General features: G+C 38.6%; 2 protein-coding genes across 2 annotated transcripts in view; both read right to left on the bottom strand.

Moving 5' to 3' along the window:
- Positions 1–981: 981 nt before the first annotated feature.
- Positions 982–46,108, bottom strand: LOC116302107 (uncharacterized). Its single transcript, XM_089040727.1, has 53 exons — positions 45,972–46,108; positions 43,913–44,230; positions 43,449–43,611; positions 39,240–39,424; positions 37,999–38,286; positions 37,319–37,639; positions 36,381–36,543; positions 35,532–35,731; positions 34,796–35,086; positions 34,011–34,340; positions 32,859–33,018; positions 32,019–32,212; positions 31,181–31,489; positions 30,619–30,936; positions 30,082–30,244; positions 29,163–29,338; positions 27,929–28,243; positions 27,099–27,416; positions 26,353–26,515; positions 25,846–26,045; positions 25,095–25,394; positions 24,236–24,565; positions 23,730–23,892; positions 23,218–23,411; positions 22,709–23,017; positions 22,154–22,471; positions 20,527–20,686; positions 20,223–20,425; positions 19,439–19,714; positions 18,900–19,217; positions 18,071–18,236; positions 17,302–17,507; positions 16,581–16,886; positions 15,980–16,312; positions 14,924–15,086; positions 14,395–14,588; positions 13,566–13,889; positions 13,059–13,337; positions 12,193–12,364; positions 11,771–11,964; positions 10,797–11,120; positions 10,260–10,589; positions 9,558–9,720; positions 8,854–9,047; positions 8,307–8,630; positions 7,666–7,944; positions 6,721–6,892; positions 5,704–5,894; positions 4,961–5,287; positions 4,664–4,743; positions 3,687–3,799; positions 2,915–3,319; positions 982–1,461 (listed from the first exon to the last, which is right to left on the bottom strand). The coding sequence occupies exons 1-53, from the start codon at positions 46,024–46,026 to the stop codon at positions 1,005–1,007; spliced, it is 12,897 nt and encodes a 4,298-aa protein (XP_088896853.1). The 5' UTR covers positions 46,027–46,108; the 3' UTR covers positions 982–1,004.
- A 2,052-nt stretch (positions 46,109–48,160) lies between these two features.
- Positions 48,161–60,948, bottom strand: part of LOC116288477 (uncharacterized) — a 14,378-nt gene continuing 1,590 nt past the window's right edge. Inside the window, exons 2-17 of the mRNA XM_031695272.2 lie at positions 59,521–59,850; positions 58,870–59,032; positions 58,559–58,764; positions 57,521–57,802; positions 56,787–57,113; positions 56,005–56,167; positions 55,268–55,455; positions 54,605–54,913; positions 53,593–53,880; positions 52,785–52,956; positions 52,211–52,404; positions 51,371–51,685; positions 51,111–51,190; positions 50,932–51,035; positions 50,293–50,670; positions 48,161–49,788 (exon numbers count right to left, since the gene is read on the bottom strand). Of these exons, the coding sequence (XP_031551132.2) occupies positions 49,551–49,788; positions 50,293–50,670; positions 50,932–51,035; positions 51,111–51,190; positions 51,371–51,685; positions 52,211–52,404; positions 52,785–52,956; positions 53,593–53,880; positions 54,605–54,913; positions 55,268–55,455; positions 56,005–56,167; positions 56,787–57,113; positions 57,521–57,802; positions 58,559–58,764; positions 58,870–59,032; positions 59,521–59,850 (3,737 nt within the window). The 3' untranslated portion in view covers positions 48,161–49,550. The remainder of the gene's footprint in view (positions 49,789–50,292; positions 50,671–50,931; positions 51,036–51,110; positions 51,191–51,370; positions 51,686–52,210; positions 52,405–52,784; positions 52,957–53,592; positions 53,881–54,604; positions 54,914–55,267; positions 55,456–56,004; positions 56,168–56,786; positions 57,114–57,520; positions 57,803–58,558; positions 58,765–58,869; positions 59,033–59,520; positions 59,851–60,948) is intronic.

The following is a 60,948-nucleotide window of genomic DNA, read 5'->3' as shown; positions in this document are numbered from 1 at the left end:
GTGAATCGATTTTTTTTATCTTATTCCCACAAATTAACAATAGGCACTGATAGGAGCACGAATCTCTAGCACAAAGCATGATGGGAAACCGAGTACTTCACAAATCAAAACAAGGAAATCAATAGAGCATGTGGATGTTACGTCATGGCCGCCATCTTGGTTGACGATAACAAAGCATTCCTTATTAGCTTCTCTTGTTAGATCAACCGAGATGGTGGTTGTTTCATTGTTATTCATATCTCAAGGGATTTTGAGTCACATGGTTGCGCGCACTGTATATAATTATCTGAAAAATCCCCCTGTCATTTTCTTCTGTTCCGATCCTTACAGTTTCATCTTAAATGTTGAAGGGAAAATTGTCAGAGGAATTTTTAGAGGAGCTGAAAATACGTAAGTACTCGGTGGTTGGAACTCGTACCTTGAAGTTCTATAACAAATTAGCTACTTCATCGTCTTAGGAACTTAAAAATTTTCTCTCCTATTTACCCATCGTCATTTTTGTTTTGCTTCCCTCGTTTGCAAAAATGCAAACAGAGCAAAGGTAAAATGGAAAAAAATCCTGGCAGAAGGCTACGATTCTCTAAAAATATCTCATTTTATTGTATTATCAGGTAAAAAATCAGTTAAAAAAAGGATATTGTTAATATTGTATTATCAGCTTGAAAGGTTATTGTATTATCATCTAAAAAATAGTTTTCGCATTTTATTGTATTATCAGCTGAAAAGGATATTGTATTATATTGTATTATCAGCTTAAAAGATTATCGCAATATATTGTATTACCAGCTAAAAAGGTTATTGTATTTATATTGTATTATCAGCTAAAATAAGGATATTATATTGTTACATTGCTAAAAAGAGAAACATGGTATATAACACTAAGTAAATCAGTACAGTTTTGATTGGGTTACATTTGACTTGGATATCCAACCTCGACTTGAAACCATTGTTTTGTAGTGATCCAAGTGAATTCTGCAAAGGTCTATTCCAATCGAGGCTCTTAGTTAGATGTCGATTTCTAAGGATGGATTGTCCACTTCGATGGTGCCATGGTACTGTTCTTTTCGTATTGGAGAGCCTGAGGTCTGCGCATGCGCCTCAGGAAGAGCCGAGTCACCGTCTGGATTCTTCAATTGAAGTATGCCTTTGAAATCCTCATCTTGTTGTTCTACGTCTAACATTAATCCATAAACTGGATTTTCCATCCCTTGATGGTCGGTGATTGATTTCTCGAAATCTTCTCGGGGATAAGAAATTGCGAACGAATCATTTTTCACTTCATCCCCCTTGCATTGCGCTTCAGCGCCTCCTTGCTGTTTTCCCATCTCTGCCTCATAGACTGGGTTTTCCGCTGAGAAGATATCTTTGGATCGACTGGGACTTTCTCCAAGGTCGGAGAGCTGCATTTCTGATACTTGTTCGTCAACATGCTCAAGGTAATCTTTATTTTCGTGATATTTTCTATAATAATTGATAATGGATAATGGATAATGGATAATGGATAATGGATAATGGATAATGGATAATGGATAATGGATAATGGATAATGGATAATGGATAATGGATAATGGATAATGGATAATGGATAATGGATAATGGATAATGGATAATGGATAATGGATAATGGATAATGAATAATTAATTGTGCAAAATGAAACTGAATTGAAATGAATTGAATTAATATTACTATTTTTGACCAGCCTGCTGAGAGGAGGTTACGTCATTGAGTGATCACGCTGTGTATTTTATTTTATTCTGCAAGCATTTTCTATCTTTGGCTCAAAGAGCTGAACAATTTTTTAAAAAATCATCCTTTTGTGGAGCTAGATGTGGTGTGAGCAGAGTGGAAAGAGGTCCTTAAACTATTTTTTTTTAAACGAAGCGAAAACTAAGAGAAGATAACATGTAGCATTGTTAGCATTAGCATTTCGCTTCCATTAACCAAATATATCAAGCTTCATCGCCTTACTTTTAACGATTTTAGGGATACGAGTTTGATAAAATGAAATACAAACAGCCCTGTCAATACAAAAGTATGGTGTACAATGCGAAAAGCCTATTACAGTGCAACTACTATAATCAGGGCCACTTTAAACAATACATTCCGACTTTGAGTAGTGGAGCCAATCAGAAAGCAGAAGAAAACAATAGCCTTTCAACACATCTTTTTATTCCCACGAGAAAACGAGGATCGCTATCTAGCTGTTTACACGGAACACCAGGGTCAAATTACAATTCTTGTGCAGTGCGGGTTTCTGATTGGCTCCACTACCAGTAGGTTACAGTAGTTGTACTGTAACACGCGAAATCTCAATTAGATCTGTAAATTAGCCATGCAGCTTGATTAGATGTTAAAGTGCAAATGAACCCTTCGACAATACTTTCAGTACTGATTCTACACGAAGTGAATAGTTGAATGGTAAAATATTTCTTGATTTGAGTGATGCGTCTCTAAGTTATAAAGGTTTATACTTCCAATATGCTAATAAGTGTGACGTCTATTAAGGCTTAATTAAATATACAAAATTGAACTGGTTCATAGAAACAGTATTTAAAAAGCATCATTATTTTACTCATGTTTTACATGAAAGCAATTTTGAATTTGTATTTTCAAAATGGCCAGCATTTAGTATTACTAGTTACAACAAAAACACTCAAATACCTTACCTGACGTCACACTCATTAGCATATTGGAAGTATAAACCTTCATAACTTAGAGACGCATCACTCAAATCAAGAAATATTTTACCATTCAACTATTTACTTTATGCAGAACCAGTACTGAAAGTATTGTCGAAGGGTTCATTTGCACTTTAATTGTTTTATGGTCTCGATATGATTTGCAGGTGTTGAAATTTAGCACTACGGATTTAAAGCCATGTAAATAAAAGCGGCATTTGCGGCGGGACCGTACCTGTAGATAAGTAGGCCAATGACCACGGCAATAATGACTAAAATCACCGTAGAAATAGTTCCACCAATAATAGCAGACTTGTTATAGGAACTAGACTGTCCTTTCTTTGGTAACCCTGGTGGTACTGTAGTATTAGAAAGGTCTTTTCCCGAGTACATGGACACAGAGAGTATTGTCTTGTTGATGGCTTTGCCGATACGAGCGAGTGATCCATTGATGATATCAACAAGAATATCTCCATTGACTGAGTTAACTTCAACGGCGACATCTGGTGGGAACGTAACGTAGAAAGCTACGGCAGCAATGACGTGATCAAGGATGGACGAGGAAGACAACTGCATTGGGTAATCTGGCAGAAGATGAACTTCTTGTGTTGTGAAGATGAGGCGGATGCCATTGGAGCGCCTTGAATAGTTTTCAGTGAAAGAGAAAACTCTCGTATAAAGTACCAAACTTTCATTGATATCATCATGCAAAATTGCCATTACCACTAGTATGGTCATCATACTTATAACCGGCACCACCGTTACCACCGTCCTCATCATTCTTATAATAGAGCCACCCCCAACACCACCACCACCGCTATAAACACCACATGAACGCAATTACCACCACTATCATCACCATCCATCATTCTTTTATGATATAACCAGCACCATTATCATCAAACTTAACGCTACCACCATTGTCATCCTCGCCAGCGTACCCACTAGCATTATCACCATCTTTGTAACTGAATCAAGATCACATCATTATGGAAATTGAAAATTACCTTCGCCTGCTAAGAACCAAGGATGAACATCTCTGACCATCCTTGGATGAACAGTATTCTGTCACCACACCTGCGATAGCATTCCTGAACCTGAAGTCAATGAACTGGTCCCACTGCAATGAATCAGTAGGGAAATACTCTTTAAGATGGACCAAATCCACTTGGGCGTAATGTTTTGCTCATTTCAGACCACGTGTCATTCCCTTGAGAATAAGATTCTTTGTTTGAGTTGTATACATATTCAAGTGTCTTCTCACGCGCGACCGACAAACAAAAAAAAAAATGATGCTGTAGGGAATAACACGTGGTCTGAAATGGGAAAACAGTTGATTAGATCTATCTCCTGAGAATAAGATTCTTTGTTTGAGTTGTATCTATATTCATGTAACTGTCTTCTCATGCGCAACCGTTAAATAAAGAAATTGTACTCTAGGGATGTTAATGATAATGTTTTCTCATTTCAGACCACGTGTCATTCTCTTGAGAATACGATTCTTTGTTTGACTTGTATCCATTTTCATGTCTTCTCGTGACCAATCGCTGAACAAAGAAGTGATACTCTAGGGGATGACTCGTGGGCTGAAATGGGGAAACATTACCCTCAAGCCTAAAGAGTCTATTTTAGAAAATAAAAAATAAAAAATGAATAAATAAATAAATGAATAACTAAAATAAATGGGATTTAACAGTGGCATTTCTACAGAGTAGCTATTCATCCACTGTAATTCCAATTGGAATTTAGGAGTTGATTTTTGCGGAGGGAGGAAAGCCGGAGAGAACCCGGAAAACCCTCGAAACACAGGAGAGAACCAACAAACAACTCTACTCACATACGACACCGCGCTCAGCGGGACTCGAACCCGATTCGCATTGGTGAAAGGAGAGCGCTCTCACCGCTACTCCACCCGTGCTTCCCAAATTGGTTATGCATAAATTTGATGAACGAATCATGACTGATAGTTATCACTGATACATGCCTCTGAGATATTAAGTCCTCCAATAGAAACATTGACAGAATTTCTAAGGTCACGTGGCAATGGAGCTGAAGGTGTAGATCCTTTACAAAACAAAAGAAACAGATTCAATGCTTGTCGATATGTAGCTAGCGCTTACATTATTTTTGCGATACATTATTTTTGTTTTTCTCGCAATTTTATTTAAAAAATCCCATTAATTTTCGGAAATATCAGAAAGGTACTACAGAAATATCGTATTGTGCACTACAGCTTCGACTTTCCAAATTTCAAGCTAATTGAAATCTCTTCTATACTTACCATTCCTGGAAGTTCTAACGACAACTGTTTGACTTGCCCGAAGAGTTTCATTCCTATAAGACACTTTTGGGATACTTGTGATTATTGCCAGTACTTGTATGATATAATCAGTGTTGGTCGTCAAGTTTCGTATCTCGATTCTTGTCTTGTTGTCATTTGTAGTCCATGATGTTATGTTACTGGGATCATCTTGTGCGGAACAGAGAACAATGTACTTTGTACCATTCGACGCACTTTCGTCATGTGGTTGATATTTATTCCAATTCACTGTAATGGCGTCGGAGTTCGAACTCGTAGCTATGATATTCCAGGTATCATCAATCAAAGCTGCAAAGATTTCATTAAAAATAATCATGAAAAGCAAAGCAAAGCAAAGCAAAGCAAAGCAAAGCAAAGCAAAGCAAAGCAAAGCAAAGCAAAGCAAAGCAAAGCAAAGCAAAGCAAAGCAAAGCAAAGCAAAGCAAAGCAAAGCAAAGCAAAGCAAAGCAAAGCAAAGCAAAGCAAAGCAATGCGATTAAGACCCCGGCCACACGTATACATTTTTATTCGTTAACGCATACTTTTGTAAACGATTCCTGTCCGTCTACAGGTCCACACAAATGAAAACGTGTATGTGTGAATAGGGTCTAAACCAAACTTTAACGAGAAAACAAAAGAGCAAAAACGAAGAAAAGAAGCGTAAAAGCGAAAAAGTAAGTAGAGGACAAAAAAAAGGGCGCTCATGTTATCTGTATTTTTCTTACACTCATCAACATTCTTGTTAAAAATATAATATCTCGCATTCAGCTCCGTTTTCTTCAACCAGAATGAACGCCAATGTGATTTATATTGGACTTTAGCTGATCCGTATGATACAAAACTGAACCATCGTCTGCTGCCACAAAAACGTTTGACCAAATCATCTCTGCCATTGATTAGCGTAATGGAGGAATAACTATAGATTTAACGATAGTATAACTTTTAGTAATGTAGTGGGTTTTTTTTAAAAAAGCGACACTACTTCTGAGTATAGTCAGAGAATGAAGGCGCCTGGTTAGGGTTCAATAGCTCTGGCATTTCAAAAGTTTCCTTGTCGTGAGAATAACAGTGCACATCAATAGTGTCCGCATACTACTTTGATAATGTAATGACAACATTTATCGTCAATTAGAGGACAGACACATAAAAAATTGATGTCAATTTGTCTTTTACGATAACAAAAACGATAAAAACTTCTCATTTTCACTGATCAAAACAACTAACGGAAAGAGCGCGCGCTCGTTGACGTTAGCTTTATCTGTCTGTCCTCTTACTGATGATAAAAAATAACCAATGAGCACGCAAGAAAGTTTGTAAGTTATTGTAAAAATAGCGATTCCAGCGAGTGACGCTAGTTTCTCGGCATCATGTGAGCAGCGAAGTTGTTAGGTCTTTTGTTTGATTCGAGTTTTGGGTTTTCCAGTTTTTCTCCCTCCACAAAACCCAACAGGCTCAATTTCTTTATTTTCATGTAAGTCAATATTTATACAGGAACACCAAGTTTAGCAAGGCTAGTTTAAATGGAATCCTGATATAACGTAAACTGTAAATTTATATAAACATAAATATAATTCCAATTCGATCTGTATGTTAACTACTTAGCTGTGTCTTGACTTATAACTAAGTCAGCCCGGAGGATTTTCTGGGTTCCAATAAAGGTTTGGTTTTCGTTTGGTAACTTTGGCTATTACACTAAGTGATGCTGCAGTTGTTATAGAAAAGATTGACTGCATAATACGTACCTACACAATGCCGATGTAGGCATGTCTATCTGATCGAATACCACCAGTATTAACGCAGTTTTTGATAGTGGTTTAAATACCCATAGACAATCAACATCCCACCAGCGTGGAAATCTGCTAGTTGAATATGTTATTGTCCCTTCTAGTTCATTGGCTATCGTCTTGCCACATTCTAGAATGAGAATGGAAAGAAAGGAATAAGAAAATTAACACATTTAAAAGCAAGTTTGTCATAGGATGAAAAAGTCATTTTGTTTCGGCCAATCACAGCTTGTTCAGCTGTTTTGCCACCGGCCCTCATTCCCAGGCTACTGTAACCCAATTTTTGCGTACTTTTCTGTTCTCTTTTGACTGAGATATAATAAACGTGTGTACGAGAAGCTGAAATATGAAAATAAAAACAAGTTTTTTACTGCGCGCATGCCATCTTTGCTTCGTTCTTTCAAGCTCCAAAAATGCTCGGTCATTTTGGTCATAATTTGCGCCCCGCGTTCACCGCTTAGCTGGAGATCTTGAATGTCCGAACTTTGCCTTATGCTGCAATTTTTTATTCATTCAGGCCACAGAACTAAAAGAACTCACCTAGGTTTTGCGCAATATAGCATAGTAAAATATCAATACCAACGGTACAGTAAAGAAAATCCGTATTGAAGGATCGAAACGTGTGTAAGATTAGTAAGACAAAACGAATGCCTTCAACTATTAGTATAGGAAATCGCACGATCTCGAGTACAATTTAAAATTTTATTCATATGTTTTTAAAGTGCAAAATGATAGAAAATAATTGTTTTGACATTGTTTTGGCCGTGTTGCCATAGCGACTTAATTCGGTACTCCTACGGAGTACAATTAACGCTATAATTGTACTCCCCTCGACCAATCAGAGTCGAGTAATTTTGTTGAGTGTACTATAATATCTTTAATAAGAACGCTTTTGTCACCTACTTGTAGTGAAGTATGCAAACGATGATCGACCCGATCCCTTGGCAGTGAACCCAGACACTTGCAGGTAATATTTCATTGCAGGAAGGAGATTTTCTATCGCTACTCGGGTGTCGTTGGTGGTAATTGTTTTGATGGTACCACGCGCATAATCCTGGTAAAGCACTTTGTATCCAAGAAGAACGCCGTGTGCGTGGTGTGGCAATAATGGATCCCATTTGACGAGAACTTCACGAAGACCTTCAAGTGTTACTGTTAAATTTCTAGGCGGGTAAACTGGAACTACAGCAAAATATGTTAAAACGTATATTAAGAAGCTATCACGAAAAGCAACTGTACTTATCTACAGAATGGTGTGACCAGTACGTGAGAGAGTTCCACTTACACAAGTCGCGTCAAGGCGACATAATGAAATAAGGGATTAGTGTCACAGAGAACTCCCCACACTCGGGCGAGTTACCTATTCGCCTTTAGCGCGCATGTAAAGCAATAGGAGATATTAGAGATACTCTCTATTGCCTTCAAACACTTGCTGCATTTGGGTCGGTTTCTATACATTTATCGACTTGACCCAAATGCCTCGACTGATTTGAAACAATAGTTTGAAGGCAATAGAGAACTCTAATATCTGTTATCCAACTTACCTCCTTCACTGGTTTTCACATTCACCGTTTCGGCACTTCTGTAAACCATCATCTGACTCCTGTCACTAACTTTAACAAGAGACACAAACACCTGTACTTGGTAATACGTGTGCCCTATGAGCTGGTTACATGAAGCAGACGTTGAGGTGTTAGTGGCAACAGCATAAGACACATTCAACTTGATATGCTGATGTTCTGTTGTATTACACGACATCAAATACCCTACAACTAGGAACCCTTGAGCAGAGAATGGCGACCAAGAGGCTGTAATGGAATAGGGATTCTTGCTCTTTGCTGTCATGTTCCAGTTACTGGCAAGTGGAACTACGAATGAGAAAGGTGTGAAAATGAAATGTGAAAATTGCTTTGTCAGTAACAGTACAGGGACTACTATAGTTGAGTAACGTGCATTAGAGAATTTTGATATGATGATAACAAAGCTGAAAAAAATCAAACGTCTCTTAAAGCTACTTGCAGAAAATCAACCACAAAATCAACCGCATTATGTTTCAGTGTGTTTTCTATCACCGGTTTGGAATTCTCTTACCTTTTGTCAAGTCCTTGTTGACCACAATATAAAACATACGAAACCCTCTCGAACGTATGGCACTTGTGTACGACGAAAAGTAGGAAACTTGTAAAGGGATTTCCTTGGAAAGAAAACTGATCGCAGGGTGCCTTTGGTTTTGGATGAACAAAAGCTGCTGTCCTTTGGTATCCCTTACTGTGATGTTACTTACCCTATCAATTACATTTCCAAAAAAAAAGGTTAGATTAGAAACACATACTAACAGCAATGTTTATTATATCATTTAAGAAAGCCTGGTAAAGGTAATTCTCAGTAATCCAGTTTCGAATTCTTCGTGGGTTACGCTGGGTTACATCAGGAAATTGTTCCATAAGTAGTACCTTGTCGTAACGTATTTTTCCTTCTATTGTTCGCAATGGAATATGGGAAGGCGATTAATGCGCGCGAAGTCTTTTGGAAAGGAAGGAGAAAAAGTGGCTCGCTTTTGTTTTCCTTCCTGCCTTCCCTTAATACACTGCGAACTCAAGTATGGAAATGCAAAAGGCACAAGTCTGGCTCCGTGTAATTTAAAAGTGTGTTTGAGCCCATTTAGTATTGAGAATATTTTGACACAAAAATGAAGCTAATTCTGAGTACTGAAATAAGTCTGTGATCAAAGAACACAGCGAATTTTCAAGAATTCGAAAAGGTCGATCTATTTACTAAAGGCTTTCAATAAATACCCTCCAGTCAAGCGGAACAAATTGATGTCTTCAAAGAACATGGCAAGTTGAGCTTCACGAACAAAAGGCCTGAAGGTCCACTTGAAGTGAGCCTGTTGCATGTATTTCGGGTACCCAGGACTTGTGATCACTCCTGACAGATCGGTGACAATGAGTTTTTTCACTGGAAATACAAAAGTTGCATCGTTTAGAAATGATTGTTAATTTGTAATGGAAATTTGAGAATATATATACTTCTTTATAGATGAGGCGGTAAGCCGTGAGGGATGGGCTCGGAAATCGTATAAGAACATGCGTAATAGGTTAATTACGAGCCACGTTATGGCAGCCAAGAAAGGAGGCAGCAAGACTATTGTCTTGCCTCCTATCATGACTGCCATCCTGTGATGGTGCAAAGCCTCTATAATGAGAACATAGGTAGTGCTGCAAAACCCATGTGGAAATTGAAGGATATATGACAAAAAATAAATTACTTTACACGAGCAATAGTCCCGCTCACAGTCCCCGTACCATCTTGAGAGGTAACCGTGCCTTTGCATCGAAGTGAGACGAGCGGCGAGCTTGCAATGAAAGAGATCTTTTTTCAGCGCCTTGAACAATTATTCACATGTCCGTATCATTGCAAGTTGTGCCAGTTGCATCCCAAGAGTAGTGAAGCAACAACGCATCATCGAGGCTGCTGATAAGTTAGGCATACCATACCTTGTGGATATCCACATACTACGCTTGCTTGGAAGTATGACGATTGACAATGCCTTGGTGTGTTCCCCCATCCTGCATGTGGACAATCTGAAAGACTACTTTCATTTCCATTACACTGTAGTCTTGTCAACCACGACTTTAGATGCTTGATGCCAAACAAGAATCTATTCCTTAAAACATAGGTTGCTGGTGGCAAACCCATTGAGCGACAAGCAACATTGGCATCTTTTATGTCCCAGTCTGATGTACAGATGGCACCCCATGTTCCATTATAGAACACTTCTACAGTTCCCTCGTTTGGTAGCTTTCCTTCATCAAGTCGCCAAGGCGCTGTGATTGGATAGAAGAAAATAATTAATAATTAATAGCCATTATGAATTATTAGCATAATTATTAGCATATTAGCCAAAATGTCATGACTACACCCTGACAAGCCTGGCGATCTTAAGTTGAAAGTTGTGAGAGGTCATCTCACCACCATATTACAACAAGCCGTTTGACGCATGCGCAGTAAACTAGGAGAAACATTTACCATACCTTGCGCTTTGGTTTTCACCACGACTTCTCGACTTGCTCTAATACTTTCATTTGCCTTGTTAGAGTTGAAAGAGTGACTAAGAAAGGCTAGCACTTGGACGATATAGTAGGAATCTGGCATCATGTTTTCCACCGTAACTGAAGTACCTTTAGCATCTGTTATAACCGATGATATGTTCTTGGGATCCATTTTGGATGTGCAAAGAGCAATGTACTGAGCAACATTCAATTTTGGATCACTTGCTACGAATCTAGGCCACTGGATAGTAATGGTGGTAGAATGGTTGCTCTGAACTCGGGTGTTCCATGTTTGGTCAACAAGAGCTAAAGATGACAAAAGAAATATAGGAGTAATACTATTGATTATCTGCAGGTACGATAGCTTTATTATAATTAGCTTAGAATGGTTTAAGCTGACAACGACTTCGTATCTGGAAATGTAGATTGACGGCACTTAACCACTTAACCAATGTCAGTCAACTTTTAATTGTCAAATAGACACAAAAGAAAGCAATGGAATTAGTTTGTTTCTATCTTTTTATTTTCATTTTAGGACACAAAAACGTGTATACATGGCGGAACAACCCAATTTGGAATGCAGCTCAATCTGGGGGTCAAAACAATAGGTTCCAATTCTCAGGAGATTAGAATTCTTTTGTTTTGTCCCAAGATCGAGCTGCTTAGACTGACGTAACATGCAAGGGGTCTATAGGACATGCACGAAGTCCTCTACTAGGTTAACCATCCACCAATAATTTAGGCCTACCAATGTAGTCTAATGTCTATTTCACGCGGGTGTTGTTTATAACAACTTTATTTGCAAAACAAAGTGATAAAAGACAAAAGAAAAAGAAAAAAAAAAAAGAAAGGGAAAAAGAAAAAAAAAAAGAAAAAAAAAAAGAAAAAAACGCAAAAAGGTTGTTCCGCATGGAGGAACTAAATTTCCACCGTGTAAGATATTAACTTCAACTCACATTTATCAATGCCTTGGCTTAGAACATAGTATCTCCCTCTGATCACTGCTTTTTTCCACCAAAATCGGCGCCGGTAGATAGACGAATACTGCACTTTAGCTGAGCCATATGACACAAAGCTGAACAAAGAATTGCTGCTGCAAAACTTGTTGACCAAATGTCCTCGGCCGTTGATGAAGGAAATGGAGTAATCCCTATAAGAAAATGTTTACATTTTTCCAACGGTTTCAATTACTTCAAATTAATTGGCGTCTCGGACGCATGCCCAAAAAGTGGGTGCATCAATAATGAAAGTCTTTAATCATCAAAGGAACCTGTGCACATTACAGAGAAAAAAATCTTATTCATTTTATAGCAGCCTCACCCGCACGCGTACTCATGAACCGAGAGACAAACTGATCAATACTTCTCGCCACGCTTACCTGCAAGATTGAGATGAAGGTATTTTTAACTTATCAAATATCATCAGAATTAGTGCAGTCCTTGATGGTGGTTTAAATGCCCACGTGCAGTCAACGTTCCACCTTCGTGTAATTCCCGCATCAGGATTTGATATCTTACCATACGACTGAAGTTCAATATCCTCGCCACATCCTTAAATTTTTCACAAAAAATGCATGTCATAATTGTTCGTAGAAGAAGGAAAAATATATTGAGATTCAGGTACAATGCTTTACGCAATGAGCAGAGTATTATTTACAGCAAAACGGCTTTGCCCCGTAATGCGCATGAGCAGACTATTAGATCTAGCACAGCGGCTTTGCAACGTTACTGCGCACGAGCAGAGAATTCCTTATAGCAAAACGGCTTTACACCGTAATGCGCATGAGCAAACTATCATATACAGCACAGCGGCTTTGTAACGCTATTGCGCATGAGCAGACTATTATTTACAGCAAAACGGCTTTACGCCGTAATGTGCATGAGCATATTATTTTTTGTAGGCAATTATTTGCAGTTATCTCGGCCAATCAAAACGGCGGAAAAATGATTTGAATTAAAATCCTATTTGATTCATATCTAAAAAAATTTGAATAGAGGCTTTGCATCATCACATGATGGCAGCCATGACAGTAGGCATAACAATAGAGTCGTTCTCCCCTGGGATACTGAATTCTTTGTCGTTCAAATAAGGTTAGACCAGATTCAGTTGTTGCTGCATCCTGTAAGGCCTCTATAGACCAGTTGCAGCACGTCGGAATGCAGCTCAGTTTGGAGGACATAACAATTGCTCTCGGGACTCAGTGCAAGGGATCTATAGCTAAGCTAGACTGGCTGCGTCACTCACTTGTAACGAAGTGTACATATGACGATCGACCCGATCCCTTGGCGGTAAACCCAGAGACCTGCAGATAATATCTCATGGCAGGAAGGAGATTCTCGATCGTTATTTGGGTGTTGTTGGTGATAAGAACTGTTCTGAATTTTACATAATAGTCCTGGTAAAACACTCTGTATCCAAGAAGAACGCCGTGAGCGTGATGTGGTAATATTGGATTCCACTGGATGAGAACGTCACGAACACCCACAAGAGTGGCTGTTAAGTTCGAAGGCGATGTAACTGGCACTAAAACAAAAATATTGTGTTGTTTAAAAACATAGAACTGAAATCCTTGTTGAGATGATAACATTATAAGAGACTTGATTGATGCGAGATAAAGAATAAATGATGCAACAACCCACATCGTGTTTGCAATTGGACATCCCCTATTTATTTTATTCTACCAAGATGTCGTTTTGTGTCTGATTGTTACTGTTGGACCAACACATATTCTTTAACATAACAAATACTTACCTCCTTCTTTGGTTTTCACATTCACTGTTTCGGAACTTCTGTAAACCATCATCTGACTCTTGTCACTAACTTTAACAAGAGACACAAACACCTGTACTTGGTAATACGTGTGCCCTATGAGCTGGTTACATGAAGCAGACGTTGAGTTATTAGTGGCAACAGCATAAGACACATTCAACTTGATATAGTGATGTTCTGTTGTATTACACGACATCAAGTACCCTAGAACAAGGTACCCTTGAGCAGTGAATGGCGACCAAGTGGCTGTAATGGAATAGGGACTCTTGGTTCTAGCTTTGATCTTCCAGTTACTGGCGAGTGGAACTAGAAATGGATGGTAAATACAAAAATCGAATGTAGAAAGGAAGAATGAGGCGGTTATTAAAAATCAATTGCAGATGTGAAACTGTGTGGATGGAAAATTAAGGGCACGATTTCACCATGTTCACTTTGCAAAGTTAGGCTAGCACGTTTTGCATAATGCTTCCTTGGCAATCTTTTCGAAAGTCAAAAAGTCCCTTCCACGGTTCCCTGCGCCATCTTGAAAGTTAGCATCGAAGCTAGACGAACAGTGAACTTGCAATGTTAACACCTTAGACAAATCAGATTCACTATCAGATGTCTCTATCATTGCAAGCTCGCCGTTCGTATCGCTTCGATGCAAAGGCACGACTACCTTTCAAGATGGCGCAGAGAACTGTAAAGGGGATTATTCGACGTGTTTTTGTCATTCATTATTACTAAACTATGCGGGGAAACAAAATTGGACATGAAAGAGGATATAAGGCGTATCATTGAAAAGACAAGTAACTTAAATTTTATTTCCTACCTTGACTTGATGATTCGTTAAGCACAAAATACCACATTTTAAAACCTCTTTTACGGTTTTTACTCGTAAATGCAGAATAGTAGGTAACTCGTAAAGGATTCTTCTCGGAGAGGTAACTGAAAGAAGCCTTTCGTCTGTTTTTAACGAACAACAGCTGCTGTTTTTTGGCATCAGTAACTGTCAGGTTACTCAAGCTGTTAAATAAATGTGCAAAAATAAGAAAGGTTTGGGTGGACCTTTTTATAGATGTTACTGGAAAGGTTCCTTGGGTCCTTCAGTGTCTGTCTGTATGTCTGACTGTTCAACCGTTTTTAAGTCACTAAGCAAGCAAGCTCTCCAACTTGCCAGCCAACTTGCCAGCCTATTAAGTTCGAGTGTAGATTCGATATTTCTAAACTTCTTGATCCGTCAGTGACTACTTAAATGTGTCTTTATATATTACATTTGTCTTTCTAATCTATCAATATTCAGCATGATTTTTTTTTAAGACTTGACAAAAAAATAAATAACATGATTTTCTAGTGCTTACCCATGGTCATTGCGAATAAGATAGATATCTTCGAAATAAACAGCAATTTGTGCATTTGGTACAGAAGGATAAAACGTCCACTGGTAGTGTGCCTGTCGCATGTATCTTGGATACCCAGGGCTTGAAATCATCCCAAAAAGACTGGTTACATTCATTTTTTTTACTATTGATATAAATGGCATAATGTCAAAATAGTGAGACGAATATAAGGGTGTTCTGCCAGATATCAAGCAACATTCAATTTGAAACAAACAATACAATTGTTTTTTAAGGTGTTCTAAGAGTCTTGGCGCCTTTTTTTAAATCTAATTGAACCGTCCCTACTTTCTGGCATTTCTTAGGCACACCTCATGTTTAGTTTGATCACCATTTTGTCTAATTCAATAGCCTTGGTTTTAGGAGGGAAGTGATTCTTCACATAATGCGAAAAGGTTCTCGACTTTTTGCAAATCAAAATAAGCTAGCATGCTTGTTTAATGTTATGTAAATAACTGGATTATCGAACTCTTCTTCCCTTGATTATTCTATATATCTAAGCATGCAAAGCTAAGGATGTAACTAAAATAGACCTAATCCATCTAGGCATAACGTTCTCTTTCCAGATCGCGTTTCATTCTCTTGAGAATAAAATTCTTAGTCATAAGTTGTATCCATATTCATGTGCCTTCTAATGCGCAACCATTAAACAAAGAAATAATACTCTAGAAAATGGCACATGGCCTGAAATTTATTTATTTATTTATTTAAAGATTTACCTTAGTATACAAGGTATTAACACCCTAATCTAACCCCAAAATTAAAAATCAAAAAACTAAATCCTAGACCAACCCAAAGAAAAAACCCAATATATGCAAAACTCAAGGCGAAGCTAATAAAAAATTATAGAAAATAATATATTAGCAACTACAAAAACGCATAACAATTACTTGGCGACATTTAGGACAAACAAGCTTGAAGGTGCGAATATTGTCGCCGTCAAAAACTAATTTGAGTCTCGAGTAGTAGAAATGGGAAAATATTAGGTCCTTTCGGCTAAAAACTGAATTATTCGCCTACCTGACGGATACCCACAGACGACACCAGCAACGTACGAAAACAATTTGCACCATTTGGGTGTGTTGCCCCATCCTCGATGTGGACAGTCTGTCAGGCTGCTTTCATTCCCTGTACAGTATAATCCTGTCAACCATGACTTTTGGTTCCTACTTCCAAACTGGCCAATCGTATTCCACAATGCATAAGTCGCTGGTGGCAAACCCATTGAACGACAAGCAACTTTAGCGTCATTTATGTCCCAGTATGATGAACATACAATACCCCAGACACCATTATAGTTAACTTCAATGTTTCCTTCGTTTGGCTCGCTTCCTCCAGAGAGACGCCAGATAACTAAACGAGGAAATAAGCATTTAAATTCAAACTGACTATCGGTAAGTAATTGATTTCAAAGTATTTTCTATTAAAAACTACAACTTTTGTAGAAGAGTAGGGGTTTGTATGCTGGCTAAACCAAGCGATAGGTAGTGGTAGTAAGGTAAAATTGTTTTTGTTGTTCATTGTTGGTGGTGGTTTTTCGTGGTGGTTTTTCGTGGTGGTTTTCGTGGTGGTTTTCGTGGTGGTTGTGGTGATGGGTGATTTTCATTCACAAATCGCTTACCATTTTTCGTTTTCAGCAATCTTGGACAGGTGTGCATACTGATATTGCCAACATTCCTTTTATCAAATGCAACAACCTGTATAGAATATGTCGTGTTTGGAGCAAGGAAGTTGATCGAGGAAGACAACAAAGCTGAACTATTCAAGACTGTAACATTACTATTAATTCTGCTCTTTGCAGAACTATATACTACTAAGTAACCAAAGGTGTTGCTTTGTCTTTGGGAGATAAGGGATGGCATCTTCCATGATAAACTGATATTACCCGATCCAACGCGGATGCTGATGTTCCAGTTCTGACAAGAATCTGTAATTCAAGACACTACCGTCAATCAAGCATTGTGACTATCACCATAACAATACTGCTTTCCCGGCCCAAAATATTCCGAATGCGATGTTAACTTTCTTGTATCTTTCTATCATCTTTTGATTTTACACTCATTTTTTACCATTAGCTAGGTATCCATTAAATTACAGAAAATTTCGCAACCATCACAGCCCAAGAAAAAAAGAAAAAGAAATAAGAGTTTAGAACTGTGCAAAGATGTACCTTTATCACGCGGCTGTCATGTTGACCGGAACAATGGATTCCGCCGCGTAGTCTCGCGTTCAAGCGCTTCAGGAAGGTTACGCATGTTAAACAAAGGTTTCTATTCTCTTGGGAATGTAAACACCGTGTGGTAATATTTTATATTTTATTTATTTAAATACCACTTTTATACCTGTGTCATCTAGACCGCTGATAACAAAGTATTGCATGCGAAAGCCTTGTCTTCTTCTTCTTAATGGATTTGTCGAAACCGATCTTTCGTAGCGAAATTTTCCCAGAGGATCCATCATCCACCCTGCATTACTCGTTATTTGCGCATTCATGGTATGAAAGACTGTGTTGTTTTTTGAGTCTAAAACTGTCATTTCGCTTTTCCCCCTAAAAGGCGAGAAAGATCATGATAATTATATGATAAGATATTTAAGATAATGATGATGAAGATTGTAGATGCTGATGATAGCCAAGAAGACTCTCTTAAAAAGTGCTTTCCAGAGAGCAAGGGTGGATCCAGTTGTGGGTGAATAGACCTCTTCGGCCTGGGGCAATGTTTTCCCATTTCAGACCACGTGTCATTCCCTTGTGAATAAGATTTTTTGTTTGAGCTGTATCCATATTCATGTGTCTTCTCATTCGCAACCGAGCGCAAACCTTAAACAAAGAAATGATACTCTAGGGAATAACACGTGGTTTGAAATGGGAAAACATTATATCAGAGCAGAAGAGGTGTATCTGATGACTAGTCATCCCCTTTGGACTTAAGAAGTAATAGGAACAAAGTTAAGGTAAGCTATGTGACGCATTTCCAGGCAACTACAGACAGCAACAGTAACCCCCCTTGAAATCGTTCTGGATATTCTGGCAAAAAATCATACTTATTTTCGTTTGTACGAATAATCAAAAGTCAAGAATCATAGTGGGAAATGTCTCATGAACTGCATTACCTTATAAGATTTCCCCTCCTTAGATCGATTTCTTGAAAATAGAGAACAACTCGAGCATTTGGTAGCTGCGGTCTGAAGGTCCATTCAAGGTTAGCTCGATGCATGGTGCCCGGGAAACCAGGACTTGTGATCACTCCAGTTAGGTTTGTGATGTTGAGCTTTACCACTATCAAGATAAAAAAAAAGGTGATAGAGATATGGCTCAGATTATTGTTAGGAAGATGACCTGGCAAAGATCAGTAATGGGTACTGAATGACAGGGCAGAAAAACGGTTTTTGGCCTTTCGCCATATGGACAGCTTTACGTGTTTAAGCTAAATTTGTTTGTAGACACGTTCTTTTGGAGCCAAATAGCAAAATATCAAATGCGACCAAAATTTATTGAATGCATATTTGAGATATATAAAGCCGTGTACTTTGGGAGAGGTGATATTTTGATCAGCAGAAAAACTGACATTTTCGTGAATACTAATAAGTAGATTTACCCTAATTCAACAAAATTTCGTCACAAGTTTCGAGCAGCAGTGACACAAATGAAACGTTTAAATAAAAAAATCGTGAAAGTAGCGGGCTTATCGTTTTTCTGCCCTGTCGTACTGAATGCATTATGCTGGTATAGAACTCTTGGCCGAACGGGCTACGTGTCAGATGGCGTACCATTTCCTGGTTATCATATTGTAAGCCGACACTCCAGTAAAAGAGAGATAGTGAGGGGGGGAGAGAGATGGGGTGAGATTGATGAATTCACTTTTATTTCAAAGAGTAAAGAGAGAAAGAGAGACACATATATCAGGAAGTTTACAGAATCGGATGATCGCGAAGGACTTACTCGAGGGAAGGCCGCATGCAACACTAGCATCTTCTCTGTGTCTACAATTATGTGATCCCAGTCCTGCATGCCGACACTGGAACAAAGACGATTCACTTCCACTGCAGCGCACATTATCCATCCAGATTGGTCCTGTTCCTTGACCAAAGGCTGCGTAATGTGGTGCAGCCACTGCTCTTGGAAGACCCAGTGAACGACAGACCACATTTGCATCGTTGAGATCCCAAAAGTCATCACAGACTGTTCCCCATCGGCCATTATGGTAAATTTCTAACCGACCTTCGCCTGGTGCCTTCCCGTCAACCAATCGAACGTTCGCTGTTAATATAAAGAAACTGCATAAGAAATTAAACTTTGAAATTAGTTAATGCACACAAAATTAAAAACCCCAAATGTTTCTATACAGGCTCATCAGCTACTCCTCAAACAGGGTGACACTATAATGCCAGGTTTAATTCGTAAAATATCTTCATCCCAAATTAATAATATCTGCATAAATCAGAAGACTTGTCCTTAATATGGACCCAATGTGTCCATACCTTTCTGTATCTCTGCTGATCTTGGGCAGCTGTAAGCTTTAGGTTTGAAGGTTACAGAGTCAAAGCCAATAACTTGTACCGAGTAAACAACCTTGGGTTTCAGATAGTCAAGGGTAATGGAGCTCGAGTTGATTACAATATTAAAATCCTTTCCGATACTTGTTGTGGAGTTATACAGAACCAAGTAAGTGTGGACGCCTGTTAATGGTGTCCAGGATACGTTGATTTGTCCAATCCCTGCTGTCACGATAACATTCCAGTTTGACTGACAGGGAACTAGAAAACATGATAATGCGTTACAGGAACATTAGGCTGCGTGACACAAATATTATAATGGACTACTTCGACGATACGGCGGCCATCTTGGATCACAAGGCATTATGGGGCGTCCAGGTGGAAATTAAAGCTTTGTTACAGTAATGACATCGATTGATATTAACAGCTAACCACGAGAAAGTACAACAAGAGTTGAATTAAGCCGGCAAATTGATCACCTTTACCATAAAAGAACGACAAACACACGAAACTCTACATATTTTTCGTCATCTTTGTTTTGCTTTGCCCCTTGGCAAGATGGCCGCCGTATCGTCGAAGAAGTCCATTGCACACTTTCGAGAGTCACGCACAAAGGTTTCAATGTGAGGCCACATACTTTTTATTGGAAATGATCTGTCACTTGTATGCACAAGGAAATCTTACACCAATGATGCACGTGATCTGATCACTTTTGTATAAATTTGTAGCCCTCAAAGTTTATTGACTTTTTTTAATGCAATAACCTTACCTTCATGTTTGGCGTCATATACAATGTATCGCAAATGAAAGCCTTGTTTTCTATTGGCTAATCCACGCTTTGTTGTGAAATGTGAGAAGTATCGTACAGTTCCAGGGGTCTCTACTATCCAGATAGAAACCTGATCTCTAATCGTATTTCCAGCTGTCATAATGGAAGAGGAGTTTGAATCGCTGACGGTAATTCTACTGCTCCTGTTGAATTAAAGTAATGTACTTTTTTAGAATTTCCATTAGAGCGATTTTTGTGGTCGTACAGCCTCATTGAAGAACTATCAAACATTCTAATTCCTTACCCGTCTTTCCTCGTTAAGTCTATCTTTTCAAAGTAGAGAGCAACACTTGCTCCTGGTAATGGAGGTTTGAATGTCCACTCGTAGTTTGCTCTCCGCATGTACTGAGGATATCCAGGGCTTGTGATCACTCCAGACAGATCTGTGATGTTTATCTTGACCACTTTTGCGTAACAGGACGAAAGTACAAGAAATTTATGTATAAATGTATGAAATGCGAGATTTTATATCATAGAAATGCAAGACATCTATGGAGAGTTTTCCAAATTTATTACTATTGCTGCTGCCCTTGCAGCTACCACAAAGCTGGCGAGATTATAATTTTGTGTCAGGCGATTGTGGCGACAAATCAAGGCATTTTATTTGTAACATCTTCTTCCGCATGTTGGAAATTACGATTAACTATAAATGCGTTCTTTCCATTAATTTAACTCATTCTAATTAATACAAAAGCTTAATGTTCAGCGCATTAGATCATATATGTAATGTATTATGCCCTATAGAAGTATTAAGTTTATTATAAAATTGTTACTATTATTATTATTATTATTATCATCATCATTATTGTTATCATCATTATCATTATTATTATTATTATTGTTATAAACATAATATATACTTATTTATTATATATATAACTAGAATTCCATACAATAAATCTCTATTATAAAAATCTCTATGATTTATATTTCACTGGTGAAAAATGCAATACGACCAATCAGCGTCGCATACAGCTTTTCACAGTGTAAAAAAATAACCAATCAAAACATAGAATTGACCAAACCAACCAGTCATAAAACGAGCAATTGTGACATTTGACTGGCTTCCTGCCAAAGCAAATTTGAGTTTTCTGTAGTTTTGTTGATGTGAACAAAATGGCGAGTCGTTTTGTGCCACTAGATGTGCCGGTAGATGAGTTTATTCAGAACCAAGAAAACAAAAACACACTAAGCAAGACGCGGAGAGACCTGGCTTTATTGACTGAATATCTCGAGACAAAAAATGTGCAGCAAAACCTGGAAGAAATCTAGCGAAGAGATTTAATACTATGAATCAAAGTCCAACTTTTCGTGAAGAAACGACAACTAAGCGCCGCCGTCGTTATTGCATCTTGGATTCGCCGGACAGCGACTAATGAAAAAACAATCAAGGTACATTTTTAAAAATTCATATTGACTATTTGTATATCCATTTTCATTCCTACCCTTTGCACCAAACGCTAATTGCTAGTATATACGACACTACAACATAATGGAGTGTGACTGTGCTGGGTGCCTGGTGGATAGCGTTATCCATTTTCCTTTTATAAACTGATGTGCGGAGTTTTTCCATTATGTATATTTGACATTGCATCTACTTAACTTATAAACTTAAAAATTATGAAAGTTTCGACAAAATTTGTCCTTTTAATTTACTCACTCAAAATAAACGTGTTTGCATGTGAATTCTAGTCATATATATAATAAAGAGAAAACATCATAGAAAGTGCTTTGTACGGGGTTATATTCACTCGTTGTTTGGGTAAAACACTCACTCGCTCAAAGAATCGCTCGTTAGTGTGTTACACAAACAACTCGTGAATATAACCCCGTACGCCGCACTTTCTATGAAGTAATCTATATTTACTTACAAGGTAGCAGTCCGCATACAACACTAGCATCTTCTCCGTGATTACAATTATGTGATCCCAGTCCTGCATGCCGACACTGGAACAAAGATGATTCACTTCCACTGCAGCGCACATCATCCATCCAGATTGGCCCTGTTCCTTGACCAAAGGCTGCGTAACGTGGTGCAGCCACTGCTCTTGGAAGACCCAGAGAACGACAGACCACATTAGCATCGTTGAGATCCCATCTGTCATCACAGACTGTTCCCCATTGACCATTGTGGTAGAGTTCCACTCTACCTTCAGCGGGCGCTTCCCCACTGGCTAATCTTATTTTCTCTGTAGATATAAAAATAATTACACATTGACAAGCAATTTCGTTATTCTCGAACACCACACCAAAGTTTATTCTTGATCAATTATAATTATTATTATCATTGTCATCATCAATATCATCATCATCATCATTTTTATTATTATCGCTTGACAGAGCCTGGGTCTAGCTGCGCGATAGGATGCGCACTAACAATATCTATAACTAGCCTTACAGGTTGGTGTCATTATATTATTACTCACCCATTTTAAGCTTCGTTTTTGCATAGACTGAGACACTTCGATATATATTTGTTTGCCCATCAGCAAGACGTTTCACGTAAACAAAAACCTGCACCTTGTAACGCGTGTTTTTCACAAGGTGATTACAGTAAGCACTTGTGGTTTTGTTGTTAACGAATTGAAGTGATTCGTTGATTAACCGTGTTTCTGTTGAATTACAGGAAACTACATATCCTATAATCAGGGACTCATTGAGCAAAGACCACGTGACTTTGATGTCGTCAGTGCTGACGCCTGTTGCCATAATGTTCCAATCTGGGTTTAACGGAGCTGTAGAATGTAGCAAAAAAAGGGATTGATGGTTTAGTCTTTCGAACATGCATGCAGTTGCATTTTCATTCAGCAGGGTTCATGCTTGTGGCACAATTGTGAGCGTGACGAAACGGCAGGCACTGCCGAAGTGCAACGCACTGTGATGATCATGTGGCACTTTGTCATTTTGCTTAATAAATATGTGTTATATTTCTTACCACGGATAATATTTTTGTTGACTTCAAAGAACGTCATATGAAACCCCCTTGAATCTTTACTCGTAAATGAAGAAAAGAACGAAACTTGTAATGAGTCTCGCTTCAAGAAGAAAGTGACATCACGAGCTATTCGGTTGTTTTGGACGAACAACAGTTGTTTTCCTCTGTCGCCTCTTACTGTTAGGCTACTAACACTGTCAAAACAAGACGAAATAAAATAAGGTTAATAAGACTTCACGGCCCTGATGACAGACGCTTAGTCCGAAATTTAGGTTTCAATAAATATGGTTGAGAAGAAATATATACTCTGACTCTACTGAGATCTACCACGAATGAAAACGAATCATGTCCCAATGGTTCCATTTCATTTGGGAGTTTCAAATTTATAGAGTAATTTGTGCTAATGAAATCATCAAAAAGAATCCCTAAATCTGATTGGTTGACCTTTAATTGGTTTTCTTTTAAGGACAACTCACTTGGACAACATCATGATTTAACATCGATATTCTTACCCGCCATGACTGCGAAATAATATGATGTCATCAAAGTAAATAGCAATTCTTGAATTTGGATCTGAGGATGTGAATGTCCAATTGTAGCGAGCCTGCGTCATGTATTGTGGATAGCCAGGACTTGTGATCACTCCTGATTTGTTTGATACGTTAATCTGTGAAACTGGATACGTATACAAAACACAGTATATATCAAATTACTTTTAGGGAGAGAAAAAATGTTCGAATTGGTTCTGTTAAAAAAAACAGGGAATATTCTCCTCTTCTTCTCTTTATTCTTTTGTTTTGTTTCTCTCTTGTTGCATGTCTTCACTGTTTCAAATAAAGGTGAATCCATCTCTCTCTCTCTCCTTTCTTTTTTCCTTCCTTCATTCCTTTCATTTTCTTTCAGTTCTTTCTTTCTTTTCTTTGTCATAGAAAGGCGAGGATTTGACTTTGCTTCACAATTTTCGTTTTCTTGGATCGGAGCCAACAAAATACTTTGTTGAAACCAAATTCAATATTACCTTGAGGATGCCCACAGACGACACTTGCAACGCCGTAGAATGTACCGCACCATTTAGGCGTGTTTCCCAATCCACGATGATGACATTCCGAGATTCTACTCTCGTTTCCTCTGCACTGTAGAGCAGTAATCCAGGCTATTCCGTTATTATTTGTAAACTGACCCCTTCGTCGCAAGGCGTATGTTGCAGGAGGTAAACCGAGTGAACGGCAGACGACGTTGGCATCGTTGAAATTCCACGATATTGCACAGATCGTTCCCCAAGTGCCACGGTATTTTACTTGAACTAATCCTTCGTTATGCATTTTTCCACCGTAAAGACGAATGTTAACTAAAAAAGAAATCATTCCTCTGAGATTCTTACGATTTCATCGTAGTGAAAAAAGGGCGAAAGTAAATCATTCTCAAGTCAAGGTAGCGACAACGTTAGGTAAGTTGCTTGAGATTGAGAAATTGCTTGAGAAATTGCAATTTTTAGAAGATCGTAAAAATGAAAGCCACTTAAGATTAGCAGAGTTTTCTCTTCGCGAGTAGAAGGAAACAGGACCAGTGCCAAACCAATGAGACCGACCAAAGGACCTGCCAACCGGCCAACCAAATCAGCTATCACAAACCCGGTTCCCTAACATCCAGCCGACCAGCCGAGCGCCCAAGCTACCAAGCAACCAGCCCGGAACACAAGCCGAACGCCGAAGCGTCAATAAAAAAAGAGACATACAACCGGCCAATACATCAAACGGAGTCAACAAGCTAATCAGACAAACCCCTGTCTGATCACCAACCTACTAACCTAACAATCAGCCAAGAATCAAGCAAAAGAAAGGCTAGTAAGAACTTTAAGTTATTAACAAGTTACTTACTTTTCGTCTTCACTTGTTTCGGACAGCTGTACACACCCGTATCAACATCCCTCGCTGAACCAAATGCAACTACTTGCACAGTGTACAGTATGTCGTGCGTAAGGTTTCCAATAAAAACACTTGTCGTAGAATTGGAAACTATTGTAAAATTATCATTTCTTGTTCTGTTATTAACTTTCCCGTATATTACCAAATAGCTGTGCTTTTCTTCACCAAGAGGAGCTGGCAAAGTGGTCCATGACACTTCGATACTTTCATAATCACCATGGACAGTAATGTTCCAGTCAGTACGACAAGATTCTAACGAGGAGAGTAAAAATATGACATTTATTTATCGAGGCACTGGAGAGGTTTTGAATGCAGCAAAAATGAATACACCTTCAAATGGTTTTCAATATTAGAACATGCACTGATTGCAATGGCAGATCTAGAATTTTGAGTCCATGCATACGCGGGGGAGCTTTACTTGCATGGCAGAACAAGAGAAAGGGCTATTAATTTTTGGGGTTTCCAGCTTTTTAGACGAAACGATTTGACACATATTTGGGAAGTTCAAGACATAAATTCTCAATACGATTTTTTTCTAGATTTTCGCCAAAACTTTTGCAGAAACTGGGGGACGGAGTTCACCTGCAGACAGCCAATGTCCTTCCTCTTCCTCTGACTGAATATGGAGTATTAACTTCATTTTTTAACTGTTTATCTGCGCCATTGCTCCCTTTGAAATTTATATACACAAAAAAGCACTTACGTAATTCTTGAAACTTGCGAGAAATAAAGTATTTTATTCGCACGCCTTTTCTTTCGAACAAACCAGGTTTTGTTGAGAAAAGCGAATAAAAACGGACTGTTACAGGAACACTTTCAATCCAGGCAAGTGAGGACATTCTGTGGTTCTCAACATGTAATATTTGTGAGCCATTGGCATTCAGCATGGTAAGCTGGCTGTCTCTAAAAATGAAATTGTCATGTATTAATTTATTTTGCTCGCCGATAAAGCTCGGTCGACATGACAATGTTGACTGTGTTTTTCAGCGTTGCTCTTTCTCGCTTTTTCCTCCGTTTGCAATAAAAAATAATTTTCAGAAAATTCAAACCCAGTGGAGTAACAAGTTAAGTTAAAGAGCAGTATAGTTTTAGTGATAATAACTTGTGAAACTGGGCTATTTATATTGTCTATATGAGGACTTGCGCATGCACTGATCGAGACCATTTTTATGAAAATAAACGTAGTGCCTTTACTAAAGAATTCACATACCCGCCTAAATTCCTCGTCAAGTCAATATTTTCAAAGTAGAGAGCAATACTTGCTCCTGGTAATGGAGGTCTGAATGTCCACTCGTAGTTTGCTCTCTGCATGTACTGAGGATATCCAGGGCTTGTGATCACTCCAGACAGATCTGTGATGTTTATCTTGAACACTATTGGGAAGAGATAGTTCAAAGCTGTTTAAATTTTTTAAAGCTAATTAATATTAGTACAAGGATGATACTTGCAATGATACTCATATAAATATTTAACATAAACCTGTGGCAACCACACCCAACACCACTGTTGTGGAACTGACGACAGAAAACGCCTTTTACAACTCAACAACTTTACTTGAGACGTTGACTTCATTACAAACATGTCAGCACGAAATTCGATTCCTTAAGGGGTTACAATTTATTCCCCACCCGGGGAGGGTACTAATATCCTAGTCTCTTGGGGCTTCGTACCACTCGTCCTCCTTTCGTAACGTATTGGGCTGTAACAACCACTATCACCAGCATTTACATCACCACCATCATCATCATCACCAATATCATCACTTATCATCATTATGATGAACATCAATCACTATCATCACTCAGTACCATCATCATCAAGTCATCATCAAGTCATTATCATCACCGTCCACCGGTGAGTCCATCATCGCTATTACCATCATATCAACATTATCAGCAGTAAACAGAAGTTTGGTATAAGCAGTAGCCTCTTTTTAGTCTACATGTGCATGCTTACCTGGAGGGTTTCCACACACAACACTCGCATCTTCTAGATGTCCACAGTTATGTGACCCCCATCCTCTATGCCGACACTCAAACAAAGATGATTCACTTCCACTGCAGTGTACATCATCCATCCAAATTGGTCCTGTTCCTTGACCAAAGGCTGCAGAAATCAAAGCACTTACAGCTCTTGGTAGACCCAGTGAACGACAGACCACATTTGCATCTCTGAGATCCCAATTGTCATCACAGACTGTTCCCCAACGGCCATTATACAGGATTTCAACTCTTCCTTCGCCAGGCGCCTTTCCTCCAGCTAACCGTTCTTTCACTACATATAAACGAACATTGCTTGATTTTGAAATATTAATCAAAAGACCGTGCTTGACAATATGCTTGGATACAGCGCTGTTTAAATTGTATGAGTGAACGATCGATACAAGAATTTTGTAGTCGTTATCATTACGCGTTGTGATTGGATAAATTACTTTGGCACGGGCTTGGCTATACTAAGGGGAAATGACCGACAAACAGCCAATCAGCGGGCTAGCTCGAGTAGGTATGATTATAATCCGGACTAGTATTCCGCATGTATAATGTTGGCTGCTATTTTTATATGTGAAAAGTGGAAAGGCGTGAAAAGAAGGCTCACTGACTCTAGCTGACCTTGAGTAATTTGCGAACAACCTAAATGCAATTTACCCTGGGGTCTAAAGGTTATTTATTTTCGCTCCGTCGTTTGCTCTCGCTCGTTACAACCACGGGAAACGACTATACAACTTCTGAAGCCCAGGATAAATGCAGTAGAGGTATCTGTTACAGAAATAATCGTTTAGGACTCACCAATTCTCAGCATGGTTCTCACAAATAATGGAACACTGCTATGAATCCTAGAGGTTCCGTCAGTAAGATGTGCCAGGTAAACGAAGACCTGCACTTTGTAGCGAACGCCTCTCGTAAGATGACTACAATATGTAGAGTCGCTGCTGTTGAGCTTGAAGCTGTACTGCATGTTGCGTGACCGTCCTTCTGTCGAGTTACAACGTACTATATAACCAACTATCTCGTAACCACTGACATTGACTGGTGACCATTTGACTAAGATAGTAGAAGTACTATCACTTATTGCACTCACGTTTAAGCTTCTCTGAACTGGAGCTGAAATTTAAATTAGATAAAATAACACTTATAATTCTACACTTCTTGAGAATAGCAGTTGAAGAGAATTGTTCAAGTTATACGATGACGATCAAACAACCCAATGCTGGACGATATCCTTCTTACACCAATTTCTCCATTTCACATCAAGTTCGACCTCGACTTGAAGGTATTGTTTCATATTTCATGGTCGCTCGAGCGGCTTCGGAAAGGGAACTATTATTATCATGATCATCATTATTAGTAGTATCATTAGTATCATTAAGCCACGTTTACACTAGCGATTTTTGCGGCGACTTTTGCTGCGATGTTTTCGGCGATCCTGTCCATAATAAATAATGGTAAAAAATTTATTAAAATTTATTCAGGATACCAAGATTTTCCTAGACGAATGTCTCTTTTGAAGGATGAGACAAAAGATTTCATATTTCCGAAAATTGCCACAAAAATCGCCACAAAAATCGCCAGTGTAAACGAGGCTTTAGTATCATCATAATCATCATTATTATTATTTTTAGCATCATTAATGTCATCATCATCTTTATTAGTATCATTAGTATCATTAGTATCATTATTATTATTATTATTATTGTTATTATTATTATTATTGTTGTTATTGTTATTGTTGTCATTGTTATTATTATTATTATTATTATTATTATTATTATTATTATTATCATCATTATTGTTATTATTATCATCATTCTTGTCCCCTTGCTGCCTTGTTCCTGTCACTTTTCTCGCTAACTTCTCCTCGTCAACCCTACCCCAATAACCAATTTTTCCAGTTATTTTCCTTGTTTGTCCTTGTTTCCTTCTTCTAATTTGTCACCTTGTCACCTGCACCAACCTCATACATCAAATAATTCCTTGTCCCCAACGCTTGCGCACGTCCTATTCCATTTCTCAATATCCTTACCTTGTAACAAAATAAAATAGCGCATCCGAAATCCACGGTTTCTAGATGAATATGAAGAGTAATACCGCAGAGTCCCTGGGTTTTTAAATATCCATGTAGCAGTTGGCCCTCGTATTGTATTTTCAAGGTACAAAATTTGAGTTCCAGCATAGTCTTGAACCGATACTTGACTTCTCCTAAAAAACAGACAGACCTTGTTTAGCTTGGGCGTAGTGTTTTCCCATTTCAGACCACGTGTCATTCCCTAGAGTATTGTTTTCTTGTTTAAAAAGGTTGCGCATGAGAAGACACATGAATATGATTAGATATAACTCGATTTATTCTCTAAGGAATGACATTTGTTCTGAAATGGGAAAACACTACGCCCAAGCTAAGGTAAAGAGGTCTATTGAGGAATTGTCCGTAGAAAGCCTATATTGCTTTTATATTAAAATTTGATAATTTATTAACCAGTTAAACGGGGGGGAGGATGGAGAGGGAACTAGCAACTGACTTTGTACAGAGGCTGGCTGATTTACAGAAGTATAAATCAGGGTAAGGATCGTCTTTGACCCTTGGCAACTAGTCACCAAAGAGAGGTTAGTCGTCTCATCGTGCGAGGCTCCTATTTTATTAATGTATTTGTTTTCCCAGAAAAGAAAAATATTTATTCTTTCTGTAAAGAGAGTGGAGATTTTAAAACTAACTTTAAAATGTCCAGTTTACGAAGTCCAATTACAAAATCATGTATATAAATCCAGAATCAAAAAGAATTGCTGTCTCCTTTTCCAAAATTCCTTTTGACTTATTAAACATACTACATTTATTGAAGGGGTTTTTAAAAGACTTCCGATGGTCTTTTAGGGGTATTTTTGAACAAACTTACCCAAAAGTTTACCCTAAAGTCCCCTCCCTCCCCCCCCCGGCAAGCATTACTTACCCTCGACGATTTCTTCTCAAGTTAATGTCTTCAAAGTAAAGCACTACAGGCGCATTTCGTTGGGAAGGTCTGAACGTCCAGGTGTAATCTCCTCGCTGCATGTAATCTGGATACCCAGGGTTGGTGATCAATCCAGTAACCTTTGTGATATTAAGCAGCACGACTAGACGAAACATTACAAACAGAATTTTACACATGAATGACAAAAAAATAGCAAATAAATCATTTAGAAATCATCACCATTACCATCAATATCATTGATCACTATTGTCATCACCATCATCATCGCCGTCATCATCATTATCAACATCATCACCACCACCATCAATATCATTGATCACTATTATCATCACCATCATCATCGCCGTCATCAACATTATCAACATCATCATCAACATCATCATCATTGATCACTAGTATCATCACCATTAACATCGCCACCACCATCATCATCAGCCCCATTACCATCACCATCATTATCATCATCACCATCACCATCATCCGTAGCATTATATTTTGATTATTGTAAAAGCTTACCTGGAGGATTTCCACACAAAACACTCGCATCTTCTCCGTGTCCACAGTTATGTGACCCCCATCCTCTATGCCGACACTCAAACAAAGACGGTTCATTTCCACTACAGTATACATCATCCATCCAGATTCGACCAGTACCAGGACCAAAAGCTGCAGAAGTCAAAGCACTTACAGCTCTTGGTAGACCCAGTGAACGACAGACCACATTAGCATGGTTGAGATTCCATCTGTCATCACAGACTGTTCCCCATTGATCGTTGTGTAAGATTTCCACACGACCTTCACCAGGTATCTTTCCACCAGCCAGTCTAATTCTCGCTGTGTTTTAATTAAAAATAATGTTTTTCAACCATTTGAAAAAGACAAAAGCAGAGAGGCCATCTGGGTGGTATTAAAAAGAGGAAATCCTTATTAGACATCATCAACATGGCCAGCAAGACAAGACTTAAAAACGAGATCTTTTTAAAACTTCAATTACTTCCAAAGCGTTTATTAAGACACTCTGTTAACACGCGGACGCTGAAAGACTCTCTTTAAAGCCTAGTTTATAATACAAACTCACTTATTTTTGTTGTTGCTACTTCTACTGCCATACTTTTGTACATCATGGTTCTCTGGTCAAGTCCTTGAAGATAAGCCAATACTTGAACACGATAGGTAGTAAGACCCTCAAGATTATCACATGCGGCGGAGAATGAGCTGTTGTCAGTAATAGCATATGAGACATTGACCAAACTAGGGTCCGTTGAGTTACAGAGCACTAGGTATCCAGCAATCAGGGAATCACTGACATTGAAGGGCAGCCAGGATACTTTGATGGTTCTTAGATTATAACTGCTTGCGTTGATGGACCAGCCTTCTGAAACTGGAACTAAATATTACATTATTAGTGGTGTTAGCTACATGAACTGTTTTATGTTTGGCTCATTGTGCACTCTTCATTTCTCTCCTTTTACTTCAATCCTCTTCCCTTTTCTCGTCTTCTGATAGGAAAGGTGGAAAAGTAAATCTAATATTTTACTTCGATGATGCGGGGAGAGTTTGCCGCAATTCTCTCAAGCTAAGGGTTCATGTATAAAGCGTTCGAAGGTGAGACCTTCACCCCCTCAGGCTTTAAGTGCTACTTATCGCAGATGTTTAAAGCTAAAGCTACAGAGAACAGAGAGAAGTCGAAACACACTTCCCTTCTAAATTACAAAGTAATGTTCCTAGGGATCAAGGGCACGCCGACAATTCATCTATCCAGCTGAGATCACAGGAACAGAATCAAAGCGATTTCTTCCTTCGCTCGAACTTGTAGCACACAAAAACATCATCACCTTTACTTCTTGTGTATTCTTTTCTACCTTCTCTTACGCTACCCGCACATTCTTTCTTACGTACTAAACAACTTTTCTTACCATAATCCAATGATTGGTTGAAGATGAAATAAAACATACGAAAGCCATTTTTCCATAATCCACTCGTGAAAGAAGAAAAGAAGGCGACATGTACTGGAGTATTGGAAGTCACGAAACTGAACCTTTCCTTTCTTTGGTTTGACGAAAATGTGAATGTTTTCTGTGCTGCATCAGTCACTGTCAAATTACTAACACTATTGATTAAAAAAGAATCACTTTTAAAAGTTTTGCGGCACAGAAAAGGAATGGTTGGTCAGATAATGAACTTGGGGTTCTTATGCGATTACTAGTGCTGAGAGGCTTAAGGTTATAGCAAGTGATCCAACGTGAAAACGTAATCCTGTCGCTATATACTTTATAAAATATTATATGCGTTTGCTCCCTCGGCATATCATAATTCAAGATGGTCGCCGTATGAGTAAAACGTACAGTCAACTGATTTCAAATCAATAGACCTCTTCGCCTCTGACATAATGTTTTCCCATTTCAGACCACGTGTCATTCCCTAGAGTATCATTTCTTTGTTTAAGGTTTGCCCTCGGTTGCACATGAGAAGACACATGAATATGGATACAGCTCAAACAAAGAATCTTATTCTCAAGGGAATGACACGTGGTCTGAAATGGGAAAACATTACCCCAAGCCGAAGAGGTCTATTATCTTGGGAGTAGGATCTTTTGTTAGAAATACACCCATCCAGAGTGAAAATCACTTATAAACAACGAAATGATGCCCAATTCACTTATAAACAACGAAGTGACAACCAAGAAAATAGCACGATATCTGACATGCGAAAACATTACTACAACCCTCAGTATTCAAAATCACGAACATAATTACCCTTGACGTCTGCTTAGGCCAATCCTTTCAAAGTAAATAACTACATGCGCATTTTCTAAGGAAGGTCTTATTGTCCACTCGTAGTTAGCTTGTTTCATGAACAGCGGATATCCAGGACTCGTGATCTCTCCGAATTGGTCAGTAACATTCATCTGCGTGACTGTCAAAAAATAAAAGTTTTCGTGACATTAGGAATTTGTGTTTTTTTACGGGATAAAAATACGTGACAAAGTTAGCAGTTATATACACCTAGTTTTCCAGAAACCATGTACACGTATTAAAACAATTTTTGCGCTCAATATTGTAGTTCTTTACCCTCAGTATTTCTTGCAATATTGCCGAATATGTAGCGTGAAATATTGCAACCCATGGTGCAATGTTTATCTTGCATGAGTGTTCACACACTCTAGTACTTTTTACTCGGGCTTTCAAAGAAATGCCCGAGGTATAAATTGGGCTTTATTTGCGTTCTGTCACAAATCGCAGTTGCGTTCAAAGCGAATGCGCAAGTTCTATGCGCGTGCGTAGTATGCGCCACATGGTCGAGCAATGGCGGAATTTTTCAAGGTTTCGTCAGAAGGATGACAGTGTTCACGAAGAATTCTTTCGTTTTTCTGCTATGAAGCCCAAGTTCACGCAGATATGCGTCTAGTTCCTAATACTGTCAACGATAATGTGGGGTGCGCAACAGCTGGAAAACTGCAAGGCGCAGGATAGGATTTTAATTTTGCACAACTGTCACACGAGTGTTTGCAGACTGATTTTTTCTTGAGCAACATGATTAGGGAATAGTTTTTAATTATTTTGCATGTAGTGCGCAATAGCTGCAGACGTAGACACACAGTGCAATAGACCTTTTTCGAATTCCCAATTACCGCTGTGTTCCTTGATCACAGACTCATTTACTTAGGGTAAGTCTCATTTCAGTGTCTAAATATTCACAAATACCAACGGTAAAGTAAAGAATGCACAGCTTCAACAATACAAACACTTTAAAATTCCACGGGCCTTCACTGGAACACAGGAATATTCTATACAAAGTCGAGGCTAACCCTGAGCAACAGAGAACTCGAAACTGGATCGGAATATTTGTCGCTTTAACAGTGGCAAGTAGACTAACCACCTTCCCTGTCCATAATATTTAAAACTTACCATTTGGAGATCCACAGACAACACCAGCGATGCCAAACACTGCGCTACACCAATTGGCAACGTTTCCCCATCCGGAATTAAGACAAGACGACAAACTCTCCTCATATCCTTGGCATCTCACACCCGATAACCAGATTCTACTGGCTCTGTTGCTAAATCGACCCACATTTTTCAAAGCGTATGTTGCTGGTGGTAGTCCCATTGAACGGCATACAACATTAGCAGCGTTCATGTTCCACCACTGGGGACATATGGTGCCCCAAATGCCATCGTACTGTACTTGGACTAATCCTTCGTTGGGGAATTGACCTCCGTCGATTCGCGAAGGCGCTGTGAAACAAGAAAACAAAGGCTTGAAGGCTTTTAAGATGTTTGTCAAGTAAACTAGAGCAAGCACATTCGAAACGTGCAGATATATTTTAGTCTCACCTCAAGTAAAGATACCAAGCAAAATAATAGATACTTAAAAAGTTGTTTATCTCATATTCCATCTTCGGTTAAGAATTGAAATACGCCAAGTTTTTTAATTCAGGAATGGAATCCGGATTTCTCTTTAATAAACAAGATTGTCTCGCTTTTAGCAAAGTTTCCCTAACACTAGCCTAATTCCGAGAAATGCATGCTTGGCTTTTTACGCATAAAGGATCCAATGTGATGCTTCGTACATGTAATACCCAGTGATTTGTGAAAGGAGAAAAGAATAAACGTAATGTAGCACGTAGTTTTGTACTGAAACCTGTGTGCATGAAAAGCAAATTCTTCATTCTAAAGTGCTCTACACTCACCATCTTTAGTTCTGACAAGCTTAGTACAACTATGAACAGTCCTGTTAACTCGTCCTGAAGAATCAAGAGCAACGATGTTCACTGAATAAAACGTCATGGGATTAACAGGACTGATGGTGGCGAATAGCCTGTCGTTTGCTACTTTGAAACTCCTCTTTTCGCTGTCAGATTGATTGTAGAGGACTAAGTATTCGATGGAAGCATTGTAAAGATTATTAAATGGTGTCCATGTTACGTTGATGGTGTTAATACCCGTCTCAACATTGAAATTCCATTCGCTGTTACAATAATCTGAAATAAAATATCGTAGTTAAAGGAAATTTGCCATCTAATGATTTCTTATTAGCTTCCATTGCAATCTCGTACCCAGAGCCTGCGTTTCTTCTGGCCTGCGGCGAAGAAAGATGGCTCCGGCATAATCCATTTTTTTGAGACCAGGATTTCATGGACTTCCGGTATAAGAGCGTATACATTAAAAGACTTGCCAAAAATAAAAAATATGTTCCGGAAGTAAACACAGAATTCTGTTTGAAAGCGGGCTCTGGGTACGAGATTGCATCCATTGTTAACAGCACCACAATAGTCGCCATGTTTTTGTCTTTCAACTCTCTTGGTAATTCTTGCAACCCATCAATAGGCACAATGCCGTTTGAGCTATTTTCTTTCCGAGAGCCTGCGTTTCTTTGGTCTCTTTTTTATGCGGTTTGTCAATTCATAAGTATTCCATAACACTTACCTTGATTTTGTAAAGGATCAATGACAAAGTAGCGCATAAGGAATCCTTTTTTCAGTCCGCCTCGTATTTCTGAGAATGCTGTGAAGTAACGTACGGTGGAGGGATTATCGATGATCCAAACATGAACTCCATTCGTTTTAGAGTTGGAAGCCCGATAATATTGGTAGCCGTTGATATCTTTGACTCGGATTAGGCTTTTGCTTTAAAGAAAAGAACAAAAATGTTAGACTTGTCAGGAGTTGCAATACTTTGTTTCCTCAGTGAAAAATGAACGTAGAAAAATCTAGGAGCGTTCACTCGGGCTTATAGCTGTGTAGCTGTTGGTTATCGTCGTTATCATGAGGTCACAACAAAGTACATGCGCTTTAGACCCCATTTAGGTATTTTAAATGACGGTATACGCATTCCATTTTTTACAACAAAAACCCGCAAAAAAAAATAATAAATAAATAAATCACTTTTATTTAAGTGTCTAGTCGTTCTAGCGCTTTCGCACTAATTGGGGACACTTTTCACTCACACGCACTACCACTACATTTAATATTCTATGCACACAACGCTCAACTCACATGTTGATTTTTATCGTTGGGGAAAACGTTGGGGAAAACGCCGGTTTCAGGCGCGTGCTGGCTCCGTGAGTTTTTTTCTCGTAATTTATTGGCTCTATATATTTACCACGGTTCGTGGCCAATCAGAAAGCGAGAAAAATTACATTTGAGGTAGAATTGTGAAATTCTCGTGCAGCTACTGTCAAGAGCTGGTGATAGATCATTGTGGGGCGAAAAAAATCGAGAAGAAAAGCATGAAAATACTTATTGTTTTGCAATATTCATTCCAATTTTTCATTACCCATCACTTTGACGTCTTAAGTCAATCTCTTCAAAGTAAAGAGCCAACTGTGAATTGGGGAATGGCGGCTTGAATGTCCACACGTAGTCGGCGCGCTGTAGGAAACGTGGATACCCGGGACTTGTAATTGTTCCAGTTAAACCTGTGATGTCTATCTTGATTGCTGGTCAGTCATTAAAAAAACAAATAATAAAATATGATACGCTTTGAAAATGTGAAAAAAGGATGAATGGATGGATGGGATGGGATGGATGGATGGATGGGATGGAATGGGATGGGATGGGATGGGATGGGATGGGATGGGATGGGATGGGATGGATGGATGGATGGGATGAGATGGGATGAGATGAGATGAGATGGGATGGGATGGGATGGGATGGGATGGGATGGATGGATGGATGGGATGGGATGGGATGGGATGGGATGGATGGATGGTGTGTTGCTTTAGTATGAAGGGCTGCACAGATTAAAGCTTGACTTCGCATATTGCACAGTGTTTTCGTTTTTCTGAAGTAGATCAACGCGAAAGCCATCGGAGAGTAAAGAGGTATCTTAAAACTTACTGGCAATTGATATAATGTTTCAAATACGAGTTGCTGTATTCAATTGCGGTTTCAAAAATCCGAGTGGAATTTCAAATGCCGAGGATTTTGAAATAGAATACAGTGACGAGTATTTGACACGACATCTTATACTCTTTTTGTTATGTTTGTTTTTATTTCAAAGTTCTAGTACTTTGGAATATTTCAAAGTCCGAGTAGTAGGACTCTGAAATATTTCAAAGTACTAGAACTTTGAAATCGGTGCGGTCCTATTTGATGGGGATTTCAAACTACTGCACGTGGTACAAATAAGAAACCCTGGTTGGTCGATGAGCTCATGAATAGTTAGTGAGTATAAGATGCCCATATATTCTATAGATAACTATATATACTCACGCCTTGGATTTCCACACACAACACTGGCATCTTCGCTATGCCCACAGTTTTGAACTCCCCAGCCATTATGGCGACACTGGTACAACGACGGCTCACTTCCAGTACACCCTACATTATCCAACCATATCCTACCGACACCTAAACCAAATCTTGCGAGTCGGAATGAAAGTACGTCAGTTATTGGTAGATTCAATGAACGACAGACCACTTTAGCATTGTTGAAACCCCAGGCATCATCACAAACTGTTCCCCATTGACCATTGTGGTAAACTTCTACACGACCTTCACCGGGTGCCTTCCCACCTGCCAACCTTACGCCAGCTGTCGATAATGAAAAAAACGCTTGTAAAGCAATGAAATTAAACTAAAAAGAATTAAAATTGTGTCATTGTTTTACGAGGTACATGTAGCAATTAATAGCCTGTACAGGTTATGAACACGGTGGTTATTACATAGCCAAAATTGTGGAATTTTGCAGGAATACGAAAACCAGAGAACCTAAAGAATACCCTCGAACGACACTAAGGATATGATTAGAGCACACAGACCGAGCAAAGAATAAGAATACCCATACAATATTGAGTAAATTCAATATAATGTAAAAACGTGAACCACACAACTTGACTAGAGAGTTGCAGCAAGCGACGCTCAAGTGAAGAGTGTTGGATGTAGATAATTACCTTGAGTTTTTCTGAATATCTTTGGACAACTATTGATACTGTGGTTTCTCATGTCAAAAGCAACAACTTGAATGGAGAAGTTGTCAGACTGAAACTGATTGTCGATCGTAATTGATGTCAAGTTTTTCAATTTGGTGAAGCTTTGAACTCCTGTGTTCGTGGAATTGTACAAAACCAAATAAGAGTAAGAAGTGTCATTTTGGCTGGATGCTGATGGTGGAGGCCATGATATGTTGACCGTGCTGATTCCTGCCGTTACAGTGACGTTCCAGTCTGCCTTGCAAAAGCCTAAAAGTAAATAGAAATAATGGTATAATATTAATATTGAAGGAGTTGAATGATGACGATGATGACGACGACGATGACGATGATGACGACGATGATGACAATGAAGAAAATGATGACGATGATGACGACGACGATGGTGATGATGATGATAATGATGATGATGACGATAATGACGATAATGACAATGATGACAATGATGACGATGATGATGATGAAATGACGACGACGACGACGATGATGATGACGACGATGATGACAATGATGAAAATGATGACTACGACGATGATGATGATGACGACGATGATGACAATGATGAAAATGATGACGACGACGATGATGATGATGACGACGATGATGACAATGATGAAAATGATGACGATGATGATGACGACGACGATGGTGATAATGATGATAATGATGATGATGACGATAATGACGATTATGGCAATAATGACGATGGCGACGATGGAGACGATGATGCTGATGATGACGACGATGATGACGACGATGATGACGACGATGATAATGAAAATCAATCTTGCCTAATGATGATGACAACGATGATAATAATAAAGAGGAGGAGGACGATAATGATGATAAAAATGATGATGATGACGATAAAGGTAACGACGATTATGAAATCCATAATGCCTTATGTTGATAAACAATTGATGACGACGACAATAACGATGAATCTTGAAAATAATTACATCGGTGATGATGATAAAAATGATGATGAGAACGATGGTGATAACACTTATGGGGCAGCAACAAATTGAAAGACAATGTAAATGGCAATATATATACATGGCCGATTGACGATTGGCGCAGATTAACAAGGGGAAAAAACGAGGAAATTTTTTTATATGATTCAACAATGGCGAGTATGACTTTTATAATGCATGAAATATGATTTCAAAATGAAGTAAACGCGCGCATCAATTAGGAATTACCTTGACCAATGAACAAGTAATTCAAACGAAACCCTTTTCCGCCTCCGTTCAGTCTGGAAAACGAAGAATAGAAACGTAGAGTCCCTGGACTGTTAGACATCCGAACAGCAAACTGGCCAAAATTGGCGTTCTCGCTTTGGAATAGTTGAACATGATTTGAGTCTTCGATAGTGACCTTACTTTTCCTGCAAAGAAAATCGAATTTGCGTCAAAAATAATGTAGTTTCCTATTTAAAGGGAGTTGTCTTCAACATAATAGGACGATAATTATTCATTATGTATAGTGTGGTGTATTTGATTACCAGAATCAGTAAAAGACGAACAATTTCAATGGAACTAATCGATTCGCTTTTAACCTGAACTATTCGAATTTTCTCAGTTATTTGTAGTTTTTTAGTCATTTATTAGTTATTTGATTTTTAACCTGAACTATTCGAAATTTGTAGTTATTCTATTTTTAATCTGAACTATTCGAATTTTCTCATTATTCGATTTTTCACCTGAACTATTCGAATTTTGTATTTATTCCATTTTTAATCTGAACTATTCGAATTTTCGGAATATTGGTTAGCAACCGTTAGATGATGACATATGGAATAACACGTGGTCCGAAATGCAATAATATTACGGGCAAGATGTAGAGAAAATGGTTAGTTTCCAGGTATTTCGTTGTTAATAGACCATGCAGCACTCAAGTTCGTTCCAAGGGACCACCCTCGAATTACGAATGGCCGATTGATGCTGATGCGGACCATGAAAGGCAAAGGCACGTTTCTAATTGCTCTCTGGATTTCAAGCTTTTTCTACCCCTACGTTGTTCTATACAACGCTAGAAGCAACCAAAGATTAAATAATACTACCGGGACTCTTCCAGGATCAAATATTATTGGAGAAAATGAAATAGTGATTGGCTTTCTGGATCCGGAAAATCAGCTCCACGCTGCTAGCCAAGCAATATGGCGGATCAACACACGTGTTATATCGAAGGTGAAAAGGTCGAAATCATCAACCCCCTTTTACAGTAACTCCGTTTCAAGCTTTCATCAGGTACTAAAACTGATACATGACATAGAAGTGAATCCAGGTCCACAGTCTTCATGTGCCAAACGACGGAGGAAGAAAACTAATGTCACCATAGCCCACTTGAATGTACGCTCCCTGAAGTCGCGCGAAAACTTTCACTTGGTCGCCCAAACAATCACAGAAAGTAAATATGACATATTTACGATATCCGAATCCTGGCTGGACCCCTCTACGTGCAATGCAGACATCAACATCCCTGGATATCTGCTGTTTAGACAGGACCGTGGAGCGCATAAAATCGGCGGTGGACTAGTCGTTTATGTCAAAGATAACTACAAAGCTTCCACCATAGAGCATATATCAACAGTATCCGAAACGAACTTCCAACAACTCTGGCTAAAATTACAATGCAAGAAACTTAAATCATTTGTGCTATGCACAGTCTACAGGCCTCCTAGTACACCGATCAGCTTCCTCGAAGACTTGACCACAACATTCATAGACTCCCAACTACTGAGACTTGACACAATAATAATTGGAGATACAAATACGAACATGCTGGGAGACTGCCCCGATGGCCGTGCTTTAACTAACTTCTGTTCTACTTTCAATTTACTTCAACTTGTAAAGGAACCCACAAGAATCACTGACACATCACAAACTTTAATAGATGTAGCCCTGACAACTAACAAGAACATTATTGATGTTTGCGAAGTCAAAACCTCAACAATTAGCGATCATAACTTAATATTGTTGACTCTCACATTGAAGGCACCAAAACCACGGGCTTCATATATCACGACAAGAAGCTACAAAAATTACAATCCACATAAATTCGTCCAAGACTTGGCTAAGGTTCCTTTTCATGTTGTTAATATTTTCGACGATTTTGATGACCAAATTGATTCATTCAATTGCTTATTCTCTGGGGTTCTCAATGAACATGCACCTATTAAGGTGACAAAAATAAAATCAAGACCAAACCCCTACATTACACCTGAAATACGTCAGCTCATGAAAACACGCAATCAATGGCACAAAAGTGCAATCAAGACAAAGGATAATCTACACTGGAATGCATACCGCTTCTTTAGACAGGAAGTCAAGCGGGAAATCCGTATCGCCGAAAAACAACATGTACGTTCCGAACTTCAAAAGAGTAAAGGAAATACAAACTCAATTTGGAAGGTTATAAATCGCTGCCTTCCCAGAGAAAGACCCCTTTTGGCTTCAACTGAAGACCCTGCCATCCAGGCTAACAAGTTCAACGAGTACTACACCACTGTTGGCCAGTCTACAGCTGCCAAAGCGAAAGCTCTCTCAAAAGAACATAATCTCGGTGTCCCCGATACACTGCCTATACCTGCTTTAAACTTCAGTATCAACCTTACTTCACAGTTTGACTTCAGACCAGTTAAAGAGAAGACGTTTTGAATATCATCACCGCTATGCCCTCAAATAAAGCTCCAGGAATAGACAGAATATCCGCAAGAGTCCTGAAAGACAGCTTACCAGCGATGCTTCCAGTAATTACCACCTTAATCAACAATTCGTTCAATACAAGTACTTTTCCACAGTCGTGGAAACTAGCCGAAGTTATTCCTTGTCCAAAATCTGAAGACTCAGATGATCCATCCAAAACGCGCCCAATATCTTTACTACCAATCATGTCTAAAGTCTGTGAAAGAGCCGCACACTCACAACTCACCGAGTTCTTAGAAGAAAACCAAATAATATCCCATCTTCAGAGTGGCAACAGAAAACACCATTCCACTGAAACTGCCCTCCTCTACTTTACAGATGAAATTTTAAAAAACATGGATGATAAAAAGGTGTCAATCATTGCACTACTAGACATGTCAAAAGCCTTTGATAGTATTCGACACGACATTCTCCTGTCAAAGCTTCAAAGTATGGGAACTTCTAACACTGCTATGGCATGGTTTGAGAGCTACTTGTCCCATCGGAAACAAGTGGTGAGGATAGACAATACTTTATCTGACGCTCGCTCTCTTATCTTTGGCGTACCTCAAGGGACAATTCTCTCACCAGTTCTGTTTACTCTATATGTCAATGAGCTTCTATCTATCCCAAAGCATTGTCAAGTAATGAGTTATGTCGACGATACGAAGCTTTTTCTTGCCTTACCCTCGAAAGAAATCGACAAAGCTATCCCTGCTCTAAATGAAGATCTGAAAGAAATTGCAAAGTGGTGCTGCATGAACTCGCTTCTCGTCAACCCAGATAAGACAAAAATACTAACTATTGGTGTACCGCAGCTCACAAAAACTTTACCATCACTCAAAGCAACACTGTTAGGAAAAGAGATCGAAGCCGTTCCTGTCGCTAAAGACTTGGGAGTTATTATCGATAGTTGCCTAAGTTACAACGAACATACAACAAAAACTGTTTCAAACTGTTTTTTTAAACTAAATAGAATCAATAGAATTAAACACTTATTAGACAGAAAGACAATATTATTACTCATGAACTCATTTATATTTACTAAATTATTCTATTGCTCTACAATATGGAGCAATACCACTAGGGCAAATAAAGCCAAACTGCAACTGGTGCAAAATTACGCGGCAAGGATAGTCCTTGGCCTCAGGAAATATGATCACATATCCAAAGGGATTAAGTCTCTTAAGTGGCTTAATATAGAAGATAAGTTATTTTTCAATGATTGTGTAATGGTACATAAATGCCTTCACAATCAAACACCTAATTACCTCACTCAGAAGTTTATATATAGATCTCAAATCCACACTAGATCGACCAGATTCAATGGGGATCTGAATCTGCCCAAATGTAGACTAGCTACGGGCCAACGTTCTTTCGCGTTCCGCGGAGCTAAAATTTGGAACGGTCTCCAGAAAGACTTAAAATGTATAAATGACTCTAAAATTTTTAGAAAACGACTTTTTAATTATTTAGTTTCAATAAAGTAGTTTAATTTACATATTGATTATAATTGTATATACTTATATTTATATTCTTATATTTTATATTCTTATAATAGTATCATTTATATTAGTGTTATATTATATTTATCTATATTGTTGCTGAAAAGCCTTGTAAAAAGGAGCCTCAATAAATGTATGTATGTATGTATTGAAACGAGGTTGCGCCGTGCCGTAACCGTGTCGGTTTCTTGTCCAAGCATACGTACATACACACACCTACCCTCTATCATGACGCCTTAAGTCGAACTCTTTGAAGCTAATCAACACAAGTGTATTTGGTACTGGAGGTCTGAATGTCCACTCGTAGTTTGCTCTCCGCATGTACTGAGGATATCCAGGGCTTGTGATCACTCCTGACAGATCTGTGATGTTTATCTTGACAACTATAATAAAAATAAAGAATTACAGTTTATCATCATCCATATATGATCCCGGCTATGCTTTGATGTCCACCCAAACAATGGTTAGTTTTCCCAAAGGTTGGTCCGTGCAATTGTTTTTTTCTATTCGATATTTGGCCTGTCCTATTCGTTTTTTCACTGTTGGACATTTGACTCGTGCTATTCGTTTTTATCCTGTTCAACACTTGTCCTGTGCTATTCGTTTTTTATCCTGTTCGACATTAGACAAATGCTTTTCGACATTTGACCCGTGTTAATCTCCCAGTGTTATAAAGATACTTACTCGAAGGTTCACCGCACACAACACTCGCGTCTTCTCCGTGCCCACAGTTATGAAATCCCCAGCTACGGTGTGAGCATTGACTCAGAGAACTTTCAGTTCCACGACAATGAACGTCATCCAGCCATATTTTGCCAGACCCTCGACCGAAGAACGCGCCTTGTATTGCGTAAGTTGCATTTGGTTGACCAAGAAAACGACATACAACTTTAGCGTCCCTAATGTCCCAGCCGTCATCACAGACTGTTCCCCATCGGCCATCATGGTAGATTTCCACGCGACCTTCGCCTGGTGCCTTCCCACCTGCCAATCTTACTTGTTCTATAAAAGGTTATATATGAATATCTTAAGTAAGAAGAAGGCATAAGATAAGAAAGCAAGAAGGAAGGAAGAAAGGAAGGAAGGAAGGGAAGGAAGGAAGGAAGGAAGGAAGAAAGGAAGGAAGGGAGGGAGGGAGGGAGGGAGGGAGGGAGGGAGGGAGGGAGGGAGGAAAGAAGGAACGAACGAACGAACGAACGAATCCGAACAAAGGAAGGAAGGAAAGAAGGAAAGAAGGAAAGAAGGAACGAGGGAATGAATATGTAATCGAACATGGAATGGCATATGATCCAAATTGAAGTGGAAAAATTGTGACATCTTTAAATGAAAATTTATGGTAACAAACATATAACGTATAGGCCATGAGTGATAATAAATAAATGTATTAATAATAATAAAAATCAGCGTTAGCCTAAATTAAGCCTTAAGTAATTCACGGCAACTGTCGACCGCCGGCCGGAATAAAGAATGCGCAACTTCAACAATAGAAAGACTTTGAAGTAAAGGGAAGTGAAGTGCTATCTTAAATTTTAGTAATGTGTAAGCTTTTCATCAATATATCTAGTAAAAAATGCATTTGTTTTCAATAATGATAAATGATGAGTATTATCTATGACTATTTGTCATTTTGTTATTTAAGAAGAATGCTGTCACATTACGGTCTGGCGATTCAATTGTTTCGGATATTGCTCGATTTGCAATCAAATGACTACATTTGGCGACTTTCAGATTCAGCTTTATTTATAGTTTTTTTCTAGTTAAATTGACAGCTAGAATTTATTGGAAAAAATGCTTTTTGTTTTGTCTCAAAAATAGTTTCTCAATATTTAACATTCGTTTTCTTTCCCTAAAAAAGCATTCAAGAAATTTTTTTTTTTTTAATACTTTATTATTTTGGTATGGAAAAACCCGGTTTCTGTAAATATATTTAACTGCTACGACTACTGTTACCGCAGGTTAATGTTTCGATATAGATTAGCAAAAAAAAAAAAAAATTGTCAGAGCTTATAACTGGAAAGCTAGACAATTGAAAAAGTTAACACAAAAAGTGTCAGGCTTGAAAATGTAATTATATTTTCATAATGACTTTTAGTTATCGAATTTCTCAACTTTATCGATCTCATCGGGAGTAAAAGACTCAATAGGTTTGATGCATTGTTATTTATATTACATAATGTATTACAAAAGAATTCTTGCAACATAGTCTTCAATTGATCATCTAAATAATGGAATTTCAGAAACTTTTCATGTAAGGAAAGACTTGCATTCATTCCGATAATTACTAGCGCGGGCTATAGTTGGGACTGCGTTGGTTAAATAATAATAATAATAATAATAATAATAATAATAATAATAATGATAATAGTTCCTGAGCATTATTACAACTCAATGCTCTTAAATTTAAAATATCATTGAGATAGATACCAATGAGATAGATAGATAAAAATCAGAATGCGAACAAATACGTTTTAAGCGCTGATTTAAACGAGCATATCGTACTAGCAGTCTTAACGTTGTATGGTAGTTGGTGTGTTGAATGCAAGTGAAAAACAACTATGGACGTTAAATTCACTGCGTGAAAAGGTGTGTAACTAGTTCTCTTCGTCTCAGTAAAAGAATTTTTCCAAAATTCCAGAATATTCGGGTATTCCATTGACGCAATTAATTATTCCAACTATTATTATTGTATATTACAAATACTAACAAAGAGAAATCATTATTTGAGATATAAATATCACGCTACCTTGACAAAGCAATGGTCTCGCACATAATACAACCAAAAGTCCGAGAAACTTCATTTTTTTAGCTATTTCAATGGCGTTTTAAGACCATTTCCGTCTTCTCCTAACTTGGGTCGACAAAGCTAAACTAAGTTCTCAGTGACTGAAGTATCGTCTAATTTTCGCATTACGGAGTCACGTGGTATTAATCCTTGAGCGCGCAAAGGAATGCATCTCTTGCGTAACTGTACATCTTGGATAAATCGATTACGGATTGATATATTTCGCTACAGTCTCGACTGATAAATGACTTTTAATATTATACAATCATCAATGAAATAATATATATTTTCATTTCTCACGCTCTTTTACTAAAAAGTGATATTTCTTACCAACGGCGAAAATAACACCATTGGTAAGACATTTTTAGGGATCGTAATGAAAAGTAAAAATCCACAAAAATTGTATTTCATTGTTTAATTACATATTAAACAGAATATTACTTGGCTGCTTGGAGATACGGATTTTACCTTGTCGTGTTGAGAATTCGCTGCTCTCACTCGTAAAATATCACCTCAACACTCGAAGATAAAATCCGTAACTCCAAGCGATGATGTAATATCCTCTATATGATGGTTTTAAAAGTATATTACAGCTAAAAAACCAGATGTTTTTTTAATTTGTACAAGAGCTAAATATTTCATCATTTTTCAAGGCATGGCATTTGAAAGCTATCAAAAATAAGTAATTTTAGTATAAGATAGAAATACGTGGTAAGAAGTACATTGTCAAACGGGACGGGTAATATGTAAAGTACTAAATATTTCAACAAGATAAATTCATTTCTAATAATATTTATCAGTTGAGTATCATCCTTGCCTCATCCATATCATTGATCATCATCACCATTACCACCATCACTGCACCCGACCACCTCAGTTTCAAGTTCATAATCATCATCATTAGTCGTAATTGTCATCAATAATCATCAGTCATCATTTTTTCATTTGATGTATTCGTCAGCGTCAGCTGTCTGAAGTATGTTATTAACAATCATTTCCTTCTATTAAACCTAGATAATATTGGTACATGTTAGAGGAATATTATAGCTACAATCACAGGAAAGTCCAATATCGTATAATAGATAAATGGCTCGTGATGAACGTGATATATGCGACACGCTAACCAAAAATACCGAAAAAAAGGCACTACCTCAAAAATTAACTTTATATATCTCTTTTTGATTGATGGGAAAGCTGCTTTGATAAAACTAGACATTCTATTCTTGCGCATTTTATATATAAGTTTAAAGGGTAAAGTCAAATACTTGCATGAGTAAAGGATGGATTCTATGGGTCATCTATATGTCACGTTAGCCATTTCACCTGATTTACAACAGTTCCCTTGTCTTAAACCGATCAAGCTGATACGCCTGACTTATTTTTAAAATGCTAAGAATGAAAGTAATTTTGGCGTTAAACCATTTGTGTTTAAAGAAGCGATTCAGTACACTGAACCCTTACAGACTCTAATAATAACGTCCTTTTTTCACGAGGGTAGCACTTAATAGCCAGTGGGTAACAAACCTCTGGCCCTCATTCCATGATCGAATTGGAATTTAGGAGTTGATTTTTGGGGAGGGAGGAAAACCGGAGAACCTGGAAAACCCTCGAAGCACAGGAGAAAACCAAGAAACAACTCTACTCATATACAACACCGAACTCGGGTCGCATTGATGAGAGGCGAGCGCTCACACCGCTACATCACCCGTGTTTCCCTAATGCATTAACCACTCCTGGGTATACGGCGTAACGCCCAACACTCTAATGCAACCCAATTATTGATAACGCAACATATTATTTTGATTAGCATTTCCCATGATTCTGCCAAGAGAATCCATGAAACATGAATTTTTCATTCTTTAAATTTATCATAAATGCTATTAGTCGAACTCTTGGTGGAATTCTAGTTCATTCAACACGAGAGATCTACACTGAGAGATCTACACTGTACTCAGCCCCTGCTAGGAAAATGCTAACCAAAAATAGTTGACCCATAATCCCTTTCAAGGAACACAGTCAACTCATCTGGCCCGTGTACCTCCCTCACTCCTTATTGGGAAAGCCACACCCCTCCAATTTATTCTACGCATCCCTGCCCTTCCCTCTCCCACTTCCTCTTTTATTCCGATGAATGACTAGCATCCGAAACGTCAGTAAGCGTTTTCATCTTTAATTTTCACGGTGTATAATTTACCTTTTTATCATTACTGTTTTCATTAGAAACACCGACGCAGCTCACACTAGTTTTTAGCTAGTTACATTTAAATGATAATGAATGGATTTGAATGGCTTCTGCCCCCTGAGGTTTGCACTAATCATTCATTCAGAACGAAAGAAAACTCTAAATTATAGAATTTAAACCCAACTTCCATTCTTTACTTATTCAATTTATCATCTTTTTTTCAGTGCTATTAAACTGGAATGAATAATAAAAAAGCAAGCATTCTCGCAAGCAGCAAATAAATAGGAACAAATAAGGCTATTGCCCTGATTTCTACTGCTATTCAATCATGCTCACTATTTACAATATGGATTACGTTTCATTATCATGGAATGATATATGTTATAAATTTGATCAAAAGTATTTACTGCAATACGTAAACATTGTACAAATATCCATTCCCTCGTATGACAGGAAAGTAGATATATATGATCGATATTATGGATAAAATACTCAATGCCATTTAAGACTTACCGAATTTTTATATCTTAATAACAGTGGCATAATGTTTTTTGCACACTTGTTTTCATCCTAAGCCAGATATATCTGCACTATTGCTTGCCTAAGTTTGAAAGTTTCCCCAAATTGCAACTCAATTTATAGCTACAAAGCCGGTATATCAACAACACACACTCACCTCGAGCTAATATTCATACTTTGTGGGTTTGAAAAACACGCTCTTTTCATCGTCACAGCTTCTAAAACGTCTACATCTTATACTTCAAACTTAGAATTAATCTAAGTATCGGCCAAAGCAAAACTCGGTTCGTTACGAGTGAGTGATAAGTTTATTACAGTCAGGTCTCTTCAGCCGACTTCCTCAAGAAACAGCGTGTTCGCTTCAAAAAAGGATGCTAATTTCTACCATATATGGGTATAGAATCTGGCTCATGGTTTTACAGGTGTTGCCGCAATTCCCGCTCGAGGATCTCATTGAGACTTGTTAGGCTGCGTTAATAATGTATGGCAGAGGGAGGGGGATGGGCAAATTACTAATTTGCTACTAATTTTACTAACCTAAATTACTTTTAAAATATTTTTAAAGGTTTAGACCGAAGGATTTTCTAACTATTCCCTTTTATACACACAAAAAAGAAGATGTTTAAAAAGAAAAAGAAACGAAAACAAGAAATAACCGGAAAGAGAAAGAGAAAGAGAAAGAGAAAGAGAGAAGAAAAGAAAAGGAAGAGGGAAGATTATAAAAAGTAAAGTGGACTCGAGGAAAATTATTCATTTCTTTTAAAAGCAGCTCCTAAAAGCATGAATAATGGAAGAATAATTTTCTAAGGGAACAACAGAGGGCACGACACAACCGCATTCTATATCTCAATCTCCATGCATCGATTTTCCACCTGAACACCTCCCTGTTCACCAGGGTTGTCTGGGGAATCTTTGGGTCGTTCCTGTTGGTGTTCTTGTTGTGTTCTTCCCTCTTGGTTCTTTTGGCTTCTCGTTGGTGGTCTTTCTTCTTGTTTTTCTTCTTCTTCGGGTTCAGCCTCAGAATTCTGCATCTCGATCACGGGTTCCTCGTCGTCTTGTTTCTTAACAAAGCGTCCCCTTCGATGGCAAAAAGAGAAAAAGATTCTTCCTAAGGCCTTGTTACACTTAGCTTGTTAGCTGAAACTTTCATATGGGGTGTTACGCGGCGCAAATAGACTTTGTGAAACTTTCATCGCGAGAAAGTTTCACGAAAAGTAGAACCGCTTTCTACTCGTGCACCCGAAACTTGTGTCGTGAACAAGTTTCAGGACGAAATTGCGCCGTTTAAGAGCCCTGTGAAACTTTTCTTGCAACGCTATTGCGAGCAAGTTTGAGCTAAAAGTTTCAACGTGTAATAGGGTCTTCAGCTCCGTTAGACGTACTGTTATAAGCAAAATTTTAAAATTGCTGCATAAAAATCTCACAGTAAAGACGTGCTGTGACCGTGACGGTAGTGTCCGTGCATTTTGAGTGGATAAGCAGGAACCTCGGACCTGTTCAAAGGATATCAACAAATTGAATAGAGACAGAGCATGCGCATCAAAACAAGATAGGTATCGGGGAATTATTTTAGGTATTTACCTAATTATAACAAACACAGCAACAACGATAACGATCAAAATGATAGCAGCAGTTACAGATCCACCAATGACAGCCTTCTTATTACTCTTTGATCTCTGAGCTCGTGGGGGAGTTACTGGTCTGTGTGTAGAAACCGACAAAATTGTCTTATTTATGGCTTTACTGATGGGACCAATAGACGTCATGACTGCATCTAAGAGAACACCCTGTGATAGAACTTCCGTGGAATTTATTCCAGATTCTGGAGGGAATTTAAGGTAGAATGCTAAAGCGGCAATCATGTTTTCAGGGTTTTTTGAGTAAACCGTCTGCATTGGGTAGCCAGGCAGAAAATGAACTAGCTCACTCGTGAAGATCATGTCATCGTTGATTGAACGTCTAAAAAAGTGAAGGAAAATAAAGTACGTCAAACGTTAATGTTTTAAACCGGGATTAATTAGGAAACATTGTCACACCACAAATAAGGTCTATTGTTCCTGCCTCATGTCATGGCTGCCATCACGTGATGGTGCAAACCCTCTATTTTGATAATTACAATGTGTAGAAGCGGCCGGACAAAAGGAATCCACTTACTAAACTGTAATTTACAGAAATTTCTTTTCCTTTCTGGAAATCGTTGCGCGCTCTTAAGCAACTTACTTTGATCTTTTCCTGGGCGAAGGACATCTTTTATTTGTTGAGCAGAATTTGGTCACCTCTTGAGCCAATGTTTTCTTAAACGTAAAATCATACAACTGATTCCACTGGAAAGAAAGCAGAGAAAAATATTTTAGGGGGTGTTTAAGAGTAGAAAAAGACGAGAAAAAGGGCCACTATACCTGTAAGACGTCAAGTCCTTTCACCCTCATCCTGACTGCGTTCTTCTTGTCATGCTGTGATGGAAATCGTGGGTTCCAATCTTAAAGATAAAAAAGTCAGTATTTCGGTATAAAAATGGATGGATGGATGGATGGATGGATGGATGGATGGATGGATGGATGGACGGACGGACGGACGGACGGACGGACGGACGGACGGACGGACGGACGGAAGGATGGATGGATGGATGGATACTAAGATAAACTATCTTACTTCCTACCTTTCTTAAGAGTTCGAATCATAACCATTTGACTTTTTAAAATGTCCTTTTTCCGGTCAATATTCTCCAAGTCACCAAGAAAAGCGAGCACTTGTACTTTGTAGTCAGTATATGCTTGAAGATTCCCAACCTGCACCTTTGTTGCGCTGCTGTTCGCAGAACCTGCAGAAATGTCTGCACCATCGGCTTTAGAAATGCAAACAGCTATGAAACTAGTAGATTCTGATCCAATCTTTGAAAGCCCGTCCCACTGTACATTGATGGTCGAAGAATTGTGATTTGTGACAGTGATGTTCCAATCTTGATACAATTGCACTGAAGGGAATAAAATAGAGCATAGCCATAGCGTTTTCGACCAGGATCATAAAGTGAGTGAGAATTCAGGGCCGTAACTAGGGGGGAGCACAGGGTGCACGTGAGCCCCCCCCATAAAAGCATAAGGTCCGCTCATGCATCTCCTTTTTTTTTTTTTTTTTTGGTTCTGCTTTATTAAAAGAAACGACCAATGGTTCGATGTGCACCCTCCCTGTAAAAGTTCTGGTTACGGCCCTGGAATTTCAGGGAAATTACGGAATGAAAATAGATTAGATACAGAGAAGGAAGGGAAGGAATTAAACAAGAAATCAAAGAAGAAAGAAAAGAAATGCAGAGGTGAAGGCTGGAATTAAGCAAGCAAGCTAATAAGCAAGCTAAGATAGGATACACACTCAACACAAAAGAAAAAAAATTAAGCTAAAGAAAGAAAGAGGAAGCGATTAAGCTGAGAAACTGATAGAGAAAGAATTAAGCAAAATAAAAGCAAAGATTAAGAGCCAAGGAAAGCAGTATATTCTTGCGTACCTTCATCAAAGCCATTTTTAAAAATTAAGTATGAAGCATGCAGTGCCGTCTCTCGTTTGAATGGCCAGGAATTACCCGACGAATGGAAACGTACTTTAGCCGATTCGTATGAGACAAGGCTGACCAATTGTCTCCGAAGACAAAATTTGTCGACAGTACGATTGTTACCATTGATAAGACCAATATACAGACGACTGAAGTGCAAAAAAGGAAACACCACAATGGTTAGAGTTTTATGATCAAGCAACAATGGTGGGGAGCTGATGCTCATTCATAGGGGTTCAAGAATGACGTAGCAGCGGTATTGCACTCAACCCCCAACTTTGGGGTCTCTGGTTTGATTCCTGGCGGACTCATTGACCGGCCATCTCACGCAAGAAGAGTAATAGAACTCTCCCTTGATAACACCCTAAATTCCGATCCGATTGAAGTTTGAGTTATGTCCTGAATTTGATTATCCAAAAGGATGATTTCACGGCGAGACATTGTACAACAGTGGTTTTTACTCTCATGGGAATGAACATGGCTGCCATCGTTATAAAGGTCACTCTGATGTAAATGTTTACATACATACCTACATGGGTAGTACCAAGGCGGTAAGGTTGTGACATTAACCATCACCACTATCAAAGCCCCTCTGTGCCGTGGTTTCAAGGTCCATTCGCATTCGAAGTTCCAGGATCGAGATGAAATGCTTGGCACTGTTATGGTTCCTGCTAGTCGATCCTCAATGACGCTACCGCACTCTGAAGGACAAAAATATAAATCACTGTGATTGAGTTGTTCATAATACTCCATCCAATCCATTTCAGGGCCATTCTTATTCCTGTACGTTCATCCAATCCATTCCATGTACATTCTTATTACATATACCTCATCCATTCTCATTTTAAGCGCAATTATTGACATATGTATAAATAAATACGAACGCCCCTAAAATGGGTTGAATGAGGTATGATACGAATATTTACCTGAAATGGAATCAACACATAGACGCGGTTCCAACTATAATTAACCTCTTTACGTTCTCATTCGCTTTTCTTTCTCTTACTCGCTGTCGATACTACAATTTCCTAAACGCCTTTTGCGCGCTTTCACATGTGATTTCCTCCTAAGGAAAAATTTACTCGCAAAGTACTCTGGTAATTGAAGGAAAATAACATCATCACCCATCATCATGACTTGTCAGAACATTTCATCATCAGGTTGTACGAAGGTTGTACGAAGGATGTACGAAGGGTGGATAGCGCTATCCGACGAATAATCTTATCCACTGGATAAATTTATTGTATAACAGCATCGACTTGTCCACTGGATAAGTCGTTAACTGCGGGATCCACCCTTTGGACAACCCGGTCCAGAAGTATAGATAATCTACTCACTTGTTTTGAATGACAGGATTTTCATTTGACCTTGACCTTTGCCTGTAAAACCAGCGATTTTTAGGTGATATTTCATCGCAGGGATAAGATTGGCCAGCACAAGGTAACGATGATTGGTTGTCGTTGTTATGATGGTCTTTGTGTGGGTGCGTGAATAGTCCTGGTAGTACACGTTGTACCCTAGTAGATTTCCGTGCGTATACTCTTGAGGGATGGGATTCCACGTGATTTGAACGTAGCGGAAGTTGATGAATGTTATTGTTATGTTTGGTGGAGCTCGAACTGGAACTGTGGAAACAAGCAGTACGTTCAAGCAGGTGAATTATCAATTTATTGATTTGATTTTTATTGATTTGAAATCCACTTGAATAGGTGAAAAACATGCACCACAAAACAACAGCAGCAACAGCAACAGCAACAACAACTGAGAGCAACATCAGGAATAACAACGTCAAGCACAATTTATTTTAATTATCGATCCACTTAAAATTCCCGGGTGGGAGTGGGGGGGGGGGGGGGGGGGGGGAGTCTCCAATTGGATAAGCGCAGGGGTGCTCTTCGTACCTTTTAGAGTACCAGATCTGCAATTTGGTATACCTCTTAGGGTGTCACAAATCTAAAAGGACTACCAGAGAGTAAGCCAGTACCTCTTGGGTGTTTTTTAGGCAATAAGATACCTGAGATTATATGATGATAGTCAGAATTGGCAGTTGTAATTCAGGATATTTATTTTCGGTTGAGTATATGACTTTCGTCAGTTAGATAAACGATAATCGGTACCTTTTAGAGGTGTAAAAATCATTAGTTCCCACGCTCAACTGGACAGGACTCAGGTAAAAGTAAAGGTAAAAGGGTTCATTTTCAAAAATTTCCGACGAGCATCCCCGCCCTTCTATGTCTCTTAAGAAAATTGACAAGGCCATGCCCTAGCTGACATAAATTAGCCCAGAAATTGTTTCAGGATTCAAGAAAAAACCCTACGAGGAAAGTGATTTCTACATAGTTTACATACCTCCTTCTAAGGTCTGTATATCGATAGGCTTACTCGCGTACAATCGCAAAGCCCCGGTTTCAATCTCTCTCACATAAGCAGAAACCTTAACTTTGTAGTGAGCATATCCCACCAAATCTTTGATGACTATAACGGTAGAATTTTTGTCAGCGATGGAGTAGAAGATTTTACCCGGCTTTGTCTTGGCTTCATGTGTTATTAAATATGCAACAAGATTCATATTGGTGATGTTAAATGCTGACCAGTGGACTTGGATGGAGAATGGACTGGTACTTCTCGCTGAGGAGCTCCAATTTTCTCTCAAAGAGGCTGAACATAAGAAATTAAGAAGGATTATAGCCTTAAAAAATCTAAATGCTTGGTTTCTTCCATTCAAGAATTGTTGACTCTGTCTGTCTCTCCTCAGCTCCCCCCAAAGTGCTAAAAAATTGCTCTGGGGTGAAGACCGTCCTAGTCTTCACTCCTAAGCAGACGTTTTTAGGGTCGTCGCAGTCGTCAAAAACGTTTCCTGTGACCTACCCGCAGATTTTGAAAAGCGTTAGGGTAGGAGAGAGAGAGAGGGGGGGGGGGGGGGGGGGGGGGGGAGAGGATTTACCACAATTTTAAAAAACACATTTCAATAAATTTAATGCATAACACTAACTTCATTTTTCCACTACTCACCTTGTGCGTCATCCAATACCAGATAAAACATGCGAAAGCCTTTTGTAAATCTACCACTAGTAAATGACGAATAAAAAACGACTTTCAAAGGAGTTTTGTTGAAACGATAGCTGATTCTTGGTCTCTTCTGGTTTTTGATGAACAAAACCTGTGTTCCATCAGGATCGGTAAGTGTGAGATTGCTGACGCTGGGGAAAAAAAAGAAAAGAGAATGAAAGCTGGTGCAGCGATAATTGTGCATTCACCTCTAGCTAGCCACTGGGTTTTAAGGTTCGATTCCCGCCATGCAGACTCGGCATCACATGTAAGTAGAGTTTATTAGGACTCTCCATTGATTCAATGATCTTTTTCCAGGTTTTCCGGTTTGTTCCTCCCTCCACAAAACCTAACTGTCATAAAATGATGTCATCACCACCATCAGGTTTTCCCTGTCGGCCCATCCCTGGCCTTAGGGCACAACTGCTCCGGGAAACGTCCTCTGAGCAGATGTTTGAACTTGGTTTTGTCCATCATCATTTTTCTGGCTTGCATTGGATCTATCTGGAGGAGATCCTCAACTCGCTTCAAAACTCTTGAGGTGGTCCTTTTATCAAAAAGGACCTGTTTCTGGAGGGCGTCATTCTCCATGCGACAAACATGGACCATGTATTTAAGATGTTGGACATGGCAATAATGTAGAAACTAGCAAGAAGCAAAGGAGTTAGGGGTGTATTTTTTGTGAATATTAACCAACATACCCTTTATCATGGCGGCCCAAATCGATGTTTTCAAAATACATCACTACACGTGCTCGTGGTATAGTAGGTTTGAATGTCCACTCATAGTGGGCTTGTTCCATGTATATTGGGTATCCTGGATTCGTAATTACTCCAAACACTGATTTGATATCTAACTTGGTCACTGAGGAAATAAAGGAGTAAATATATTGCTTATTTAGTATAAAGCGTGATTCCTTGCTGTGGTCTTATCAAAGTTGGATGATGCATCAATATTATATAGTTTGAAAAAAGAAATTTCTTGCATCATTCTCGATTCTACAGCAACATGAAAATTGTAAAGTTTTTCTTTATGCTGAAGAAATTCTAGATCTTTTGTGAGGCGAAAGTTTGACATCGTAATGAACCCTTCTCAAAAAGAACTTGGATTATGGAAATACAAAAGAAATCCCACTTTCTCTCGATGGAATTTGTACTGTATTGCCAAGTTAGCCTCGCTTACGAGATAATTTTGAGAAAGATCCATTGCGAGGAAGACAACATAGTTGCTATGCCACGCATGCCCTCGGGTAGTGACCGCTGAAAAATTCCAAAATCCTATGATTACTCTGTATTAGAATCCCCCCGTCCGGGTTCGCCTACTTCGATAGCTGCTGTCAGATACGATTGTGCAGCCGAACAGCACGGTGGCTGTTACCCCATCAATGCTTAGCCATTGAAAATACTTGAACACGAGGCCTGATAACGCGGACTTTTCGGAACATATTTGTCGCAGTCATTTTGCTCTTACTAATGTTCCATACCGTTTGGTGATCCACATACGACGCCAGCGATGAATTTAAACCGGCACCATCCTTCTAGATTCCCCCAGCCTCCATGAGGACAGTCGATCAGAGAGCTCTCATTTCCCAGACACTGTAGATTGCTAACCCAGGATTTTTTATTACTAACATCGAACTGTCCTGTTTGGGTTATTTCATATTGTGCAGGGGGCAACCTCAGGGTTCGGCAGGCAACTTTTGCATCGTTGATATCCCAGCTGGATGCACATATTGTACCCCATTTGTCATCGTAATCCATCAGAATTACGCCTTCATTGTGCTGCTTTCCTCCAACGAGACGCCAAGAGGCTGCGATGATAATAAAGTGAAAATAATTATACATTTCGAATGAGGATTTTTTTTACTGATAGCACTGACCGAAGCAACAAGAAATCAACTAGTAGCTTTTCTAAAAATATATGCAATGTTCTGGCTTTGAGTGAAGCTAATCCACCTAGGCGTAATATTTTCCAATTTTAGACCACGTGTCACTCTCTTGAGAATAAGACTCTTGGTTTGAGTGGTATCCATATTCATGCGTCTTCTCATGTACTACCGTTAAAAAAAGAAATGATACTCTTGCGAATGACACGTGGTTTGAAATGGGAAAGTAGTGGACTAGGTCAATTCAATGGAAGACATTAGTCCAGTGAATATATCAAAAACTCTTAGAAGTCTCCAAACGGAAGAACAACATCTAACTGCTAATAACTAACCTGCTTTTGTCTTTTTCAGCTTTGCACAGCTATACATTACTGAACTAACGCTTGTTGGATTAAAACCAATCAATTGTATTGAATATAATGTCTCTGTTTGCAGATGAGTGATTTTCACTGATGTGCCATTGGTTACCATAGTGAAGTTTTGAACGTCTTTTCCCGTAACATTATACATGACTAAATAATTGATATTTGGGGATTTTGTTAAAGGACTCCAGGATATATTGAGGGCTCCTACCCCGGCCACGATTTGCACATCCCAATTAGAAAGGCATGAATCTAAGAAAACAAAACAAAACAAATGTTGATTTAATTGATTTAAAAATTATTGACAGTCACATTGAATAACTAGCCACTTCTTCATATAACTTTTTATCACTTCTTATTACTTATTATTATTCGTACTCTACAGCGTGCTTTTAAACAATACACCAGTTTCGCATTCTATGCGTACCGCTGTTTTTGAAGACCACAGACTCATTTGCACAGGCTTAGTACTGTTTAATAAACGAGCAGGAGTGTTTTATCGGGTATAAAACACGAGGCGTAGCCGAGTGGTTTTAGACCCGATAAAACACGATCTGCGAGTTTATTAAACGGCTTAAAAAACTCCTGATGTATGTTCTCATACTGTACCGAATTCTTTACGAAATGAACAAAGTTTGATAGAGAAAATCCAAGTTAAAGTTTATGCAAATGAAGACGAATCTATATCAGATATAAAACCTCCTTCATGGTCATGATTTCTATTGTGTTTCCTTCATGAATTATTAATGCGTTTTTTAAGCCTCGTTTATACCATCACAGATACCATTAAACCGTCCGTGGGATTTCAAAACATTCCTCTTTCTCTCTCTCATTGCACTTGTCTAACCTCTAACGCTGCACTGAAAACCCCTATTTTCTGCCTTTAGCCTCTGCTGCTATGCTTCTATATTTTTTTTCGGCCTTTGCTTCAGGACGGACTACGCTGCTTCTAAATTGTATAACCGACATGCCCCGCTCTAATCTTGAACATAAGCTTCATGCACTTACCTTTATCACCAAGGTCACTGAAGACAAAATACCGTAAACGAAACCCCCTACCATCACGTCCATCCTTGCGCCTCAAGGTGAATAACGAGTAAAAACGCACCATCCAGGGATCTTTCAATATCCATCCTGATCTTGGCTTTCTTTTCTCGTTCTTGATGTGAATGACTGTGACGTTTTTTGAATTCTTGACACTGAGTTCACTCGACCTGCACCACATCAACAAGAGGTATTAACATGTTAATGTAGCTTGTTTTTACTCATGAATGAATTGATTGAACGCAATTGCAAAGTGCATATATTTATTAATATACCCTCGATTCAATCTTGTTAAGTCGAACTCTTCAAAGAACAAAGCAGCCACAGGCCGTCTTACAGAAGGCTTGAAAAACCACTCGTAGTTTGCTCGCTCCATGGCATTGGGATATCCGGGACTTGTGATCTCTCCAGTAAGGTTGGTTATGGTGAACTTGACCACTATTGCAAAATATTATGAATTATTTATAGTATTATCAATTAATCTTTTACTGAGCAAACAAGATTTCATTTTCGGCGAATCTGTCACGTTTTGAAACTTTTCATTAGCAATGTACATAATAATAGAAATAGTAATAACGATGATGATGATAATAATATTTGGTCACGTTGAATCTAACGCGTTTTGAAACTTTTCATTAGCAATGTACATAATAATATAAATAATAATGATGATGATGATGATGATATTAATGGTCTATTGGTCATTGTACTATAATAGGTGGCTCTTACATGGCCATGACTAGGTACATAGATAATTGAGCGTGAAGGACAGTGTTCACCCTGAAGACTTGGGAAATGATCATAAGTCTCACTCAGCTTCTTTCTTTCGAGCAATGCAGTGTCTTTGTGTGTGTCTTATTTTTGTATTACAACAAGTTATCTACTTCATTGAAATCTTCAAATTTGTACGTTTCATCGTAACTTACATGGCGGGTAACCGCATGAAACACCAGCATCTTCTACATGTCCACAGTCATGTGACCCAAACCCTTTATGCGGGCACTCCAATAAAGATGATTCGCTTCCACTACACAGTACATCGTCCATCCATATTGGTCCAGTTCCTGGACCGAAAGACGCTGAATAAGGAGCACTTGTTGCATTTGGTAGACCCAGTGAACGACAGACCACATTTGCGTCTTTAAGATTCCAATTGTCATCACAGACGGTTCCCCAGGAGCCATTATAGAAGACCTCAACTCGACCTTCGCTTCGTGGTTGTCCACCTACCCCACCTTCCAGGCGTATTTTTTTTTCTAATGGTGGATACGATGGGATTGGAAAAAATGAATTTTGTGATATATAATTAAGGGAAATTTTGAATTTTGGGGGGCGGGGAAGAAAGATGCTAGAGTCAAGGATGTAATCCTTGCGACGATGGCCTCCAATACGTGTGGCACATGCAATACGCGCGCCGCGCCTAAATTATGGAACAATCTTCCTCTTGAAGTTAGATGTTCCAATTCTATTTCATCTTTTAAATCTAAGCTTAAGACATTTTTATTTAGGAATGATTTTTATTGATATTTTTCTTATTTGTATGTATATTTTTATTGATTTCTTTTTCTAATTATGTATGTATTTGAATTTATAATGATTTAGTTCATCAGTTGTTTGCGATGCGCATTTGAGTGTTTATGTAGAATTTGCGCAATACAAAATAAAGTTATCATTATTATTATTATTAATACGAAAATGCATGCAAAAATAATGTTGGTTGATTTTGCTGACGTAGTTGCGCCTTTCTTTGGATGTTGACTGCCAGGCCAAGCCAGGACAACATGCAACGCAATTTGAAATTTATTCAAATCCTAAAATAACTTCTTTCGACATGAACAAAATATTTGCAACATCTTTTATAATTGCATAGAGCAAGAGAAGATGAACTTCATTTTCTCTTGCATATAGAGTGCTAAGTGATTAGTGAATCTTTATCATACGATTCCAAGTTTATTCTCATGAAAAAAGCCCTTGTTTAACCACACGTATCCTCATCATGAAACGCTTGAATACGAGGCCACGTGAGGGAAATCTATTATTTCAGTCAAAATGGCAGCCGCGTGATAAAATTTGAAAAAGTAGCTTTCTACATCAAATTGCTGCTTAAGATTCTGCGGTCAAGACTACTCCATACGCGGTTGTCTTTTTCTCACATTCTACTTTTTTCTACTTTCTCCAATCGATCATATTGACAATGGTGTGTATGTACATGTTTACTGACTGATCAAGCCATGCACAATATTCAGACATATGAATGGCCTTGGAATCACGACTCACAAGCTTCGCTTAACGACCACAACTATATATAAGGAATAAAGCCAATTATGGTTGAACTGTTCACAGTCAGTGGTTCT

Source organism: Actinia tenebrosa, unplaced genomic scaffold (assembly GCF_029948245.1).
Source record: "Actinia tenebrosa isolate PJP-AT-01 unplaced genomic scaffold, QUT_ActTen_1.0 PGA_scaffold8__29_contigs__length_14323225, whole genome shotgun sequence".
NCBI lineage: Eukaryota > Metazoa > Cnidaria > Anthozoa > Actiniaria > Actiniidae > Actinia > Actinia tenebrosa.
This window is presented reverse-complemented; position numbering and strand designations above follow the sequence as displayed.

Bases quoted from the DNA above. Each gene is read 5' to 3' on its own strand.
- LOC116302107 (XM_089040727.1), bottom strand. From the start codon at position 46,026: ATGAAGTTTCTCGGACTTTTGGTTGTATTATGTGCGAGACCATTGCTT. The intron at 36,544-37,318 runs GTGAGTATATAT...ATGACTGACCAG, and splicing joins TGTGTGTGGAAATCCAAGGC to CAATCAAGATAGACATCACA. The intron at 12,365-13,058 runs GTGAGTGACGCA...GAAAAATTTAAG, and splicing joins ATATGTACACTTCGTTACAA to GATGTGGCGAGGATATTGAA.